Genomic DNA, 70,524 nt, shown 5'->3' with positions numbered 1-70,524 from the left:
TCATAAGCCCAGTTTCACAAGTGATCTTCAAACGTGACAGTTTTCGAACGCGAACCCCAGCTATTCGTGGGTTTTGTGTACGTGGCACTGTTGGGATGGGCTTTAGTGAGTATTGGGCCCGCGAATGAATAGCGTCTCGTACATTAGCCCCCCCTTGACTTGTGCCCGGCACCGGGCACGGGTCAAGGTCGAGGGACAAGTGTTATTCGAGATACTGAACAAACAGGGATCTGGAGCGGTTCAAAAGAAATCATTTAATGCGCCCCTGAAAAGTCGTGCGTTACGTGACTGCTGGCTCTGAGTCTCACCACTGCACGATGGTTCGCAAACCGAAGCGGCGTGCATGCGACAGTTGGAGTGGGGGTTAGTGAGCTTTCCTACTCCTCATTTATTGATTAGTACCAACCCCGTCTCTCATGGTCCCTATAAATAGGTCACTTCATGATCTTCTTCGCTTTTACGATTTCCAGTCTCTGAACCCCCCTCTCTGCCGAGCATTCATCTGGTGTTAATCCCTCAGCCCAGAATACTCCTCTACCTTAGAGCCCGAAGTAAGTCTTCTACCTCTTTCTCTTTTACTTTAGTTCTGCTCTTCAACCCTGGTGTCTAGGATAGGTTTCGCTCACCTTCTGAACACTGATGTGTCTCTAGCCACCTTAAGGCGAACGTTCAACATCCCTCAGGATGTGGATGTGGCATATTGCCATGAGAGCGAATTTCCGCTTTACAGGGGCTCCAACACTGCCTTTTTCCCTTTAATGTCCATTCTGGAGGGTGGGGTTAGATTTCCGGTGGACGCCCTTTTAATCGATACACTTAGGTTCTATGGTTTGTGTCCAAACCAACTTCCCCCCAACTTTTACCGGGTAGTTAGTTACGTCAGCAGGCTGAACCGAATATACAGTCTGAAACTGAGCCAACATGACATAAACTACATGTACAGCCCATGTGGGAGTAAAGAAACCAATTATTATTTGAAAGTCAGGGATATGCGGGTACGACTAATTTCGAGTCTACCCAATTCAAACAAGAATTCTGCCGGAGAGTTTGTTCGAGTGCACGGTAATTGGTTTACCAGTGACGTCCCTTGTCCTCTCTCACGGCGTGAAGTTGGTTCATGCCGAACACTAATCCGTCGCCTTTTCTTTCCTTTGACTCGTTTTGTTTGGACATTAACCCCTCGTATTTCTATGTTGCAGATGGCAAAACATTCATCCAAGATCTGAGAGTAGTGAATATAAGAGATTTAAATTTCGTGCTTCGGTTCGATATATTCGTCCACACCGACGGACAGCTCAGGCATCGCACCTCATACTCAGTTGCACCCCCGTGTACAGGATTTGGCAATCCTTCAGCTAGGCGCTCTTGGTCGATAGCCCACTGCTGTCCTACATAGACGCTCGCCATGCCAACTTCCTCCCCCCCTCGTTGACTACCGACGAGGCCCGCGACCTCGATCCTCACTGTACGACTGCTAAAGACCTTGCCCCGGTCCGGGATGAGTCAGCCGAACGAGTTTCCTGGGCTCTCAAAGAGTTGGCACACGTTCCTATTGAGGGGAATAACGCCCAAGTCCAAGCGACCGAAGGAGCGGCTGAGCCGATTAGCACATCGGGGGTCAAAACTGGTCCGCCCGAGAAAATGGTAAGCAAAAGGACAATAACTCTTTCCCGGTTCCTACCCAGGGCCATTCCCACTGCTCAGCCTCTATCCCCCTTAGGAAAGGGGCCAGGCCTTCCTGCTGGAGAGGGCAGAAAAAGGAAACGGCCTGCCGAAAAGGTGACTCCCCCCCCCGGGCGATGCCCTCTCGAAAACTTCGCCGCGTGCGAAAACGGTCCCCAAGGCCCAGGGGGCAGTTGCTGTTCAGGCAATAGTCCAGACCGGGATAAAGGGGGCATCTTCCTCTCAGGTCGGGGTTAATTGGCAGCCCGATTTTAGGCTAGGTGATAAACCCTTACCGGCGACCGCCTCCGTTCGGATGTGGGCGCAGGGCGAAGGAGGTCGGGTTGCTCAGAGCCTGGCACAAGGTCTCTTGCTGCCCGAGGATGCCCAATTCTTCTCGGACGGCGACGATGAGTCACTTGCTAGACGGCTGCAGTGGCATACTATTGCGGTAATTGCTACTTCCCCATTTCCATGCATCGCAATACAGTGCTTTTTCAGTTTTATTATCTCAACACCGTTCTTGTTTTCAGGCCGCGCAGTTAACCAGTGTCATTGATGGGAGGTTGAAAGAGGCAGCCGAGTTTATTGATCGGGCCAATGAGTAGAGGACCGCTGCCGAGAACATGGTCAAGGAGAGAGAAGAGGCTGCTAACGCCTCTGAAAGGAAAGCAGTGGATGCTGAAAAGGCCCGTTTGGCGGTAGAGAGGAAGCCGGCCGGTCTAACCTCCAGATTAAGCGAGACCGAGCTAAGGTTGGCTGAGGCGGATAGCCTGAATCTGTCCCAAGCCGACAAAATCGCTGGCTTGAAGGATGCTCTTTAGGCCTGCAAGGACAAATGGTATAATGCGGGGTTTACGGAGGCTGAGAACTCTGTGGAACCTATCATCCATCAAGCTCGGAACCACGGGTTCGGGGAAGGTTGGATGGCTGCCCTCCAGGCAATGGGAGTAGCCGAGGACTCCCCTCTATGGAATCCTAACCAGATCCTGTATCCGGTTCCTCCTCCACCCGTTCAAAGTCAGGTCGGTGCCGAAGATGAGGAAGATACGCCAAGCATGAGGGACCTCGTGCTGGCGATCAATTCCCATGTTGAAATGGTTGATTTAGAAGCCTCAAGCAACGTCCATGTTGAAGCTGAGACTGTTCGTGAACAGACCCTCCTCACAGCCCTTCTAGCCAAGGATACGCCCGTTCAGCCCAATCCACAGACTCCACCCCCCAGCCCACCTGAATGAAGGCTTAATTTTCCAGTGGAGCACAAAGAATGTGTTATTATATTTTGTTTCATTTTGTTTAACGTGCCTAGGTCGCTGGGTTGTGGCGACGGAAAAATTTCTCTTATGTTTGAATAGGTTTGATCGGCATTGCCGGGATATAAATTCGTACGTTCCTCTCCTGTTTTCAAGTTCTTGTTCATTCATTTTTACAAAATGCCTACTCTACACATGATTAGGGTTAGCCTAACCATCATATCTTACTTTCTCGCTTTTGGGGGCCGAGAGTAGTCCCTTTGAATTCAAGCCGTAGTGGCTTGCGTTACTGGACGCTCGGCATCGCTGGCCATGGCGAGAACGGGTCCTTGTACCTAAGCTGGAATGGTGTAAGGTTTTCACTTGCTTGGTGATAGGAATCGAACTGGGGGCAGGTTTCTGTCAGATAAAAATAGCCTAAGGTTTTCACCTTCTCGATAATAGGAATCGAACCGAGGGCGGGTTTCTGTCCTTAGATAAAAATAGTCTAAGGTTTTCACCTGCTCGGTGATAGGGATCGAACTGAGGGCAGGTTTTTGTCCTTAGATAAGAATAGCCTAAGGTTTTTACCTTCTCGGTGATAGGAATCGAACCGAGGGCGGGTTTCTATCCTTAGATAAAAATAGCCTAAGGTTTCACCTGCTCAGTGATAGGAATCGAACCGAGGGCGAGTTTCTGTCCTTAGGTAAAAATAGCCTAAGGTTTCACTTGCTCGGTGATAGGAATCGAATCGAGGGTGGGTTTCTGTCCTTAGATAAAAATAGCCTAAGGTTTTCACCTGCTCGGTGATAGGAATCGAACCGAGGGCAGGTTTCTGTCCTTAGATAAGAATAGCCTAAGGTTTTCACCTACTCGGTGATAAGAATCGAATCGAGGGCAAGTTTCCGTCCTTACCGTGAATGAGTTGCCTTTACCCTCGCGATTCTCTTTATAATTCTTGCCTAGCGATAATAATTTGAAATAAGAAAAAGGGGAATTTAGCTGAATAAATGCCTTCGTATTAAACGTGTAGTTAGGGGTGGCAAAATTTGACACGACCCGCGAACCCGACACGACACGACACGACACGAAATTAGCAGGTTATGGGTTGAGGCTTAACGGGTTCGTGTCATATTCGGGTTGACACGGCTAACCCGTTTAATAAATAGGTTGGGTTAGTGATGAACACATAGAACCCGTTTGACCCATTTAATTAAATGATATTTTACCAATATATCCTTCAAACTCTAGGTATATAAACTTATTAGTTGTTGTGATTTATTTTCTTTGACATATTGTGATTGATTATTTGTGATATTGGGATATACTTTAATTTTGAATAATTATTTGTGATGCAGTTACTCGTTAGTTTTGAATTTCATATTAAAAATATTTATTTGTTTTTTTCATTAATTTTTATTTTTTATATTGATAAAATCTGATAAACAGGTCGACACGACTGACCCGTTTAATAAATGGGTCGTGTTAGGGTTGAGGAATCTTGACCCGTTTAATAAACATGTCGGGTTAGTGTTGACCTATGTAGTCGAATACTCATGATTTGACACAACACGAACCCGACACGCGAACACGAATTGCCACCCCTACGTGCAGTAATGTAGGATTACATCAAGTTTATGTCTTTGGAGGGTGTCTGGTCACTGATAAAATTTTTTAAAATTGCGAACATTCCATGGCCGGTGGAGCGGTTTTTCCTCCAAATCCTCCAGATAGTATGCCCCTACTCTGGCAATAGCAATCACACGATAGGGCCCTTCCTAGGACGGAGCTAGCTTTCCCACTCTCGTCTCTTGCGTATTCCCTACGACCTTACGGAGTACCAGATCTCCCGCGGCGAAATCCCTCCTTCTAACGGCTCTATTGTACCTCCAGGAAAGCTTTTGTTGATACTCTGCCAACCGAATGGTTTCCACATCTCGGTATTCCTCCAGCAAGTTCAGCTCCTTGGCCATCAACTTCTCGTTCTCGTCAGAAGCGAATCCCGCAACTTGGGCGCTACACAGGTTTACTTCAGCAGGGATGACTGCCTCCGCCCCGTAAGTTAAAGAGAATGGTGTTTCTCCCGTGGATCTCCTTGGAGTGGTTCGGTATGCCTATAGGACGCTTGGCAACTCCTCGGCCCATCTACCCTTGGCACCCTCCAATCTTTTCTTCAAATCGCTCACGATGGCCTTATTGGTCGCTTCTGCCTGGTCGTTGCTCTACGGGTAGGCTGGTGTGGAGTATCAGTTCCGGATACCGAGGTTCTCGCAAAACTCCCAGAAAGCCTTGCTGTCGAACTGCAGACCATTGTTCGATATTAAAGATTTTGGCACGCCGAACCTTGTTATAATGTTCCTCCACACTCATCTCTTAACGTCAACGTCTCGGATGTTGGCCAGTGCCTCAGCTTCTGCCCACTTTGTAAAATAGTCTACTGCCACTAACACGAACCTTCGGTTGCCCGTTGCTCGGGGAAATGGTCAGACTATATCCAGCCCCCAGCGAGCGAATGGCCACGGGCTGCAAACTGGGTTCAAGTTCCCGGCCGGTTGGTAGATCATCGGTGCGTGCACCTGACATTGTTCACACCTCTGAGCGTACTCGGTAGCTTCCTTCCTCATCTGCGGCCACCAGAACCCCTGGGTCATTGCTCGGTGCGCCAGGGAGCGTCCCCTCACGTGGCTACCGCAAACTCCCTCGTGCAGTTCAGCTAATAGTTCTTTAGCCTGGCTGGGGCGAAGGCACTACAGGTATGGTCCTTCAAATGATTTGCAATATAGCTTCCGATCAGCAGATAACCAGTACCGAACAGAAGTTCACCGGACTCTGGTCGCCTCTTTCTCATCTTCTGGGGCTCGATCTTCTGCAAGAAAGTCGATGCTTGGATCCATCCAACACTTCTCGGCTTCAATGACCTGTAGAATCAGTGCCCTAGCGGTAATACTTGGTTCGGGCACCAACTCCACCCTGATCAGCCGAGGTACCTCGTCAGCTATTGATGATGCTAGAGTTGCCAAAGAATCGGCGTGCTGGTTCTATCCCCAGGCTATTCGCTCGATCTTGACTGTCACAAAGTTACTCATCATATGCTTTACTAGCCGCAGATATTCTATCATCCGGGGATCTTTGGCCTCGAAGTTCCCTTGGACCTGACTTACTACTAGGAGGGAGTCCGAGTACACTTCCACCTCTTTTGCCCCCAGATCCATGACAGCCCTTAGTCCGGCCAGAAGAGCCTTATATTCGGCCTCATTATTAGAAGCCCTGAAGCCTAATCTGAATGAGTGTTCTAGCTTCAGATCTTCCGAGGTGATGACCACGATCCCAGCCCCCACTCCAGCTGCATTGGACGCTCCGTCCACAAATACCTTTCATGGCTTGACTTCTATTAGGCAGGTTATGTTCGTACCTCTCGGCGAGAACTCGGCAATAAAGTCCACAAGTACTCGTCCCTTCACTGAGTTCCTTGGCTTGTATCTGATGTCGAAGGAGCCCAACCAAGTCCCCCACTTGGCTATCCTCCCCGTAAAGTCAGATTTCCTTAACAATGACTGGAGTGGGTACTCGGTCAAGACGTGGACTGTGTGAGCCTGAAAATAATAGGGTAATTTTCGGGTGGAATGCATGAGTGCCAGCACCAGTTTTTCCAGTGGTAAATACCTGGTCTCTGCGTCGACTAACGTCTTGCTGATGTAATAAACCGGGAGCTTTACACTGCTATCCCTCAGTAGTACGGCACTCGCTGCATGCTCGGATACCGAGAGGTACATATACAAGTCTTCTCCTGGTTCTGGGGCTGACAACGTCGGTGCCCGCCCAAGGTAATCCTTTAGATCTTGGAAAGCTCTATCACACTCCTCGTCTCACTGGAACCCCTTCCACTTCTTCAGAAGTTGGTAAAAGGGCTAGCACCGATCAGCGAACTTGGAAATAAATCGGTTAAGAGCAACCAGCATACCGGTCAGCTTTTGAACCTCTTTCGGATTGCTCGGCGGTTTGAGACGTTTCACGGCTTCAATTTGATTAGAGTTAACTTCGATCCCCCGTTTAGTAATCAAATAACCCAGGAACTTGCCGGATCCAACCCCGAAGGCACACTTATCGGCGTTGAGGCGCAGCCGGTGTCGTCGGAGTATCTCGAACACTTCTTTCAGGTCGTCAATGTGTTGTCCTTCTTGCTTGATTTTTATCATCATGTCGTCAATATAAACTTTGACTGTCCGTCCAATCTTATCCCTAAACATCCTCGTCATCATTCGCTGATAAGTGGCTCTCGCGTTCTTCAAACCGAACGACATCATGGTATAGTGGTAGTTAGCATCGGGCGTTAAGAATGCCGTTTTCTCCTGATCCTCGGCGGCTAAGGCAATCTGGTGATAGCCTTGGAAAGTATCGAGGAAACTCATTCTTGGGTGCCCGCACGTAGCGTCCACCAACTGATCGATTGGCATTAGAAACGGATCCTTCGGACATGCTCGGTTCAGATCAATAAAATCAACACAAACTCTCCACTTACCGCTCTTCTTTTTCACGACCACCGTGTTTGCGAGCCATTCCGGAAAGAACGTTTCCCTTATGGCCCCAGCCTTTCTCAGCTTACCAAGTTCCTGTCTGACGGCTTCCACATGCTCCTTAGCAGACCTTCTTGATCTCTGTTTCTTGGGAGGGCATAGAGGATCCACATTCAGCTTGTGAACTATGAACTTGGGGTCAACACCGGGCACCTCATATGAATTCCATGCAAACACATCCACGTTTTGTATGAGGAACAGCAGTAACTTCACCCTTTCCCCATCATTCAAGCCTGCCCCTATCTGAAAACTCCTTTCACTTCCCGGTAAGATCTTTACACTTACCAAATCCTTGGCAGCGTTGGTCCCTTCCACCTGGGGATGCTGTAATTGCTATAGGGGCGCCTTCTCAGCTAATTCCCTCTGCTCCGTTTGTTTGTTTGTCGTGGCTACCAAACACTGTCTGGCCGCTTGCTGATCACCCCTTATTACTGTAATCCCTTCGTCAGTTCGGAACTTGACTTTCATGTGCAAGATAGACGGTACGGCCCCCATGTCATGTATCCACGGCCTTCCGAATATGGCCGTGTACGGCGAGAAAGAGGCAACCACTATGAATGTCACCATTACCTTCCTGCCTCCCATGATAACTGGGAGCGAAATTTGCCCCTCTAGAGTCACCATATGCCCATCGAATCCCATTAAAGGTGTATCATACTTGGACAAGTCCCCCTTTTTCAGGCCAAGCCCCCTGTATAGGTCCAGGTATATTACGTCTGCGCCACTCCCTTGATCTATCATTATTCTCTTCACTATAAAACCTCTTATTTGGGCCGTGACTATTAAAGCATCATGGTGGGGCTAAGTAGTACCTTCCAGGTCGTCGTCGTCGAACGCTATGGGTTGTCTACTGTACCTCGGCTTTTTCTCCGAGGATTATTCGCTCGCGCTTCCTTCCGTTAACACCACGATCAACACCCCTTTTGCTGTGGGTGCTCTAATTGCCCTCGGTGTGGCGTGGATGACCTCTATCACTCCCAAAGGGGGTGGGAGAGGGTTTCTACGCAGCCGATCTGCCTGCCTGGTCTCTTGATTCCCTGTTTCCACCAGAAACTCTTTCAAATGCCCCGCCTTCACCAACTGTTCCAGGTGATCTTTCAACACCCTACACTGCTCGGTGGTGTGCCCTTTATCTCTGTGATAGGTGCAATATAAATTCTGGTTTCTCCTTGACGGGTCGCCCGCCATCCTGTTTGGCCGCTTAAAATACAGCTCATTTTTTATCCTATCAATGATGTTGTTTACGGGCTCCTTGAACGTCGCGTTGACTCTCCTAACTGCAGGGTCGGGCTCTTGATTTCTCAAATCCTTCCTATGTCTAGGGTTAAAGCCATTGTTCCGAGGATAATTGATTATCGGCTCCTTCCCCTTGAACGTCGCGTTGTCTCCACCAGAAACTCTTTCAAATGCCCTGCCTTCACCAACTGTTCCAGGTGATCTTTCAACACCCTACACTGCTCGGTGGTGTGCCCTTTATCTCTGTGATAGGTGCAATATAAATTCTGGTTTCTCCTTGACGGGTCGCCCGCCATCCTGTTTGGCCGCTTAAAATACAGCTCATTTTTTATCCTATCAATGATGTTGTTTACGGGCTCCTTGAACGTCGCGTTGACTCTCCTAACTGCAGGGTCGGGCTCTTGATTTCTCAAATCCTTCCTGTGTCTAGGGTTAAACCCATTGTTCCGAGGATAATTGATTATCGGCTCCTTCCCCTTGGACTGTAGCCGATCATCTTCTAAGCACTTGTACTCCTCGATACGCCTCATCAACTGCCTCATATCCTCGGGAGGCTTTAGGGTCAATGATTCTTTCAGCCCGGATTCTTCAGGTGCCCATCCGAAAGGTGCTCTCCGTGATCTTTTCATTACCCCCGCCTATCTCGTTATACAACTCCCAGTACCGACTGGCATAGTTGCGAAGGGTCTCTCCAGCCCCCATCTTCATTAATAGCAACGCATCCACGAGCTACGGCACCCGGCTGCAAGTCATGAACCACACTCCAAACTCCTAGATCAATTCCAAAAAACTATGGATCGAACCCTTCTTCAACCCGTTGAACCACCTCAAAACAGTGGGGCCAAGGCTCGAGGGGAAAACCTTACACATCAATGCATCGTTATGGGAGTGTAAGGACATCATTTGAATATAGTGACTTACATGTTCCACTGGGTCTGTCTTCCCAGTGTAGGAATTGAATGGTGGGCGTGCGAACCGGCTCGGCATAGACGCGCTCTCGATATCTCTAGAAAACGAAGACCGGGCAACTTGACGCAATGCTCGGCTCATGGTATCCATGGCCGCATTACGTGGTCGCTCTGCGTCGGGGGAAGTCGATTCACGTTTCGCATACTCTCGCGAACGGTCGCGGTGCCTATGAGACCCAGATTGATAAGATCCTGCCCCACGGCGATTCCCCACACTTACTGACCTTTCCCTTCGTTCTTCCTGGTCCCTTCTCCTGCGCCGACCCCGTGCTTGCAACTCCAAATCCCTGACCGCCCTGCGCAGGCGTTCGAGCTCTTGATCCCTGTGCTCAAGCCCCTGGTCTCTTCTTTCACGGCGGCTGCGGCCCGAGGCATCAGACATTGTTCAGAGGGTTTGGTACGACCCTTCTCCGAGCCCAGATTCTTCTACCTCCTCATGCCTTCTGTCCTCCTACCTTTTTTGCCTCCTTTCTCGCCATGTAGACCCCCGTGATGACCCTTCAGTGCCGCTCTCTGCATGACTTCCCTGCGCACCCCCAAACATTCTTGCGAGCGTGCCAAGATAGCACCACAGTTACGTAGGAGATTCCCACAAACGGCGCCAATTGTGCGTTCCAAAATAGGGCTACTGGGCCTAAGGGGAGTTTGGGCTCACAATTTATTTGTATGGTGGGCTTTTGGATTTCCTACCACGGGTGGCGCTATGCTCGACTGCCCCGTTTCCTGAGTCTCCCCTCTTTTCTCACTAACACTCCCCTTTCTTCCTTGGGGATGATTAGTATTATTCTCTCTAGTCTTTCCACTCCGGAATTGCCAACCCTTTCAACTGAGTCGTCCTTGCCTATTTATAGCCATACTTAGTGGGGTGGCCATGATTATTCCCCTGGTGAGTGGAAAGAGAGGTCCAATACTGTTAAACTTAAGTGGAGGTTTAGTTGGGAGTGGGAGGAAGCGAGAGTGGCATCGGAACTGGTTCCACCGATGGCTGTACTGCTCGGCGGGGATGTTCCCTTTATCCCGAGCTGGGTGCCGAGAATCATCCGGATGGTACCCATAAGCCCGGTTTCACAAGTGATCTTCAAACGTGACAGTTTTCGAACGCGAACCCCAGCTATTCGTGGGTTTTGTGTATGTGGCATTGTTGGGATGGGCTTTAGTGAGTATTGGGCCCGCGAATGAATAGCGTCCCGTACAAAAAGGTTTAATTTGTTATTTTTAAAAAAAATTTAGAGTTTTGATTTGTTACACTATAAATTATAGGGTTTAGAATATAATTTTTAAGTATTTGGTTTGCTCTTGAAGAATGAAGTAAATTGCAAATTAGAAAATTTAAGTTTGGGAACATTTGATTTTGCCCCTTGATGTTTAAAATCTTGGATTTCTGTCCTATAGTTTTTCTAATTTCTTAAAAAATTACATTATAAAAGATGTAGATTTAAATTAAGATAAAACTTATGTCTAATTTCTTAAGTCTAGATCTTTAAGTTCTTGTTGAAATTAAATGTTTGTTAAGGATGAAACTCGAACTGTGGTGTTTGTTCTAAAAACAAAACATATGATTTGATAAAATTAACAAGAACAAGGGAATGATATTCCTTTTTGTGTTGTTTGGTGATAAAAACTGTATTTTACATAACCAATTTATAATCTAATATATGTAATTTTTGGGCTTCATTGACTATAATTGATTCAAAAACTATGTGATTGAATTTAGTTATGAATCCTTCCCTCAAAAAAAAAAAAATAATCGCTTATGAATCCTTCAAGTTTTGCCCTTTAAAGCACCTTACCATTATTTTTGTTATCCGTTTGTATCTGTATTACTATTTTAGAGTCTTCTCCTATTTGGAATTTTTACTTTTTGATGCTTACAATACCCTCAAATTAGTTACTTCCATTCTACATATCTTTCCATCTTTTCTCTTTATTCTTCAAATTATTAAAATAAAATAAAATAATTCAATCCAGCACATTTATTCCCAGTTTCCACTAATTTCAAAAGAAGACAATCGCTCAAAACTCAATTAAAAATGTATGAACATACCATTTGTTTTTAATAAATTTCATTATATTGCTTTCTCTTTCTCTTTTTCATTTTCTTTCTCTGTATCTCTTTCTATAATTGCTCTATTGTTTTCATAAAAGTGAGCATTGCGTCTCTTAAATCTCTCATATTACAAATTTCTCTTATCTTTTATTTTTTATTTTTTTTAAGCTAGTTTCACAACACTCTTGAGTGAGCAAATATGTAAACTTTTAATTTGGATAAATAAAAATTATTACACTAAACCCAAAAATATAAAAAAATCTAAGCGCTTGTAATGAAACTATCATGAGCTAAGAGTTTGAGAAGGTTTTAACTTTTTAAGTATAAGAGGAACGTCGTCGTTTGGGAAAAGGAAAAGGAAAAGGAAAAGGAAAAGCACAAGACAAAGAGTGGAAAGCGATGGCGGTAGGGCGTGGTTCGAAGACGAGACTGAGCAACGGGGAGCGGCCGGCATACTACTTCCCAAGGTCTTCTCTCTCTCTCAATAAGAGTTCATAGTTTAAACAACCAGAAGAGCAGAGAGAGAATCAGAGGCCAGAGATCATTGATGATGGAACAGAATGACAATGAAGAAAAACAAGAAGAAGAAGAAGAAGAAGAACATGTACAAAAAATATGGAGTTGGGGTGCAGGAACGGAAGGGCAACTAGGCACGGGTAGGCTAGAGGATGAGCACCTCCCTCAACTGCTTCTTCATCACTCTTCCCTTCTTCCATGTTCTGACCCCATCTCTCAACTCGCCTGCGGCGGCGCTCATGTTATTGCCATGACTTCCGGTAGGTACCAATTATCACCCACCTCTTCTTTTCTTACTACCATTCAAAATTCATTGTAAAGTTTGGTTACTAACTTGGGCTCAAACTTGTTCGATAAGAAAATAGACTAAGCTTGAACATGTAAGATATAATTTGTTAATAAACTCGAGCTCAGCTCATATTTGAAATAAGATTAATTGAATAGTCTTGAACTTTTAATACTCAGCTCCACTTGACTTGTTTATAATTTCCTTTATTTTGTTTTTGAACAAGTGATTCATTGTTTTTTATTTTCTGAACCTTTGGTAGGTGGGAAGGTACTCACTTGGGGAAGGGGTACATCTGGTCAACTAGGCCATGGTGACATGGTTAACAGCTTATGTCCAAAGGTTGTGAGTTCGTTAGAAAATAACTATATTACCCATGTTTCTGCTGGGTGGAGCCACTCTGGATTTGTTTCAGGTTTGTTCCTTTGGTGTATTTTTCTTGGGGGTGTGATGTAGTTTTGAAATCCCCAGTTTTTATTCTCATTGAAGATTGGGTTTGATATATATATATATATATATATATATTTTTTTTTTTGTTCATTTTGAATTTCAGATGATGGGCGTGTTTTTACTTGTGGGGATGGCTCGTTTGGTCAGCTTGGGCATGGGGACTACAGGACACATTGCTCTCCTGTAAGAGTCTCATACTTTGTTAATAAGCATGTTGAACAGATAGCATGTGGTATGCGCCATTCGCTTGTTTTGTTGAAAGGTAATTGCATGTTTCACCTGGTGTACTGCTGTTTCAATGGGTTCTGCTGTATATGTCTTCCTTTTTTTTTAAGTTTTCACCCAAGGGGAGGAGCAAGGTGAGATTTGAACTAGTGATTTCTGCTACATGAGGCGTGGTCTCCGGCTGATTGTGTTATACTTTGGGTGTTAGGTTGTGTTGTGTATGTCACTGTGATATGCTTAAAGAAATGTTTTTGCTGTTGTAGAATGAAGCACATGTCATTTAAGCAACAAAGAAACCAGAGATTAATGACTGGGAAAGATGCATGTTCATTAAGAGTTTCTATGCTTTGGTGATTTTCTTGAACTAGAGAATGATAGATATATGGAAAGTGAAATAATTCATTGCTAAAAAAGAAAATGACAATAATGATGCTCTAGAGGCAGAGCTATGAAAAAGATAATTTTCTGCCTTTTTTATGTCGAATTGGAGTTGCTAAAGAACTTTAAAGAAATGGCAGGAGGAAATGATTATGCTCTGATGGACAAATGCTACATCCATGAAGTAGTAGAAGTAGAACTCCCCCAAATAACTCTCAAATCCCATCCAATTCAAGCAATAATAACTAAGATCAATATGACGCAGGTTGCTCAGGAGATCAAATCTATGCATTTGGATCAGGGAAACGCGGTCAACTGGGGATCTCCAAGGATAAGGTCAAATCAATTAGTCTTCCTGAAGTATCTTATGGATTGGAAGATGTCAAAATTGTTAGCATAGCTGCAAATGGAGATCATAGTGCAGCAGTATCTGGTCAGTCCAACTTTTCTCTTGCTTGATATGGCAAACAAGGCAGCTATATGATCTGCATAGATATTTGTAACTGTAGTTTTTACATTCATCTAGACCATTAAATCAACTGAAAACTTTAAATGGGGCATGGTAAAAAAAATCAACTGGATAATCTGGTGAAGCTGATAATATTGTTTTGACCAAGTTTAGCATCAATTTTAGGATATGCATTTACTCTAAATTCAATAATTTCTTTTTTGCTGTATCTTCTGTTTTGCGTCAGTTGATGGGTGTCTTTACACTTGGGGAAGAGGGTTCAGTGGCACTCCAGATGCTCAATTTCCTCAGGGTTTACTTTCATCCTTGCGGTTTACTGTAGTTGCTGTTGGATGGAATCATGCTCTAGCATTGACTGGTAAGTACATCCACTTCCATTTCTTTTAGCTCTCTCTCGGTCTCTCTCTCTCTCTCTCTCTCTCTCTCTCTCAATATATATATATATATATATATATATATATATATATATTTATGTATTTATACTTTGGTATCTTAAACAGGTGAAGGGGAAGTTTTTATGCTTGGTGGCAACTACCATGGAGTCCTTGGTGATCTTGAGAAAATGGGCCCAGCAAAGCAATTACCTGGTAAGGCATTTAATTGACTTGGGGGCCTCAAATTGTTGTGATAACTGGTTTATCACCCTACATGCCCCATAAACAGACTGGTTTATGGGCAAGCACCTGTATTTGATAGTTCCAATCATTGAATTTGAATGATAGTGTCACACAAACTTCTGCTACTTCAATTCTTTAAGCTTTTTACTGATTAAAATCATCCACTATGTGGTTGCGGCATCATTGCAGATTACAAAGTACAATACAGTTGCTAATTTTGTTTGTATTTCTGTGTTCTTCAGCAGATTCAAGAGAAGCTATTCTGCAGAAGGTCCCTGGTCTTAATGACATAAAAACTGTGCAAATTGCAGCTGGAGCTGAGCATTCTGCTTTAGTAACAGGCAAGAATTTTTTTGCTTTTTTAAATCCTTATTTATTTTTTACACTCTGTTAGTTGCTGATTTGTATTTGTGTATAATTGTGATTGTAGAAAACGGAGAAATAAAAGCATGGGGTTGGGGTGAACATGGTCAACTTGGCTTGGGAAATACATGTGATCAAACTAGCCCTCAGGCAGTGAGTCTGAGTCACACTCCCAATGAAGCAACCGCATTCAAAGTTTATTGTGGAAGTGGGTTTACATTTGTCATCATGACTCCCTGCGACCCTTCTCAAACTTAATATATCGTTGCTGAGAAATTTGACCATTTGTCATGGTATCGAAATATCTTGCAAGGATATATAGTTGCAGCAATTTGTCCCAAACCTGAATCATTGATTGCCAATGTAGTTTGGTTTTTAACTGCAACATGTAGAGCCTCTAGCTCAACTACTAAAGGATGAGGTGGGTTAGGGTTGGAATAAGCTTAGGCAGAAATCTTTCCTATCCAAAAATAAATAAATAATAATTGTAGAATCATCTATGCATAACTGCTTTTTGCCAAAGTCTTCATTTGTTCATAATGAGATTCACATTGTATTCACATTAATCACAGGTTATATGTATATTCAAAAAATGATTGAATGAGATCACTCGGTATTACATGGATGTGTTTTACAACAACAAGCAACAGGAAAGGAAAAGCATCTAACAGTGTTACATTTACTAAATCCTCTGAGTTAAAAAAGAATCATGAGCTACTACCTACTGAATCTGTTTACAAGGAGGGGGGTAATGTAAGGAGAAAAAAAATTCCCAGCACCATGTGGTGATACATCATGTTTACAATGACTGTTGCATGCCTCTTTTGTGCCTTCATGTAATTATGAGTAGATTATTCTCATATCCATTGTTTTTGACAATAGGGCGCAGGGGATCAATCTTCCATTGACCATCAACAATAAATTTGATCTGTAAGATTAAATGAAAATATTGGGAGGCTCATCATCTAAGAAGGGCAGTGCGAATGTGAAAGCATAACCAAGTTGATCAGTTTCACGTACCTCATATCTGCCTGGGTACAACTTCAGGTCTAAGGAAAAGATACCTGTACTTGACTTTTCCATCTTTCTCTGCAAAATAGCACCATAAAATTTACATCCTGTATCAATGTTAACCATCTCAAACTATGAAAATGTCTTTTTATCACTGTGCACTTAAAAAGGTTTGTAATGGCAGGGAGCTAAAAAATCCCATATAATTATATTTTTGTTACTGCAAGATATATTAGTATTGGCATTCACTATACCAATTCATTGTTTACCAGATTCCAGTGAATCTGAACTTTGTTTTCATCTTTATAAAAATTTCAAAGGGTATTGAGCACAAGAAGTTTGGGACAAAGCATTTTAATAGCTTACATCATTTGTAGATGATTAATGAATTACGCTCAATGAAACAAGCCCTTATCCCAACTACTTGGATCCACCCGTTTTGTCCATCCTTCCAATTTCTATCAAATCACACACCATCTCCTCACTCCAAACATCAATTTGCTGCCCTTGCAATGCCTTCAACTTCAACCAAACCTCTTTCTCACTCTAGCCCAGTGACTTGCATTGCAGATGAGTGAACCAATGTCAGGCAACTATTTTCTTATTTCCAGGTAAGAATCTTAACCAACTTACAATTTTATTTTATTTTATTTTATTTTTTTGATACCAACCAACTTACAATTATAACAATAGTCTTTACCTAAATATTATAGAAATAAAAGAACCTGCAATTAAATCAACATGACACAAAAAAAAAAAATTGGAAGTATTTGTAAATACACTATGGCAATGAGCTCTAGCTCAAATGACAATTCCTTCTTTCATACGAATGGATAGAGACTACTGTGAGTAATTATGCAGTGCCCCGAGAACACAATAAATGCATGCTCCCCCTCTCACATAATATTGGGTCCCACTAGATAAATTTATGATGGGACCCACTATTAATGTGAGAGCAAGGAACACGCATTCATTGTGCTCCCGGAGCTCCCAAATAATTACACGACTACTAGAGAGTGAGGTTGTGGTCCAAAAGTCATTGAGTGCATGTGTACCTTATCAATATCTAAGGCATACATGAATAAACTACACAGTTATGCTACTTACCCCCCACCCCCAAAAAAAAACCCACAGTTATGCTACCAAATGGCTTGCATTCCAATTCTACGGAGGTTAGCACCTAAGAAAAAAATCCATTAACATGAATTCCAACTAAGAGATCAATGAAAGATGAGATTAAACCTGGGTAGCCCAACCATCAAATGATCCCACTAAGAGCACCTCAGAAGCTGAATTGGGCCAAACTATGCAGGTAGTACGAAGAAGCCGTAAAGCTCTATGAGCATCATCAATTCTCACCTGTTTCTCCTCCACTACCTTTTGGGCATCACTATAAATGAACATAAGAATGTGACATTGTCAATAGCAGAGCAAGTTAGACGTATAAGTGTTGGTAAATGATTAAAAAACGTGCATACATTATCGCCAGTGCCATCTTTCCCTCTAATATTGCTAACTTTGCACGTGTTGATCGCAATCCGTCCTGAGCATCCATGATCTCATTTTCCTGGAACTCCAAAGCATCTGATAGCTTCCGCAATTCCTCAGAGGAGCTTTCATGATCCTAGTAAAGAATACAGAACAGAATTTAAATGGTGATCTAAGATCTCACAAAATAAGTGTACAAACCATGGTCAATTTAAGAGAACTTTCTAGAGAAAGTGAATATCTAGCTAAATCTTGTCAAACTGAGAAAACCATCACAGTACAGAAAAGTATGGCTTTATCTCTTTCTTTCAAGAAATAAAACATCATAAACAACAAAAACTCCTCAAAGTTCCACTCTATCCAATCTGATAACTCATTAACTAGAATCAATGTAATAATCTTCTATCTTTAGATTTAACAACCTCCAATTATACCTCTGATATTCTACATTCACACTAAGGAGCACATGCTGAGAGAGAGAGAGAGAGAGAGAGAGAGAGAGATTGGTTAAACAAAGCAACATTGTTATCACCCACCTTCCGTGACATAATTTGGCCAGCACTTGACCTCACTAAGTGAAGTACAGAGATAAGCTCTAACTCCAGGTGTTGAAGGCGAGTTTGTATTTCATTGACATTAATCTCATGACAAGAGATTGGTTCCTTCCTTGAGTTTAAAGGATCACTAGCAAGGCCTCCTAACTCAAGTATCTCATCTCTTGAACCATCCATTGGCTCTCCCACTCTAGTTGCATCGAAACCAATTTCAGCAGCTGTACATTGTATTAATGAAGAAAGATCAGTTAATCCAATCTTCAGACAACAACGCCACCTGGATTTTTGCATTTGAAAAAACTACCTTCAAAATCGGCAGCAGAAAAGCCTGCCCTCTGATTGCTCCAAGTTCTCCACGTGTCTGGCTTCATTGAGTTTCTTAAACCATCATCATCTAGGTCAGATCTATTCTGATCAAGCTTGCCCCCCAAATCATTGTAAATGCATTTATTAGAACTTAAAGAAGCTGGTTTACTGCTTCTTTCTAGTCCAGCAACTGTCTTTTACAATGTAACAAACACCACAAATTATGTTTTAGAAATTTCTACAAGCAAAGGAAATGGTGTCAAGTATCAAACTTAGAATCAGGAAAATATGTCCCATGAAGGATGCCATGGAAAAAGGTTGTTCATTTCTTTCTAAGGTATAAGTACAACAGCTCAACAAAATCATCTTTGAAAAGACCAAAATAGAATTGTTTTTATATGAAATTTTGCTTATAGTTTGCAATTTACTATATTGAAAATTTTCAAAAGTAGAAATGTTTAAACACAATGCCATAAGTACAATTTGAATATCTCAACTTCTCCCAACAGCATGCAATTATTCTTGGTATAATTTAATGTGTGTGTAAAAAATTCGAAGATGACACCCCAAGAAACCACCAATCCTATTTAAATTTAACAAAACTAACTTACCGCATCTATTGAGGTTCCAAGATGCTTGTCATCTTTAGCATGAATACTTGGGAAGCTAGAACCATTTCCTTTTGATCTCGAATCAAATCCAAAACTCAAAGTCCTCTGTCTCTCCAACCGGTTCAATATACCCTCAATCCCAGACTCATCCCCTGTTGCCATTTCCCTATGCAAATTACACGAGTCATACCGCCTTCCCATAAATGTATGGTCATTTCCATCGCTAAAAAATTTGCAGTATATATGAAACCCAAAAAATTTGCAATCTTATATACCAGGTAACGGTTAAAAAGACTGTCTAAGATTCCAAAACTCTTTCCGTTCACCATAATTTACCAGAAACATGGCAAAGCATCAGTATTCTCATCATATTGCAAAAGAAGAAAATTAACAAAGCATAGAGAATTAACATTTGCAATCACTAGTGAAATTGTTTCTTGATACCAGTGGGTCCAAACTCTTAATCTCAAATTCTTAGTTCATGACACAACATCTGCACATAAAAATTAAGGTTTTTAAAAAAAAAAAAATTTGTGTTCAGAGAGTATTCAAATTGGGGGGCCAATGGGGGAGCAAAGACTTTTTGTTGGCAGGCGCAGCTCACAGAGCATGTTATCTTTGCTAAAATGCACTGATAAACTTTCTTGGTTTTCTTGGGTTTTCATCACTGATTTCATCCTTGTGTGTCATATTGGAGTATTGGATCTTAGTTTGTAGTTCAATTTATTAACAACTTGAAGATTGGGCTAAAAGGTTCTGTGAACTAGATTTTAGGTTGGTAAGTGGCTATTCGCCATCTGTATGGGTGACAATTTCAATGGTTGCTTCACATGGGGGAATGCATGGAGGGGGTAGAGACTTAGGAGATTGTGTTCACTCCAAAGAATGCCCAACTGACCTTAACATGGCTGCAAAAGTGCTCAATAAGCTTGCCCATGTTTAAAAAAAGGAATAAGTTATGATAAAGGCCTCCTAGAAAAGTAGTAAAGGAATTTTTGAATGGTCAACAAGTCTGACAGGTCAATTTTTATGGAATATGGATAAACCTTGCCATTTTACCTAGTGAAAGTTTTTTTTTTTTGGAATGGCTATGAATTCAAGTCGGCAAGGTGGAAGTGATGTCCACAAAGAAAGGGCTATTTTTGTTCAAATTTATAAATGTTCTAACAATGAAAGTCATTCTAGAAGCCAAGATATGGTTTGACACCGATAAATTGCTTGTCCTTCATGAATGGTAGCCAAGGTTGCAAGCCATTAGTCTCAATCTCAAGAAACTCCCTGTTTAGATCAGTGTTGGTAATAGCATCAAGCACATGTAAGTGCATAGGCCTCTTGGAGCCTAGGCGCAAACTGCAAGCACGCCTAGTTGAAATAAAGTGCGCATTTTTAAAATATAATATATAATATCCTTTAATAGAAATATCCATAACATATAATATATATGTATGAAAACATAAAATTTGTATATTTTATCTATTAGGTAAGGGCAATTGTATAATGTTTGTAAATTCAAATTTTATTTTAGTTATTTTAATTCTTTTAATTTTTACATAGTAAATTCAAAACAATTATCAATGGAAAGTATCATGATAATCTAGTTGTAGAAAGTTTAAACATAACATTTTTTATAATTCTCCTGTGCTTTATAAAAATAGAGAACCATGATAGTTATGATCAAATCATGTATATGGTTCAATCAATCTTGTTCATATCTTTTGACATGTAAATAAAAAAATTGTTTGTGTAATACAACACTTTAAGAAAAGTGGTTGTATAGTAAATCATTGGTCCATGTCATTTCTTTCCAGATAAAGCAATTAATTCTGATGATTCATATTTTTGTAGCAATAAAATAAAATAAAAAAATTTTAAAAAAAAGCGTAAGCATGCTTTGTACTTCTTCAAAAAGAGCCAAAAAAACGTGTCTAAAGCACGCTTCATTAAATGAGCTTATTTTTTTTTCACTAAGTGAAGCTTTAAGTCCTTGGGATTTCGAGCTTTGAGCTTTAAAAGTGAGCTTTTAACAACACTAGTTTGGATAAGGATTTATCACCTGCCATTGAATACTAGAATCCTGAGTGTTACTAGAAAACAAAGTTGTTTGGGCTTTGTAAAGGTATATGTGGAGAATCTGGAGATTTAGGCTAGTAGTGCACTTCCTAATACTGTTAAGCTGTAGAAGTGAATAGGGGTGTTTATGTGGAGGTTAGCATTGAATGCCCTCTAAAACCTCAGAGTTGTGAAAATTGTAAAACTTTAGGACATTCTGTTCATGTCTATCCAAGAAAGAATGAGAAGGAGTGGGTGCCAAAAGGAAGTTTCAAATTGGAGAAGCAAAAAATTCAGAAGGTGTGCAACGCTATAGGACCTACAAGCCCTCTAAAGGTCAATGTCAGTTATTCTAACAATACTTTTTTTTTGCAACGCTATAGGACCTACAAGCCCTCTAATCTTTTTTTTTTATATATAGGTAATAAGAGTATTATTAATCAAACTGTAAACTACTAAAATGAGTAATCAAGTAATATCAACTCCTGTTGTCAATTCTTTCTCGGATCTTTCTACAAATGAGCATGACCTAGCTAGCTGGAAGGTTGGTGAACCTTCATCTTAGATCAAATAGAAGAATGAAGAAGCTATAAATGGGGATTGCACTATCCACAATTAATTTAAGCTGCAGTGTAAAAGGAACAAAAAAGCTAGGGAGAAGATTGCTGTGAATGAAGAACCTAATGGAGGTAAGGTAGAAAGTCCTTATACTCCGCCAAACATTTCTATATGAACTTTTTAATCTAGAGTAGACTTGGCCTAATTTCCGGCCAACACTACTCTACTCCCCCTCGTTCCAAACAAGCCATTAATGACCCCTCAAAGTTGAGAGAATTGAAAACTTGTAAAAGAAAGTGGAATCTCATAGTCATTTGCTTGGTTGAAACCAAGGTGAAGGCAGAAAAGGCATAGTATAAAAGACTATATTGCTCATAAATGTGGCTTTATTAACAACTATGGTGGCCATGAGTTGGTTAAGATCTAGCTATGTTGGGATTCTAATACGATTGATATTAAAGTTAACCAAAGCAGTGATCCAGTAATCCATTGTGCAATTATAGTTGTTGAGGGGCAATCATATTTTGCTTCTTTCATCTATGGTTTTCTAATAGTGGTATTGCTAGGAGGCCACCACAGACGGATGATCCTTGTAGCTTCAAGTATCAGTTTGGCCAAAAACATTGGGTTCTTGGAGCTGATTTTAATAAGAGAGAGAGAGAGTGATCGGTTCCTCCTATTGGCTTGATGGGTTTCCTCAAGCTGGTGTAGATTTCATTTTAAACGGTGTGTCCGACCATGGACCATTTTATGTGTTTTTGCAAGCCAAAGTTAACAGTGAACCCGAGCCTTTTAAGTTCTTCGTTTTCTAGACAGATCATTCCCTAATTTATACAAGAAGTTAAAGCTCCTAAAAGGTTGAGTTCAAGAAATTTAACAAGGAATAGTTTGGCGCACTAAGGAACTGTAGCATCATATATTCATTAATAAATTAAAGAATCCAAACAAGAGCATTAAAATATATAAAACTAAAAAGGAACCCTCACAGTGATCTACCAGACGACGAGGCTGACTGTGACTGAGAATGATTCTCAGGAAACCAAGAAACCGGCTCAGAACTCCTGGCTGAATCCGAATCCGAAACCCAAGTAGTAACATTTTCTTGAACTTTCCTTTGTTCCTCCTCATCTTCTTCATTGCTCAAATCCCAACCCAGCAAGAGCCAACCACCTTTCTTGGCAATAGCATCCACCAAATCCATCCTCCCAGCTTCAACCAGCTCTTTCTTGCTCGGAAAAGCCTCCGGATTCTTCGATTCTTTCATGAACTCCAAAATCTCACTCTCCAAAGCCAAATCCCCCTCTTCCCTATCCCACTTCACACACCTCCTCACGAACCCAGGCGGCTTGTGAAACTCCTTCGCAGCCACGAATCTCGAAGACACGAGCTGTGTTTGTACCTGTATCGTTTTCCTCCTCTTTCTTCTTCTTCTTCTTAAATCGGTAACAAAGACAACGGAAGGTAAGGAACGAGACTGGGGCCGAGAGTTTGGCGAGACTAGGAGGCGAGAGCAAGAACAAAAGGTTGTTGCTGTGAGAGAGAGCATGGTTCAGGCATTTCGTCGAACACCTTGAGGGGGCTTAAAATCTAAAAGCAAACGATAGAATTTAAAGGAGAGTTATAAGAGGTTAAGGCAGAGAAAGGTGAGGAAGCAACGAACAAAAGCAGTGGGAAAGCGTAATGAGCATTAAATCGAATTCAGTTTTAGTGCGGATGTGCGCGTGTTTTCAGTTTCAGTATCCGTTTGGATACTGAAACGCAATTCAGTTTTTTTTTTTTTTTTTTTTTTTTTCTTCGTTGAGAAGCGCGTTTCATTGCTGATCAGTGGTCCATATACCGTTTACGAAACTCATTAACCTCTTTTTTTTTCAATAACTTTTTCATTAAAAATGACTTTTATAATAGTATTTATATATTTAAAATTTATTTTGTTACAGTATTTTCCGTTTTTCAGTTTCAGCCAATATTATTTTACTAATGTCACACATTTGGGCGGAGAAAGTGAGACAAAGCAAGTGAGACAAAGCGTACTTACCAAAACAGAATAAAAATAAAAGAAGAGTAAGGTGAGGGAAAGAGATTTTTAAATTGCTTTCTTTTGTTCCACTTTGCTTCCTCTATTTATTTTGTCTTTTTAACCTTTTCAATAACTTTTTCATTAAAAATGAGTCTCATAATAGTATTTACACATTTAAAATTTATTATGTTACAGTATTTTCCGTTTTTCAGTTTTCAGCCAAAATTATTTTGCTCCTGTCACACATTTGGGCGGGAAAAGTGAGACAAAGCGTACTTACCAAAACATAATAAAAATAAAAGAAGAGTAAGGTGAGGGAAAGAGATTTTTAAATTGCTTTCTTTTATTCCACTTTGCTTCCTCTATTTATTTTGTCTTTTTAACCTCTATTTAACCTCTTCAATAACTTTTTCATTAAAAATGAGTCTCATAATAGTATTTACACATTTAAAATTTATTATGCTACAATATTTTCCGTTTTTCAGTTTTCAGCAAAAATTATTTTGCTCCTGTCACACATTTGGGCGGGGAAAGTGAGACAAAGCGTACTTACCAAAACAAAATAAAAATAGAAGAAGAGTAAGGTGAGGGAAAGAGATTTTTAAATTGCTTTCTTTTATTCCACTTTGCTTCCTCTATTTATTTTGTCTTTTAAAAGGTCTAGGGTAATCCCAAGCATTAGTAGATTTGGCAAAACATGCCAGTTTTGCTGACTCATCCCAAACTTGAGTTTTTTTACCTGGATAAAAAATGGCTAACCCACTACCTGCCCATTTGTAAGGTCTAAAATTATACATAAAATAAGTTTATAAATCGAATGGTAAATAACATTTGATTTGAATAAAATTTTGCATACATGTTAAGAATATATGAGTTTCAATTGGCTTAACTAGTAAAGTCTCTGATAGTTGTATAAGAGATTTGGGGTTCAATTCCCACCTACACCAAAAAACTGTTTGGTGTCTTGGTTTGATAGTAAAAAACTATCATCAGGAGTGGACGTCATAAGTTAAAACTCTTTAAAAAAATGTTAAGAACATAAAGAACATGCAATCTAATAATTTGATTTTCAAAATTCATATCAAATAATATATATATATATATATATATAAAGAGTTTGATATAGTTTTGAGAGAAACCTTGTCTGAATAACCCCGAGCATTAGCTAATAACTGGTACAAAATAAAGGATGGAGATTGCGTATACAAAAACAAAACTATCACTAAATACTTAAACTATGTTTAGTTTGCTAGTTTCCATCACCCAATTCTCAGTTTTCATAATTCAAATATCAAATTTCGTGAGCTCTATCCTAGCTTACCTTATTTGGGTTAGTTTCTGTAACTCAATACTCAAAAAACTGAGTCTGAGTCGTGGAAACTAAGAATAAGTTTTCATTGTTTTTAGGTTATGAATTATGAGTTTCAGTTATATTTTTGTAAAATTAAGCAAATGAGTGGGACCTAGCTTTGTGTCATGTCTCCATAATGTCAAACTCCACTTAAAAGCCAACGGCTCTCTGCTGAAAAATTAGTTTACCTAAACCCACAAAACTTGTTATTTTTATTTCGCCTAGTGACACCCGTAACTCTTCTTATTTCTTCTTTGCCTTTTGCATCTCAAAACTCTTCTTCACTTTCGCCTTCATTAAGCTTAGCTGGACACAAAATCTCTCTTTATCTCTAATTTCTTACTCGCCCAAATTACAGACATGTTTCTCTCTCTATTTTCTTCATTATAGACTCAAATAAAAATGTTACATTAAATTAAGGGTCCAAATATATTTTTGTAAACTTTGGGGGTCAAATCAAAGTCACTTCAAATGTTAAGGATGGTCCAATTTTATTTATTCATCTTTACTTTCATAAAAATTAGGAAAATAATAGTCCAATTAAATCACACATGTTTCTAAAAGAAAAAAAAATCACACATGGTGTGTGTGTGTGTGTCTATATATATATATATATAAAATGTATAAATGTTTCTTCATAAATACAAAGTTTTTGTAGGGTAGAAAGTAAGGACCGGTGTTCAAGTTTTTAGAGGGAGATTCATACATATAATTTGTATCCTGTATAATTTATTTATTTTAGTCTATGTATCCTTCTATCTTCTAATTACTTAATTTTAATTTACTGTATCACACATTTGGGTGGGGAAAGTGAGACAAAGCGTACTTACCAAAACAAAAAAAATAAAATAAAAGAAGAGTAAGATTTTTTGAGAATGAAAAGAAGAGTAAGGTGAGGGAAAGCGCTTTATCACTAAATTGTTTCTTTTATTCCAGTTTTGCTTCCTCATTTTTTTTTTCTTTTTTTGTGAGAGAGAACTTAAATAAAAAGTAAACAGAATTAAGAAGTAAAAGGTCTAGGGTAATCGCAAGCATTAATAGATGTGGCAAAACAAGCCAATTTTGCTAACTCAACCCAAACTTTAATTTTTTTTACCTGGCTTGAACACGAATAAAAAATGAGCAACCTATGACCTGTCCGTTTTTAGGGTCCAAAATTATGCATAAAATGAGTATACTGATCAATGGTAAATAATATTCGATTTGAATGAAATTTTATATGCGTATTAAGAACATAAAGAACATACAATCCAATGATTAGATTTTTAAAATTCACATCCAATAATATATATATATATATAGATAGATAAAGGAAGGAGATTGTGTATACGGAAAACAAAACTATCACTAAATACTTAGCCTATGTTTGGTTTGCTAGTTTCCATCACCCAATTCTTAGTTTTAATAACTCAAATCTCAAATTTTGTGAGCCCCATCCTAGCTTAGCTTGTTTGGGTTAGTTTATGTAACTTAATACTAAAAAAACTGAGTTTGAGTTGTGGAAACTAATAACAAGTTTTCATTGTTTTAAAGTTATGAATTATAAGTTTCAATGGTATTTTTGTAAAATTAAGCAACCGAGTGAGACCTAGCTTAGTGTCATGTCTCCGTCAATGTCATACCACACTTAAAAGCCAACCGCTCTCTACTGAAAAATTAGTTTACCTTAACTCACCAAACTTGTTAATTTTTCTTCGCCTAATGACACCCATAACTCTTCTTATTTGCTTTCACATCTCAAAACTCTTTTTCACTTTCACTTTTAAAGTTGTCTCTAGGTCTTGCACCCGAAGGAGAACATTGATCCCTCTCTTGGTCTATAAGGCATCTTGGTCCTCCCTTTGATCTCTCTCATTTGTAGTGTGTTTGGAGATTTAAGCTCAGCTGGACACAAAAATCTCTCTCTATCTCTAATTTCTTACTCGCCCAAATTATAGACATGTTTCTCTCTTTAATTTCTTCATTATGGACTAAAATAAAAATGTTACATTAACTAAGGGTCCAAATATATTTTTTCTATTGGGGTCAAATCAAAGTCATTTCAAATCTTAAGGATTGTCCAATTTTATTTATTCATCTTTACTTTTATAAAAGTTAGAAAAAGATAGTCCAATTAAATCACACATGCTTCTTGAAAAAAAATAACGTATGGTGTTTTTTATTTATTTATTTATAAATAATATAAGATTTAAAGGTATAAAGTTTTTGTGGGATAGGGAATAAGGACCGGGTTCAAGTTTCTTGAAGGGAGATTCAAACACGTATACATTACTAGATGCTGTATAAATATAAATAAATAGACTCCCTATATCCTTCTATCTTTTAATTATTCTATTAAGCTCTGTTTGAAATTTGCTTATTTTGCTGAAATTGAAAACTTTTACTGAAAGTACTGTAAATAAAGATAAAAATTTGCTGAAAATAGTATAGTGTGGCCATGAATAATACCAAAAAATTATAATGGGGCCTATAAATAGTAGCAAAAATAAGCTGAATAGTAAAATAAACTGATTTTAAGCAAGAGCCAAACCCACACTTTGTGTGCGTTTGGATTTGGATGAAAATTATAAATTATTTTATTATTTAGCTTATTTTTACTACTATTTATGAGTTCTACTATATTTTTTGGTATTATTTATGAGCTCTACTATACTATTTTAACTAATTTTTATATTTATTTATAATATTTTTAATAACAAGTTTTCAATTTTAACCAAATAAGTAGTTTATCATAATTATTTAAAAAAAAAAAAAACTATTTCACTACTTTGATAAGTGAAAAATATTTAAAGGCCTAGTGGGGGTTCTACTTCTAGCCCAAGTTGTCATTTGCCAGATTCTGAAAAAAAGTTATCATTCGCCAAAATCCCAAACACCTCTCTTCCTACTCTCTCTTCGGCCACTCCGAACTCGCTCTTTCATTCAAAAGCATCCCAACTTTGTCAGAGATCTTTGTCGCAATTTCAAGGTAAAAAAAAAAGTTTAAATGTGAAAATCGAGCTCAAGATTAGCTGATTATTATAGCATTTATTTTTTTTGCGTCAACTGGATTGCGTTGCTTGAATTTGGTTCCTGATTATTGCTGCTTTGGTTTTGTTCTTGGTTTACTATAAGGCCCTTTGACCTTGATTGTTGAAACTCTGTTACTTCAAATTCTCTACTAGTTTTTTCTTATTTATGGTTTTGTATGGCTTTTGCTAGTTTGGGTTTGTAATGCTTTTGTTTGGTTTGGTTGCTTTAAAGACTTGGGAAAACAATAGACATTGCACAGTTTCCTTATTAGAGTTTTGGGTTCAGTGTGGTTTGATGGGAGTGACCCTTGTTGAGCCAAACTGGTAGGGCTGGTTTTGATGGGGTCAGTGAGGCTGGTTTCAGTTAGTCTGGGTTTTTTTCTCAATAAGAACAACTCTGATCAAATACACAGTCAAAATATCCATGAATGAATAGTCCTGTGTAATACACAACAATATCATTATCCCATATCAAAATACTAAAATTAGTGGGGGGAAAAAAAAACCCCAAATGTTAGTTAGCATAGAATCCACAAAATTTAATCAATTACACAACATTATCCCATATTTTAAAGCGAAAAATACAAGCCCAAAAGCAAAAGGGATGCTGGTGGAGTGTTGCTCCGATGAGGGGTGACTGTGAAATTGAGAGAGGCAGAGACAGAGAGAGGGTGAGATTGAGAGAGAATGAGAACTGAGCCCAAGAAGATCATATTCAGGTTGCAATCTAAACAATGTCGGAGACTCGGAGCATGCATTTATTGTGTTCCCAGGGCACTGAATAATTACTCCTAGTAGTCTCTATCCATTCTTATGAGAGAAGGAATTGCCATTTGAATTAGAGCTCATTGCCATAGCGTATTTACAGATACTTTCAAAATTTTAGTCTATGGATGACCAGATCATATTTAGGTTACTTTCCATGTCCTTATTTTTACATACTGTTTATTTAGAAAGCTATACTTTTTGTTGCTCTTGCTCATAAGTATTAATTAATTAATTTAAAGGGAAAAGTGTAGGCTCTAATCTTTTATGGACTTTTTAGTTTTTACAACACTCTTAACTCTAGTCTATATATGTGAAATGTGAAGGTAACCATGATTTGGAGCAGTCCAGATTTTGTTTCTTAACTATATCATTAAAATCCCTAATTCTGTAAGGGAAGCAAAATGTAAATCATGGTTTGCCATCAACTAAATGTATATGTATTCAGACAATTTTTCCATCTATTCTAAGTTTACAAATTCAGGTTACGAAAATGAAAATTGAAAAACTAACCTTTTTTTTTTTTTGTATGGGTGCTGGATCTGGATGACATCTTTTTACATAGTTTGCTCTAATTTTATTTCTAAAAATATTAAGGGTACTAGCTCGACTATGTCTATGACTATTTTGTGACCTGATTTGAAAATCATTCAAATTGACAAGGTATTAGTTATATGGGACATAGATGCCTTACTGAATGACCTTGAGGGGTTGATTTGATTATCAAAGAACTTTATATTTTTGGTATACACTATTTATTTATTAGTATAATGGTTGTTTACACTTATTGCCACGCTTCCTTTAGTTAGTTGTTAAAATCATGTAAGGATAGTTTTGAATAATTTTACATCTTTTTGTTTGGGTTTATGATAAGAGTTTGATAATTTCTATAGTACAAATGCTGAAAGATTTATTTCCAAACCACTTTACTTGACAAGCATCATCACTATTCTGCCCTGATCTCTTGGTGCACATTAGTCACTTGGAAATTTAATGTGCAACACCATAATTTTACTCTGAAATCTTAATGGTCTGATGCTTCTACTGTCACTGATTCACATATGGAGAGTAATATTGTTTATTTATTTAAGAGTCATGACTGCTTTGTGTAATAATCTACTTGTTCTTCCTTTTTCATGTAAGATGATTGATTTATTCAATCATCGGTTTATTTACCCAAATGCTTTTGAGATTGTGTCACACGGTTTTTAGTATCTACAGATTGAATGGTTCGTGGATACAAACCAGAAGGAAGAAACCATTCTTGTAACTGAGTTTTTTTTTTTTTTTGGGAGGGGGGGGGGGAGGGGATTTACATTTTAAACCTATCGTTTAGGAAGTGTAACAAATTAAGCCCTATAGATTTAAGAATAACAAATTAGACCCTGAGGTTTTAAATTGTAGCAAATTTAATCTCAGCCCATTTAAGTGGACTGCCGTTGTGTTTGGGTTTAATATACTGAGGTTTCAATTTGTTACCTTTACAAAACTCAGGGTTTAATTTGTTGCTTTTGAAACCTGAGGTTTCTAAAAGTAACAAATTAAACTTCAGCCCATTTAAGTGGACCGTCGTTGTGTTTGGGGTTTAACATGACCTGAGTGTTCAATTTGTTACTTTTGAAACTTTAAGAATTAATTTGATACACCCCTAAACAACAGGTTTTGAATTTTAATTTTCCCTGTTTTATTTTTTACTTTGGCTTTACCAGTTAAAACATATATATTGACACCCATGTTGTAATTTTACTTTAAGTATATTGGACTTTTTTGTTTCAGTGTGATATCAAATGTCTCGGAGGTATGATAGCCGCACGACAATCTTCTCTCCTGAAGGTCGTCTCTACCAAGTTGAGTATGCAATGGAGGCCATTGGAAATGCTGGAACTGCAATTGGGATTTTATCAAAGGATGGAGTTGTCTTGATTGGTGAAAAGAAGGTCACTTCCAAACTCCTTCAAACCTCAACATCAACTGAGAAGATGTATAAGATTGATGACCATGTATCATGTGCTGTCGCTGGAATAATGTCGGATGCCAATATCCTAATCAACACAGCTAGAGTCCAAGCCCAACGTTACACTTATGCTTACCAAGAACCAATGCCTGTTGAACAGCTCGTCCAATCTCTCTGTGATACCAAACAAGGCTACACACAATTTGGTGGGCTCCGTCCATTTGGTGTTTCATTTCTGTTTGCCGGCTGGGACAAAAATTTTGGCTTCCAGCTTTACATGAGTGACCCAAGTGGAAACTATGGTGGTTGGAAAGCTGCAGCAATTGGGGCAAACAACCAGGCAGCTCAATCGATGCTTAAGCAGGATTACAAGGATGAAATCACAAGAGAAGAAGCAGTTGAGCTAGCACTGAAAGTGCTCAGCAAGACAATGGACAGCACAAGTCTCACCTCAGATAAACTGGAATTGGCTGAGGTATTCCTCTTGCCTTCAGGAAATGTCAAGTACCAGGTTTGCTCACCAGAGTCCCTGAGCAAGCTCTTAGTGAAGTTGGGAATGACCCAACCTGCTGCCGAGGCCTCCTAAGCTTTTCTGGTTTTGTTTAAATATGAGTTTGGGAGTAATGGGCTCATGTTTCTGTTTCAAATTGTATGCTTCATTGCGTTTAACTTTGCAAAACTAGATTATGGATTTTATTTCTTGCACAATTGCTCCTTTATTCAATCATCTCGTGATGTAAAGCTTAGTTTAAAAGAAGCTTTACTGGAAAAGAATTACCAAATGCATTCATGTAGCTTTTCAGGCTTCAGCTGTGAAAAAAAAGTTAAATGTTTTACTGCTACTAAAACATTGAGAATTTATTCATTTTTAAAAATAGTGGAAGCAAGGGCTGCCTATGTAGATAGAAATCACACAAATACACAATGACAGTTCATCCCCAGGAACTTCAACCTATAATCTCAAGGCTCTACTGGAACATGAATTACCATAACATGTAAAATCAATACTAGTAATAGCTGGGCAACAAGCAAAAGTCTTGTAGCTCACTTGGCACCTCTGGTTTCAAATCCTCCCATCCCCAATTATTGAATTATCATTTATTTTTTTGAGGTAAAGTATGAGCAACCCTATTACCCGACCGTTTACCACTTGGAAAAGAAATAATCGGGGCTGAGTCCCCTTGGAAGACCACATCTGAAACACCAATTTCCTGGGCAAAGAGAAGAGCACAGCTCGGCAACAAGCAAAGGCTTCAACCTCTTCAAACGTATAAACCTTATTGGGAACTTATTTGCACAAACAATTAAAGTAAGGTGGATTTGAGCAGCCCGGTCCAACATTTTTAGCAGATTCTAGCAACAACCTGTATGCGCTTCTTACCGAGTAGGTGGTACTTCAATTTGGCTCAAGCACCAGCATTGCACATGTCCTATATTCTACACTGGATACCTCTTTTAATACCGTGTGTGTGTGTGTATATATATATATATATTGTACTTATCATTTAACAATTTACCGAAAGTGTAAAAAAATTGTGTGTCTACTTTCTCTTGGGCCTTCCTAGTTGCGTTCCAACCCCCACCAAAAAAAAAAAAAAAAACGTTGTTGCGACTTGCGAGCCCATGTGAGGCGTTGTGTTACGGTTTAGGGTAACAAAATTGTGAATTTTATTGTGAATTTTATTGTTGCGACTTCCCTGTTATCCTATTTGCTTTGATTTTAACATTATTTGCCCTGAAGTTTGGGTATTTTTTTTGCATTTTACGTATTAAAGTTTTAGATTTTGGATTTTAACTCTAAAGTTATATTCAATTTGCATAAGAGCCCCTCCGTTCATATATTCCGTGATGACTTGACATCATTTTATTGGACGAACTAAACACAAGTAAAATATGGATGGAAAGGTTTTGCTCTTCCTCAAATTTGTGCATTTGTCAACTAAGCCACTTATTTTGGGACAGACAGAAACACAGTAATTGAATAAGGAAATAGATAAATTGGCAGGATGTCCATTTGGTGAGGATTAGAAATTAAGGAGGATCAGATGTTGCCGTATAAAGAGTTGTTATCCTTAACAAACCAGGATCATGATGCACACTCTAAAAGAATCTATATTTTGTTTAGTCTTTTATGAGGCCTCGATCATTTTGTTTTTCACGTTTTCATATAAATATCTTTGTCTTGTTGCAAGCCATCCCCTTTTGTTAGATAGTGTTTCCATTGCCATTTCATCACAGCTTCTCCTGCTTGACAGATTTGATATCATTTAGACCTTGGGTTAATTATTCTACTTGCAGGTCTGGTTCATAGGCAAATTCTCCCATATTTCAACTCAATTTAATCTTTTGAGATAACTTGTTACCATCTGTTTCTTAATTTATATCTCAAGTATTTTGGTGTTGCTAGACTTGTATTAAAAAAAAAGAAAAAAGTATTTTGGTATTGCTAGAGATTTTTTCGAAACTTGTTAATATGTTAGTGCAGTGTTCTTTGTCTGAGAACTAAACACTTAATCAATTTTTTTGAATTCAATAGCTGTTGAAGTATTATGCACCAAGCTTATACTCTTGAGACAATTTTATTTTTTTTCATTTTTCTGCCCTTCAAGATAAGTGTGTGTGTGTATATTACCTTTTAATTATTTGTTCTTCTTTATAGAATTTCTTTAGTTACTTTGTCCTTTATCAGCACCAGTCTTCCTAATAATTCCAGTGTCATACTTGTTACCTTATGGTTTTATGTAGCAAAACTATTATTGGCATCCAACAGCTTTCTTTGTTTCTTCATAAATCAGGTTGTTTCGGCTTTCTTAGAAAATTATGGAAGTCCTAAGAAAAATTGTGATGCTCCTACCCATGGCAAACAAGATGCCCAGAATGGGCTTGTTGAATAGGCTTCTCCTTCCTCAAATGCCTTGACAAGGATTTCTTCTTGGAGGATGATAGTGAGTGAGAAGGGCGAAGTTAATGTGTCTGTGTAATTCCTCTTGACCTATATAGGATATTGTAGTTAAATATCCTTGCATTAATGATCGTTTTATAACTAACATCTACTTCTTTTTGGAAAAATAATTTTTATTGTAGGGATGATTCCAAGAATCCCAGATTTTGGTCAAGGGTATGCTTGCACAACATGGCCAAGTTAGCCAAGGAAGCTACAACTGTACAGCGTGTCTTGGAATCTTTGTTCTGCTAAATTGATAATGGCATTCTCTGGTCTCTAGAACATGGTGTCGCTCTTTCCGTCTTGTTGGACACGCAATCAACGATAGAGAAATCTGGTATTTAAATTTTTTTAGTTTCTTAAAATTGTTCTCAGTGAACTCAACCTGACTTACTTTCTAACACAGTTTTGTCCTTTATGAATTGTCATCTTGGACGTAATGAGTCCCTGGAAACAACCCTTGTGATGTGTGTGTAAATAACAGAAACCACCCTAACCGTAATAAGGTTGTTCTGACTTCACTTTTTGTGTCTTATGATGTACTCTTTGTGTCCTTGTTTAGGTTGAGCCTCCGTTATTTACAACTGATGATGACATTTTACCCAATGCATTTGAAAGGCCAGCTGATTCTGGCACGCAGCAGGGCATGGAAAGTACAACCCTACTGAGTGGTGATGAACTTTTAAATTCAGTAAGTTCTCTATTTTTTGTATATATGCACGTATGTATGTGTACAGGTGATTTTGTTTTTTGCTCATGAGTGTACAGACAAAGTTTTTACTTTTTTAGATCTCGCTCTTCATTTGATATTATACAATCCAGATTGTAGAATTATATGATCCTATGATCCCTCTTTTAGCAAACGACTCTAATCACTCCAGCACTCCCAGAATCGCTGGGAAATGGCATTATTTAGGGTCAGTAGGATCATAAAACTTTATGATGCCACACTAATCTTGCATATATTATCATTTGGGCTATTAATACTGCAAACCAGCATGAAAAGTGTTTGAGATCTCATTTCTCTTTAGCGACTCGCACCTCTGATTCTCCGCTTGAATATGTGTTTGAGAGAGAGAGTTGGTGTATTTAAATTTCGTTAGTTTGCATTCAAATATAGAAATGGTCTTAATGGAATTCAAAATTACTAATTATTTTAACATAACTATTTGTATTTGGAGCCTTTCAGTGGTCCAAGATGTAACAAAGATTTAGACACAGCAATATAGCCTCCACCCTGAGTGGTAAAAGATAATTTTGAATCACTTGTGATAATATATGAGAAAAGTTCGTGATGTTTCCCCAACTCTATCATTGCAATCCTCCACCCTATCATTCGTCTCTAAAATATGCCATGCTTTCGTTTCTATCACTCTCATTGTGAGTCCTAACTGGTTATTATCTACTGTTACAAAAGTCCATCCTAGGCAAACTTTCATCACCTACTAATTGGGTTTTCAAGAGGAGTAACACTTCATATTCCCATCAATCAAATGGCTTTTTCTAAATAACGACTGAACCCAGTGCAAGATCTTCATTGAATTACATAATCTATTTAAATTATCCATCCAATTAAGTGTGTGTGTGTGTAGCAACAGTACACAAAAATTAAGTGTGAGTTACATGCATCTCGGCTTTAAAGCATTCACTTTCACAGATTATCTTTTTCGTTCGGTTGTGTGGCTTCGACCCAATTTGGGAAATTCATTAGCAGGTCTAGAAAAGTGAGTCTGGTATAAGAGCATGATAGTGAAAATCAAAATTTGTTTTCAACTTTGCAATAGAAATATATAGGTAGAGATTGTTGCATTTTCTTCAACAATGCTACGACTTTGAAAAGCAAAAGAAATTGCAAGCGATCCCAAACTGAGGCATAACATATAATAACAGTTAAAAAATATGAAAGAAATTATTAATATGAAAGAAACGCAAAAGCCTGTTAAGATTATGGATTATATTGCTGGCAAATTGCTTCTTTATTCAATCATCTTGTGACTAACTATATATAAGCCTGATGTAAAGCTTAGTGTAAAAGAAGCTTTACTGGGAAAGAATTACCAAATGCATTCTAGGATGTTGCACAATATTCTAATAATGTAAAAGTGTAACCAAATCCATTCATGTAGGTTCTTCAGCTGTGAAAAAAAGAAGTAATGTTTTAGTTTTACTACTACCAAAATATTGAGATTTCAAATTTATGAAATCTCCTTTAACTTGATTGGTCATGAGAAAAAATCAAGTTTAAATTAGGTGAGACATTATTAACTAAATAAATAACGCACTTTGCATTTTAAATGTGAAAAAAGTACATAATTTTTTATCTAACGCGTGCTGAATTGTTAGTATGATTTTCATGAAAAACTGGTATCATTTTGAGATTTGTTAATCAAGCATGCTATTGAAGATCACACGCAATAATTGATTAAGACATTTAATTGATTTTCATAAACTAGATGTGATTTATTTATAATTTCAGTTAATTTATTTTAGTTAATGGATATGTCAAGATTTATTTTGAATCAATTGTTGATTTACAGCTTTGCTGGACCCTTTTAAAAAATAAAATGCATGGGCCAATGGATGTTGGGCTTAAATCTAAAATAAGTTTGGACCTAGGTCTAGTGTAGATTTCGGATTTGGGCTAGCTTAAGACCTGATGGGTTGGTTTGGCTAGGCTAATCAGACGTAGGCTTGAACTAGAAGATTGAACCAACGATTAGGCCTAACCGTTATCAAAAAATAAAAACGATTGGGCCTAAGGGATTATGGGCTAGCACAAAATGATTTGGGCTTGTAGGTTTTGGTCCGGGCCCAAGGTTGACTGAGACATGAGTTGGACCTCATAAATGGGTCAGGCTAGACCTGGCCCAACTCTCTTATGTCCTTTGTAAGAGCATTAGCATGGGGGGCGTAAACACCCCTAGTTGCTATTTTAACCATTAAGAAGTCAAATACTCGCCTCCATCCTAGTTCGTATTTCTAAAAACATTTGTCAACCATGAACAGTGGGTTCTATAATGTAGCTGAGGATGCAAAATTTTTACTAATATTTTAAGAAATGATATGTCCATAACATTTTTACAATATTTTCACAATAAATCATAGGTGACAAGTTGTTATTGTTGGGGCAAAAAAGTAATCTTAGTGTTATGTTCAAATTTGAACCAATAACAACTAACCACATATGATTTGTTTTGAAAATGTTGTAAAAATGTTATGAACGTAGCACCTCTCATTTTGTTCCTTGAATATAATATTTTATCCACTCTCATCTCTCATTTGTCTCTATCTCTCTCTATCTCTTCTCCTAGTTGCCCATCTCTCTCCACTCTCTCCCTTGCTTCACTTCTTTCTTGACCGGACCAAAATGCTCTCTTTGGTTTGAATGAGAATAAATTGGTGATGATGGCATGTTTCTCTCTTCTTTCTCTGTTGTTTGAATCGGTTGCTACTGGGGTTCTCTTACTTGAGTTTCAGGTTACATGATCGAGCGAGAACCATGGCTGTGGTGGCGCGTGGGTTCATGGCTTGAGGTGCGTGAACAACACGTGCTTCACAAAAAGGTAAGCTATCTAGCTTTTTTGTGCTTGTGTGTGCTTTGATGGTCATGTATCATGGTGGTTGAAGAGGGAGAGAGCTTAAGAGTGATATACGGTTTAGAGAAGAGATGAGAGATTTGGGGAGGTTTAAAATTTAGATTAGTATGATTAGGATTTGAATTTTGAAGTTCAAAATATATTTGAAATAAAAGAGATATAAGCTTGGGTGACGTGGCAATACTTCATTGGTGACGTAGTGTGCGTTTGCGTATATTTGCGTTTTACTTGGTTGGTCATGTGACATTGTTCATGGACCAGCCAAGTGATGAAAAATGCATGAACAGTATTTTCAGTAATGAAAAATGATAGGGTATGATAAAATGCAACTCCAGCGTCGTCCAGGACAAGACCAGGAAAGCAAATGATTGTAAGAACCTCGTCTTGGGAGATTGTCCTTAAAAGGAAGATGCTTGGACGAGGTTCTCATGGCCACGTTTTACAAAACATCATCTCGTCCAAGGAAGCCATCAACCTCGTCCTGAATAAGGTCGTCCATAAAGGAACGACCTCCCTTAGAAACGAAATACGCTCGGCAAGAGGACCTCTAGACGAGGATAACTGGACAAACTTTTACACTTAGAAAATTTATTGAGTATGTACAACAACTCTGTATCATGGGCATAACTTTCAGTGACTGTTACGTGAGAAAAATGTTACACCTAAGCAGTTATAGAGGTTATCCCTGAATCCTCACACCTCCTCAAATCCAGGGGAGGTTATAAGTCTAATAACTACTCTTATGATATTATATAAACGCTCATTCAGACCAGACAAAGGTACGTTTGACATTTCCCAAAAAGTTGGAACTTCGAAATTATAGAGAGAAAACTAACTTTGCCATCGGAGGGTTTTTGGCCGGCAACTCTGGTCACCTTTGATTGCCTTTCTTTCTTTTTCAGACCACCAAGACAGCAAGTAGTCCTTTCAAGTCCGAAACATCTAGCTTACTGATTTTCTTCGCATTATCAAAAAATATTTTGCTACGGTATTTTTAGTTTTCAATAAGATAAGCGTATCCAAACGCACCCTTAGAGATGGGGGATAGGATTTCATTAAGGCCTTTTCAAAATAGCTATGTCAAAATTTCATTTTAACCCTCCAAATTTTACAATTACATTATTGATCCAAAACATTTTAGAATTACATTTTCAACCCAAATTGTTTTACCAAAATTGCATTTCGACCCCCCAAATGTTTTCCAAATTGTATTTTGACTTGAAACTTTCATGAAATCATAAAATGACCTTCGAAATTTCCAATAATTGCACGAGGGCCTTTTAGGCCATAAAAATGCATTTTCAATCCTTTTTGTGCCAAAATAAAATATTTTCATTCTAAAATAATATATTGTCAAATGTCGATATTCTCATTTATACTATTTATAAGAGGATTTCCCTTTTTAGATTGGACTTTTATATGTTTCAAAAATACTCCTATACCTTAGGTTTAATAAGAAAAAACTTGAGAACAACCTGGTTAAAATATATCTCGAACTCTACTTAAAATGCCTACAAAATAAGATATTCTCCTATTAATTCATGTTTTCAAAACAAAATTATAAAAAAAAAAAAAAAAAATTCCATGTCTTTGAATGGTAATAGCGCATTTCAAAAGCTCATTAGTGTAATCCGTCGGATTTTGAGAAGAAAAAGTGTGATTTGCCCTGTAACATACTGCATATCATCAACAGCCTGGTCTAAAATATCAAGACTACGGTTTTACATATATACCCTCCAAGGCAATAATATCCGCAAAATCGACACCAGAAGCTAGCGTGAATCGTGATACGCTGCATACGCATATGTTTTTATTTTGGACCTTTTGATAAAGCTCCAACTACCCAGCCTTGAAGGCTATATTGGTCATTTCACCTGAACAAACCAACACGCGCCAAAGAAATTGTGTACATTTCTATCCCTTCCCGAGCGTGTGCCACGTGTCCACTCCGCAGCAAGTTTACGAAGAAACACACAAGGAAACACAAATGAGAAGAGCCTGAGAGCGAATAGTGTAAGAGCACACGGATCGATGACGTGGCAATTTTTTTTGGAAATCCCGCCTAAACCCGGACTTCAATTATTTCGTGATTCAATTTTAATTTTCGTTTTAGAGCATCCGCACTGCTGGTACTATTTTGTATTTTCTCACTTCGCTCACTCTCACTTCTCATTTCTCATTTCTCATTTCTCTCCTCTCCACTCTACACTCTCACTTCTCTCTGTTTCGTCGCCGCTCTCTCCTTCCCACCCATCACCATCCCGAAACCATCCTCGCCGGAGCCGGAAACTCTCTCTCTCGCTTTCTCTCTGCGCCGAAAACCCTAACCCTAGAGGTAAACTTCTTTAACTCGGACCGAGTATCGCCGATTCTCACCGTTCCGCTACCGATTCTCATCGTTTTCCGTCGTTTTTTTTTTGGTAGAGTTTCGCCTCGAAAGGTGGTAAGGCAAAGGCTGATTCCAGAAGAACTGACAGCAGGTGAGTTTTTCTTCGTCTTTGATGGTACTAAGTTAGATCTCAGATCTGTTATAGTTTAACTCACTCGTATATGTGTGTTATTTTTTTTGGTGATTTCAGGCTGAAGAGTAAAGGTGCTGCAGCGGCGGGAAAGAAACAATCGAAGAAAGCTGCGAAGGATCCAAACAAGCCAAAGAGGCCTGCTAGTATTTTGTAAGGAATTTCGCTCTTCTGTTCTTTATGTCTTTTGCGTGAGGTTAGCTTTACTTAATTCAATAATGCAATTTGTTTCTCTTAGAAATGTCTTGCAATCACATGCTCAGCAATGCTGGTAAATCTTGTTTTTTAAAATTAATTGTTTACATGTACATGCATTCACACGTCATCCTAGGATAACTTATATATGTCAGTCATGGTTCACATGTCATCCTAGAGTATATTATGCATACACTTTGTGCAATACATGTCTCCCTAGGGTAGATTTTACATGTTATACATCCACTTGCCCTTCTTAGGATAGACTTGCATCATTTTAATTTTTTTTAAGTAAAAAATTTGAAGTCTAAAAAATTTAAAAATATACTTACTGTGATTTGTAAACAAAAGGTACCAAAGTATTTCCACCTTCGATGGAATTCAATTACTGGATTAGGTATGGACTCTTTGAGTAACAAAATCACCTGTACACATACATACGTACATATATACAAAAAATAGAGAACTTCTAGCAATTGCCTTCAGTTTAGACAAACAAGGACACACAAGCAAAAATACATACAGACATGGAGAGAGAGAGAGAGGGAGAGGATTTCTTCTAGCAAATAGAAAACAAGAGAACTATAATAATGCATACCCTAACAAGTCCAGGCGATCAAAAAGGTGGTAAAATCTCTTGATGATAAAAAGCAATCATCATAAAAACTACAAAAAAATTAAAATCTTCTTCCTTCTATTTATTTACAGATAATTAGAAGTTTCATTAGCAAACATACCAATGCTCGTAACATTTGCAGCAGTAAAGCTAAATGGCTAAATGTGAGGCATATGCATCCAAACTCAACTACCTCAAAACTCGAGACATGCTTACTGGCATTCTATTTTTTCACTTTTCTATTATTCTTTTCAAATGGACTAAACATCCAAGAATTGAACACTGCCTCTTTCAGATTGCAACCAGCAATTTATATTTGAAACATTTGCATAACACACAAAGGCCACATAGTTGAAATAGAAATTAGCATTACTATTAGAGTATTGAATTGTCTATTCAAAATCTGAATTCTTTTGGACACTACCATATTTTTTCCATCGCCGTGTCCAAAAAAAAACTCAACGGGAGGCTTTTTGTCTAAACCAAAGAGAACAGAATTGTCTAAATCAAATGACAAAAGAAATATTAAAAGGCACATTTTAGGAGCGTTTCAAGGAAATAAGGCACTTTTATGAGGCAGTTTGGAAATTTTACTAGGACAAGCTTTCAAAACCAGAGCACTCTTTCACGTGTCCTTCACTACTCGTAGCGAATAAAGATGGTATTAAACAAAGCAAGAATCCAAGCCAGATCATTTGGTATCTTAATCAGATGAAACAGACTAAAAGCTATAAATAAAAAGGTCATTTCTGTTGAAAAATAAAAAAGTAACACCGTCAATCATTTCTAGCAACACCATCGAATCATATAATTCTAACAACTTCTCTATAAGCTACAACACTAGCAACACCATCAAAAAACAAATAGAAAAATAAAAAAGAAAGAACAAGGAACTGTCCTAATCAGTAGAAATTTTAATTACAACTGGTTCCACTATCCAAAATCCCCCTCAACAGCAATTGTTCCCAGCAATTTGTAGAAATTCCCATTCCTTTCTCCTGATGCTCTTAAATGAGGTTGGTATACGTCATAACTCACAAGAGGTAATTTACTTATACTATCTTGGTAAGCTTTAAAACGGTCAAGGTTCTCATCAAATTCTTGGAAATTGGTTGACATCTACAAAATGCAACATGAAGGAACATTAAAAATTTTAATTTTCTTCAGGTAAAAAAATTTGAAGTCCAAAAAATATACTTACTTTGATTTGAAAACAAAAGGATCCAAAGTATTTCCACCTTCGATGAAATTCAATTATTGGATCAGGTATTAACTTTTTGAGTACCGTATTTGTCTGCATCAGAAAAATTTATTCAATATGCTGCTTTCAATATCAATATGTAAAAAGTGCAAGTTTTGTTTGGTAAAATGCACAAGGAGAGGCTACATGGAAAATGACTTGTGAAGACTTAAAAGTTGTAGATTTAATTACATATTTACTCCTTAAAGGTTATAATTTTTTTGAAAAATATATAGATAATAGAAGTTTATCTATGAAGAGACTTATAAGATTTGTATTTTGCACTTGTAACAAAAACAAACAAATCAAAGAGGAGAACTAACAGACATGAGAAAATCAGAAATTGAAATACACTGCATGAACCCCCCAAATACAAGACCATTCAAGGTTATCATAACAACATGAGCAAAACCAATTATCAAGGTTATCAATGGTGAAGGCTCCAAATCACCGCAATGTTATAAGAGTTAATAAACACTCACTTTGTTTGAACCTTTTTTGTACTAGGCAAACACTTTCAGCACCCCCTAAAATTTTTATGTAAAAAAAATAATTTAATATACTCAAAATCGTCAAATAAAAAAGATGAGAGAAAAAGAAACAACCTCTTTAAAAGGTAGGCTAGTCTGAGTCAAATGAACTTGAATAGACTCTAGGAAATTGAACCTATATAAGAAAATAAAATTAAAATTAAAATTAAAATAGATAAATAAATAAAAGACAGACCACAAGCAAATAAGGGAAATAATCAACTTACAGATCATTAGAAGATTTTCTTGCTTTTTGAATGTAGTTCACATTAACTAGTATAAGAAAAAAAAGAATAAATTAAGTCAAGCAATGTATGATTTGTGTGAAACAAAATACCATTATAACTTAAATTAAAAATACATACCCAGATACTCTTCTTTGGGAGTATCTTCTCCCTCACAGCAGAACTAGGATAAAATGCTTGATATTTCCTCATTAGAAATAAGTCCTGCAATAACTATTAGGAAATAAAAAACAAAAAGCTCAAATACTATGCAAACATATAAAATATAATAAATAAAATCTTAAAATTATCTAAATTAAAAAAGTTCAGAATCTATCTCACCATGAATGAGATCCAGAAACTGCTTTCCAATCTGATCCACAATGTTGAACTCTGGGATTCCAAAGCTAGTGGGCCTTCCATGAATATCACTTGGAATGATGACTCTATTCTTAAAAGTCCTTAACAAAATTTCTTTAAAACCTTTTGGAAATCCAGTATCCTTATCCCAAATCCGATAACTCTCCTCATCAAAAAATTCAGAAAACCCTTCCCCCTTCCACTTAGGATAGTTCATTGCATAGAACTCCTTCTCAAGTAGAAAACCAGACAAATCAGCCCCACCTTCTTTCGTAAATTGTACATCACAACCAATTGCGGCAAAAGAATTTGCCACCGCATTACAATGTCTACTAACCCAATCAAGCTCGACGCTAAAACCCTTTCCTTCAAGGAACTCATCTCTTATCTTCTTTAGGGTTTTGTCAATCGGTCTATCTTTCAAAACCTTATCTTGAGCAAAGATTTCGAGAGATGTGGAGTGTATCCAGCTGGATATGTAAGTCCTTCAAACCATATCTATTCGTAACCAACTTCGCCCATTGGCACACAACCTTCACATCCAACTCCAAATTGTACAAAACACCACCTTTTCTATCAATCGAAGACAATGATGTACCACAACATAATAGATAGTAGGCCTGATCAACCACAAGAAGCCCGGTCCTAGCCAATTTCTGGTAGGTTTTCTGTCAGCTATTTGCAGTTTTAAGTTTTCTTTGAGCATTTTATTTATTTACTTTGTTAAATTGTCAGGTATTGAAACTGTTGTTAATAGACCAACATGGATACCAAGTAAAAATCATCTATTTACCGCCAATATTGATGCTGCAGAGCAGAACTACCGAGCAAATCCAGTTTTGCACCGTAGCATCAATATTGGCGGTAAATGGATGATTTTTACTTGGTATCCATGTTGGTCTATTAACAACAGTTTCAATACCTGACAATTTAACAAAGTAAATAAATAAAATGCTCAAAGAAAACTTAAAAATGCAAATAGCTGACAGAAAACCTACCAGAAATTAGCTAGGACCGGGCTTCTTGTGGTTGATCAGGCCTACTATTTGTTATGTTGTGGTACATCATTGTCTTCCATTGATAGAAAATGTGGTGTTTTGTACAATTTGGAGTTGGATGTGAAGGCTGTGTGCCAATGGGCGAAGTTGGTTACGAATAGATATGGTTTGAAGGACTTACATATCCAGCTGGATACACTCCACATCTCTCGAAATCTTTGCTCAAGATAAGGTTTTGAAAGATACACCGATTGACGAAATCCTAAAGAAGATAAGAGATGAGTTTCTTGAAGGAAAGGGTTTTAGCGTCGAGCTTGATTGGGTTAGTAGACATTGTAATGCGGTGGCAAATTCTTTTGCCGCAATTGATTGTGATGTACAATTTACGAAGGAAGGTGGGGCTGATTTGTCTGGTTTTCTACTTGAGAAGGAGTTCTATGCAATGAACTATCCTAAGTGGAAGGGGGAAGGGTTTTTTGAATTTTTTGATGAGGAGAGTTATCGGATTTGGGATAAGAATACTGGATTTCCAAAAGGTTTTAAAGAAATTTTGTTAAGGACTTTTAAGAATAGAGTCATCATTTCAAGTGATATTCATGGAAGGCCCACTAGCTTTGGAATCCCAGAGTTCAACATTGTGGATCCGATTGGAAAGCAGTTTCTGGATCTCATTCATGGTGAGATAGATTCTGAACTTTTTTAATTTAGATAATTTTAAGATTTTATTTATTATATTTTATATGTTTGCATAGTATTTGAGCTTTTTGTTTTTTTATTTCCTAATAGTTATTGCAGGACTTATTTCTAATGAGGATATATCAAGCATTTTATCCTAATTCTGTTGTGAGGGAGAAGATACTCTCAAAGAAGAGTATCTGAGTATGTATTTTTAATTTAAGTTATAATGGTATTTTGTTTCACACAAATCATACATTGCTTGACTTAATTTATTCTTTTTTTTCTTATACTAGTTGATGTGAACTACATTCAAAAAGCAAGAAAATCTTCTAATGATCTGTAAGTTGATTATTTCCCCTATTTGCTTGTGGTCTGTCTTTTATTTATTTATCTATTTTAATTTTAATTTTATTTTCTTATATAGGTTCAATTTCCTAGAGTCTATTCAAGTTCATTTGACTCAGACTAGCCTACCTTTTAAAGAGGTTGTTTCTTTTTCTCTCATCTTTTTTATTTGACGATTTTGAGTATATTAAATTATTTTTTTTACATAAAAATTTTAGGGGGTGCTGAAAGTGTTTGCCTAGTACAAAAAAGGTTCAAACAAAGTGAGTGTTTATTAACTCTTATAACATTGCGGTGATTTGGAGCCTTCACCATTGATAACCTTGATAATTGGTTTTGCTCATGTTGTTATGATAACCTTGAATGGTCTTGTATTTGGGGGGTTCATGCAGTGTATTTCAATTTCTAATTTCCTCATGTCTGTTAGTTCTCCTCTTTGATTTGTTTGTTTTTGTTACAAGTGCAAAATACAAATCTTATAACCTTTTCTCTTCATAGATAAACTTCTATTATCTATATAATTTTCAAAAAATTTATAACCTTTAAGGAGTAAATATGTAATTAAATCTACAACTTTTAGGTCTTCACAAGTCATTTTCCATGTAACCTCTCCTTGTGCATTTTACCAAACAAAACTTGCACTTTTTACATATTGATATTGAAAACGGCATATTGAATAAATTTTTCTGATGCAGACAAATACGGTACTCAAAAAGTCAATACCTGATCTAATAATTGAATTTCATCGAAGGTGGAAATACTTTGGATCCTTTTGTTTTTAAATCAAAGTAAGTATTTTTTTTGGACTTCAAATTTTTTTACCTGAAGAAAATTAAAATTTTTAATGTTCCTTCATGTTGCATATTGTAGATGTCAACCAATTTCCAAGAATTTGATGAGAACCTTGACCGTTTTAAAGCTTACCAAGATAGTATAAGTAAATTACCTCTTGTGAGTTATGACGGATACCAACCTCATTTAAGAGCATCAGGAGAAAGGAATCAGAACTTCTACGAATTGCTGGGAACAATTGCTGTTGGGGGGGATTTTGAATAGTGGAACCAGTTGTAATTAAAATTTCTACTGATTAGGACAGTTCCTTGTTCTTTCTTTTTTATTTTTCTATTTGTTTTTTGATGGTGTTGCTAGTGTTGTAGCTTATAGAGAAGTTGTTAGAATTATATGATTCGATGGTGTTGCTAGAAATGATTGACGGTGTTACTTTTTTATTTTTCAACAGAAATGACCTTTTTATTTATAGCTTTTAGTCTGTTTCATCTGATTAAGATACCAAATGATCTGGCTTGGATTCTTGCTTTGTTTAATAAATAGAAGGAAGAAGATTTTAATTTTTTTTGTAGTTTTTATGATGATTGCTTTTTATCATCAAGAGATTTTACCACCTTTTTGATCGCCTGGACTTGTTAGGGTATGCATTATTATAGTTCTCTTGTTTTCTATTTGCTAGAAGAAATCCTCTCCCTCTCTCTCTCTCTCCATGTCTGTATGTATTTTTGCTTGTGTGTCCTTGTTTGTCTAAACTGAAGGCAATTGCAATGCAGGTATGAGCTGAATGTTGATTTGTTGCATGTCCATGCCGATAAAAGCACGTTCCATTGATTTGACAAAATCAATGTTAAGTATAATCCTTGCGAACGGAGTAGACTCAGAGGGATATTCTTAAAGCAGGACAACCTTATCCAAGGTTTGCTTTATAATTACAGTTTTAAACCTGCTTTTTGTCTGCATAATCTTTAATGGTTGCAAACTGGATTGAAAATCAATTGCATTTGGAGAAACATTTTGAAATTAGTACCAGCTTTATCTTTTGTTCGTTTTCTGTCCTTCATAATTGATTTATCATCTTCATTATAAGTTTCAAAGTTTGGAAAAACATCACACAAACATAAACATATTATTTAGAACCCTGGTTTTTTTAATACCAGAATCCAACAGACATGTTTACAACTATCAGGTGTCCCGTGTGCCTAATCTGGTTTTACAATATTTACTAGGTAAATTAATTTAAATGGATTTTTGAAACTGAGAATATGGTTGTATATCAGCATTATATTGTTGACTAGTGTAAGAAAGACTTTTTGGTGGACGGAACGAGTTTGAATAAGCATGTTTAGCAGTGTTATCTTAATTACTTGGGTTTGCTGTGTGAATATTTTCTTTCCATTTTTACTATAAGAGTCCCTGCACATGAAGCTATGACCTGATCCCGGGAACGCTCCAATTCCTCAAATATATGATTATTGTGCTCCACCCAAATAATCCACATCACACACTGCATTACCAAATTCCAAATATTTGACGAATGCTTTCCCAAACAATTCCTTCACCTTGCCAATAGATCAATCACCCTCTTTGGTGAAACCCAAGAGACTCCAAAAGATCTAATAGCAAAACTCAATAACCAAGAAGCGTCCTCACAATGAATCAAGAAATGGTTAACATCCTCCCCACTACATTGGCATAGGCAACACCAATCCATTATTGTAAAACCTCTTCTCCTCAAATTATTATCTGTGAGAATCTTCCCTACACCAAACCTCTTCTGATGTGGAGCCTCCACACCCCAAATTATCTTCCATGGAAAAGTAGTAGAAAAAGATCCCTGCAAGGCACTATAAAAAGAGTGTATGTCAGAGTCTCCATTCTTCTTCAATCTCCACCTTACTTAATCCCCATCCTCATTAAGAGGGTTATGTGACTCCAATAGATGAAGAAAAGCCCCCACCAACTCCATCTCCCAATCATTAAAACCGCGTTGGAATCTCAATCCCATCTCTGCCTTTTCCCCACCTTCTGACTCATCAACACATTTGCCAGAGCGCCTCCCTATTCAGAGTGTTCTCAAATAAAAGTGAGAAAGTCACTTTCAGTGGCTGATCTCCCCAGCAGCAGTCATGCCAAGACCGAACCTTACTCCCTAAGCCAATCTAAAAACTGTAGCCCTATATCCTATGTCAGTGGGACATATCACTGCTGCATATATAAAATTGATTCATTTCAATGGAAAATTTTCTGTTGTGTAATGTTGTTGGTGTTGGTTTCTTGGTTTTCATTTGGGCATGCCTATCTCAATCTTATCAGTTGCCTCCTAAATATAACTCAATAATTACACCAATTAGACTCTTGATGGTCTCAAAATAATAAATTTTAAAAAAATCTATATGAATATATATTTTCTTTACAATTATGTCATATGATGACATACACCAGCTAACTTCATTTACCTTTTACATCATAGATATTACAGCTTGGCCGCATTATAAGAATATCTCACTCAGGTACTGCTCATAAATACTATACGAGTGAAAAGAGCACAACTGAATGAAAGATGAAGTATTTTTACTCCTGTCACATAATGAGTGATAGAGTTGCCAATACTTTTGCCCATAAAATGTCCACTTCAAAAATCAATGTATTATTCTCCCGTAATACTTTATTTTAAAAGCATGTGTGCACCTCAATTTGCATGTTGATTTACCTTTAATGGAGACATTTTTGCTCTTCCTCAAATTTGTGCATTTGTCAACTAAGCCACTTATTTTGGGACAGACAGAAACAGAGTAATTGAATAAGGAAATAGATAAACTGGCAGGATGTCCATTTGGTGAGGATTAGAAATTAAGGAGGATCAGATCTTGCCGTATAAAGAGTTGTTATCCTTGACAAACCAGGATCATGATGCACACTCTAAAAGAATCTATATTTTGTTTAGTCTTTTATGAGGCCTCGATCATTTTGTTTTACACGTTTTCATATAAATATCTTCGTCTTGTTGCAGGCCATCCCCTTTTGTTAGATAGTGTTTCCATTGAAACCATTGCCATTTCATCGCAGCTTCTCTTGCTTGACAGATTTGATATCATTCAGACCTTGGGTTAATTATTCTACTTGCAGGTCTGGTTCATGGGCGAATTCTCCCATATTTCAACTCAATTTGATCTTTTGAGTTAACTTGTTACCATCTGTTTCTTAATTTATATCTCAAGTATTTTGGTGTTGCTAGACTTGTATTAAAAAAAAAGAAAAAAGTATTTTGGTATTGCTAGAGATTTTTTCGAAACTTGTTAACATGTTAGTGCAGTGTTCTTTGTCTGAGAACTAAACACTTAATCGATTTTTTTGAATTCAATAGCTGTTGAAGTATTATGCACCAAGCTTATACTCTTGAGACAAATTTTTTTTTTCATTTTTCTCCCCTTCAATATAAGTGTGTGTGTGTATATTACCTTTTAATTATTTGTTCTTTATAGAATTTTTTTAGTTACTTTTTCCTTTATCAGTACCAATCTTCCTAATAATTCCAGTGGCATACTTGTTACCTTATGGTTTTATGTAGCAAAACTATTGTTGGCATCCAACAGCTTTCTTTGTTTCTTCATAAATCAGGTTGTTTCGGCTTTCTTGGAAAATTATGGAAGTCCTATGAAAAATTGTGATGCTCCTACCCATGGCAAACAAGATGCCCAGAATGGGCTTGTTGAATAAGCTTCTCCTTCCTCAGATGCCTTGACAAGGATTTCTTCTTGGAGGATGATAGTGCGTGAGAAGGGCGAAGTTAACGTGTCTGAGTAATTCCTCTTGACCTATATAGGATATTGTAGTTAAATATCCTTGCATTAATGATCTTATTATGACTAACATCTACTTCTTTTTGGAAAAATAATTTTTATTGCAGGGATGATTCCAAGAATCCCAGATTTTGGTCAAGGGTATGCTTGCACAACATGGCCAAGTTAGCCAAGGAAGCTACAACTGTACAGCGTGTCTTGGAATCTTTGTTCTGCTATTTTGATAATGGCATTCTCTGGTCTCTAGAACATGGTGTCGCTCTTTCTGTCTTGCTGGACACGCAGTCAACAAAAGAGAAATCTGGTAATTAAATTTTTTTTTCAGTTTCTTAAAATTGTTCTCAGTGAACTCAACCTGACTTACTTTCTAACACAGTTTTGTCCTTTATGAATTGTCATCTTGGACGTAATGAGTCCCTGAAAACAACCCTTGTGATGTGTGTGTAAATAACAGAAACCACCCTAACCATAATAAGGTTGTTCTGACTTCACTTTTTGTGTCTTATTATGTACTCTTTGTGTCCTTGTTTAGGTTGAGCCTCCGTTATTTACAACTGATGATGACGTTTTACCCAATGCATTTGAAAGGCCAGCTGATTCTGGCACGCAGCAGGGCATGGAAAGTACAACCCTACTCAGTGTTGATGAACTCTTAAATTCAGTAAGTTCTCTATTTTTTGTATATATGTACGTATGTATGTGTACAGGTGATTTTGTTTTTTGCTCATGAGTGTACAGACGAAGTTTTTACTTTTTTAGATCTCACTCTTCATTTGATATTATACAATTCAGATTGTAGAATTATATGATCCTATGATCCCTCTTTTAGCAAACGACTCTAATCACTCCAGCACTCCCAGAATCGCTGGGAAATGGCATTATTTAGGATCAGTAGGATCATACAACTTTATGTTGCCACACTAATCTTGCATCTATTATCATTTGGGCTATTACTGCTGCAGACCAGCATGAAAACTGTTTGAGATCTCATTTCTCTTTAGCGATTAGCGCCTCTGATTCTCCACTTGAATATGTGTTTGAGAGAGAGAGTTGGTGTATTTAAATTTCGTTAGTTTTGCATTTAGATATAGAAATGGTCTTAATGGAATTCAAAATTACTAATTATTTTAACATAACTATTTGTATTTGGAGCCTTACAGTGGTCCGAGATATAACAAAGATTTAGACACAACAATATAGCCTCCACCCTGAGTGGTAAAAGATAATTTTGAATCACTTGTGATAATATATGAGAAAAATTCGTGATGTTTCCCCAACTCTATCATTGCAATCCTCCACCCTATCATTCCTCTCTAAAATATGCTATGCTTTCGTTTCTATCACTCTCATTGTGAGTCCTATTGGTTATTATCTACTGTTACAAAAGTCCATCCTAGGCAAGCCATTCTTGTGGTTCCAAAGTGGGACTAGGTCCTAAGTTCTTGAGTTTTGGACATAGATAGAGAGCATGGGTGACATCCTCCTGGTGAGTTTGGCAAATATCACGCTTGTCATTGATGATAACCTGGCTTCGAACAAAGTTTGTCTTTGAAGGTAAAGAATTTCTACACGCTCAACAGGCCAGAATTTTGACTTTACCAGGAACATTCAAGCACCGAATAGTCTGTTTTTTCTTTTGCGGATTATTCTGGGGGCTTCCCTTCAATAAATCCCATTTTACCAAAGAAAAAAAAATTTCCACAAGTTTTTGCCAAAGCTCCACATTTACCTAACAATGGGATTCAATATCTAGCACAAGAATCATCGAATTATATGAGTGTAAAGTGTAAACTTCCAAGACAAGACCAAGAGACATTAAGTTATTCGGTGCACAAGGTGTATTATATCTTCTCTTATATAAAAATGTGCAATTCAACCCACCAACCTAAACCCTGGGAGCATATCTAGCAAGCTCTTTAAACACATTTTGCTTTCCAAATGGAGAGCAAGCCCACAAAAACTAGCTCCAACAGCCTCTCCAAAATGCAAAAGTTTTTTTTTAGAGCATATACACAAGGAAGGGGAGAGGGTTCTAACTCAGAGGCACACTACAAATTTCACTAAAAAACTATGATAACTTTTAAGAGAGTGTGTCAACTTATATTACACGCAACACACTTTCTTAAGCAACCATGCAAGCTAGTGGTACAACTAGACTTCCCTTCTAAAGTAAGCCCTAATAAGTAGTAAGTAATAACATGAAATTCAAAGTTTTACTTGCTGGAGGGAATTATGGAAATAATAAACTTTAAAGTTAAGCCCTAATAAGTAAGAACATGAAATTCAAAGTTTTACTTGCCGGAGGTAATTATGGATATAATAACTTAAAATCTAACCGGGGGATGGTGGGTATGTTCCTAAAAAGTTAGAATTTGACTCACTTCTAGTTTTTGTGACCCTCACAGAATGATAATGAGAATTCATTTTAACCAAAATTAGCAAATCTCCACTCTCTCATGCACATTGGATTCCATAATTCCATCTATTGCCCTTCTAATTATATATTTGATGGAGAGATATGATGAAACTCTCACAATCCAATGGTCATCAAAGACAAAAGTTTAGTCAATCATGCTACTACGCGTCTATAAAATTTGAAGAATTCAATTAATCAATTGTAGTTTATAATTGATAGAATAATAGTGGAGTGGAGAGGGAAATAACGTAAAAAATTCCCCCCCCCTCCCCCCCCTCCCAAAAAAAAGACGGGTTATTTTTCCTTTTATCGGTAGTAAAAGGACTTGTATTTATCGTTTTTCAACTAAGCTTATCTAATTAATACTAGCATTTTTTCCCCCTCTTATTTATTAGATTCAATCATTTAAAAGCATATTAACATTTAGGGACTTAAAAATTGCAAAATCGCTGATAACTATGAAACTAGATTACATCGAAAACTAAAGAAACTATCAAGGAATTTGAGGATTTCTGTATACATTTTAGGAAGGAAAATCTTGAAAATTATTGTCCACAATCTCAATTTCAACCCAACCCTTGTGTGTGTGTATATATATATCTTTGGGAGGATTATGACTAATTTGTTTGGGAATTATCCGGGAATTATCCAGAAATATGCTTATACTAACAAGAATTTAAACATTTAAAAATTTTTGAGGGGGCCAAATATCATTTTTTCTAGGGGCTAATTTACGTCTAATAAATAATACGAGGGGAAATAAAAAGAATTGTTAAAAAGTTTGGCTGCTGAAGAAAGATAGGCATTTCCTAATTGACTCCAGCTACCCTAATTTTAGATTAAATTTCTTTAGGAGTAGCTTCTACACTAATGTGTTTTTGAGGTTTCTCCTCAGATCAAACACATGAGGGGAGTAGATTTAGAGATGAAACTAGAGGAAATATGGGCATTCCTTAACAGACTCTAATTATCCTATAACAAATTAAGAGACATCCATGACAACTAATGAGGAAGTATCTTATCATTCCCACATCATTCTTATACCTGTAGCTTAATGAATTCAAACATTGCCACATTGGCAGCTAGACTTAAATTTTTTTACAGTTCATTCCTACAGCTGTTGCTTAATGAAATCAAGCATTGCTGCCACATTGGCAACTAGATTTGAAGTCTTTGACTGTTCTGTCTTGCTATGTGGCATATACAGAATGCACATATAGTAGCGCTAGTCTGCTAGACAGTAGACAAAATGGAAACATCAACTCTCCATGGTAATTTATTACATTAAATTTTTAGATCACATGTACCGAAATTTCTCATAGTAATATAAGGGTGTTAAGCAATTTGGTAGGCCCTGAAGCAATTCGCTTGTAAACTACCATATTGAATGCTCCAATAGCTTCTTTGCCCCATTCCAGTGAATCTTTTTCTTGCTGATTCTTTCTCCAAAGTGTTATAAACTCATTAATGTGTATCTTTCTAACAGGTTCCAGAGCACTCACTTACCATTATTCGCCTTAACTGTTTTGCAACCACCAGTCGCATGATGCATCAGATTTGTTGTGGCCAAGTTCAACAAACATTTTTGACACACTGCACTGAACCAAATATTTGCTTTGTAGCCTCTGCAATCAGTTGAGAATCATAAGAAATAGGGCACCAATATCTAATTAACATTTAAGACTGTATAAGTCATGAAGCAGAGATCAAGCCCCAATTTTACCAAGATGAAAGGCATATGATGTATATTAAAAATAATAACTAATAAGAACCAATGGAAGATTATAGTGTTTATAATCCTCAAAAAAGAAAAGAAAAAAATATTAGTGTTTATGAATTTGTCATCAGAAAGAAGAAAGTAGAGAAAGAAAAAATGTCAAAACAAACCAAATAAATATTTATCTTCTTTGGTCATCAAGCACACCTGGTCATGCAAGTTCAACCTAATCAAAGCTTATCATTCATTTTCAAATTCACAATTCCAACTTAACAATAATAGCCAATACTTGTAAAGTTGGATTTGACCCAACTACACTATAGTTTTATAAAGCAGTTTGCTTTATCTACAGTAGCTGACCCCAAAATTTTGGGACTAAGGCTTTATTGTTGTAGACTTGTAGTATTGCTTATCTACAATCTTAATCAAAAGTCACAGAATGAGGTATTCCAGTGATGAGATTGCTGGAAAACATTAGAGGAAATAAGTGCTTAAAGTTACAGAACAATAGTTAAAAACATTTTTGCAAATTAGTTACAGAATAAAAAGCAACTCTTATTAGTGCATCTGTTTCTCTCCAGCCACTCCCACATTAGAGCCATAGAATAATCCACCATCGCCACAAAGACATAGCAACAATTTGCAACTCTCAAGGCCAATGATCTATGCAGAGTCAAGGGTACCATGCATGAATGAAAAACTTAAAATGTTACTTATCAAAAAAAGAAAAAAAAAAAAGAAGAAAAACTTCAACTGTAATTTCAAGGAGACATAGCAAAAATTTGCAATTCTCCAAGTTAATTCCTTCCAAATAATTTCATCAATATGGGAGCATGTCAAGCACGATTTTCTTGATGTTCTTGCCGATTATGGCTAATTCTTTAATGAAATTACGTGGTACTTCTTCTCAAGCCATAATCTTTAATGAAATTTCGTGATACTTCTTCTCAAAAAAAAAAAAAGAGTTGTCAATGCCTTTTTACCTTCCCTGTCTGAATATAGATCTTAGATTCTTCAACATCAGAATTAGGATCTACAAATGATGCCGCCTTGGACTGCATTTCACAGTGTACTTTTAGCAATGAAACCATGTCAAAGTTCTCCTAGTAATAAAGGAAAAACTATTTATGAGTTTCCCTTCAACTTTCTTAAATGATAAAATTTCTTCCAGGCCCACTAATTCAAAGAAACAGCATGTTAATTGTTACTTTCCAAGATGAACCAGCAGAACAGAAAGGGTTAATTATATGACATGATCATTCTTGATCTTTTTTTCAAGTTTCATACTCAAGAAGGCACATAACAAAAACACCAAAATTCAATTCTATCATGCGCAACAAACTATGGCATACATAAAAACTTAAAGAGGATCTACAATTATCATCACTATAAAGTGAGAACTCCAAATTTTGTTCAATCCAGTAATAGTAACAAAGAAGGTAAGCGAAAAACCAGGTCAAGATTTTCATTTTTCTCAATTAGCAGCAAGAAAAATGAAACCCACTCTCATATTACAAGCACTTTTATCCTTAGGAGTAAAACCAATCCCCTTTTCTCAGATATTTGCTAATGTAGTGCCAAAGAAGTATTTATTCAACAGTTTGTAAACAACCCCCCTTTTTCACATTAATTTAATCAAGAAAAGAAATAGATTTCCTTGCAAACAGAATCCAATATGCAGTAACTAATTAGCAATTCTTAGAGACTGGAATCAAACAAAAACTCTAATCTTCCTCGGTATTCAGGTTTCTTGCACTCCAAAGGACCTACATATCTGTCAAACAAGGTATATTTATGTTTACTGCACTGCAACATTTATGTTTACTGTGTAGAGGTGCTTTTGACTTGGTTCCCATGATGAATTATGGACACCACTTGAAGTACCTAAATTTAAAAAAAGTAAACAAGATAAATAAATATAAATTCTCAAATAAAACTTAAAAAGATATACATATGATAGCACACCTACCATAAATTAAAAACTTTTTTTTTCCATGATAAGAAGAATCTCTCAAGATTCCTCTTGATTTGCAGTAGAACGCAAACATCATATGTAATACTTTTTGAACCTGCAAAAAGACAATACAAAAAAGAAAAGAAAAAAAGAATGCTAGTGATATCCACAAAAGACAAAGCAAAAAACACTTCAGGTTTTGCTGCTATTGTGATGACTTGAGAAATCCTGAAAACTCATTTAGATTTCTAATTAAAAAGAAATAAAAAAAGATCATCATTTAGGATAATCAAAACAACCATTGTAAGCATCCAAATCTTGATAGCAGCAAATGTGACAATACAAGGCATTGAGAGTCCCCAGGTAAGTTGAAGGGATTGCAGCACAGTTTCTCCATGTAAAAAACCCATTCATTTAAGAACTCTTTAGAAAGAGTAGAACCACAGCATATTACTGTTTAAATTACTTTGAGCTTTAGTTATTTGAGGCCTCACTTGATTGCATGATCTCTACATTTTTCCCACCTAAACTAGAATAATCCAAAGGAGAAAAGTACTCTATAAAGATTTTACTTTTTTTGTGAAGTGTGATTTCTTTCAGGCAAGAAATCGATAATTAGTATCTCTTTAAGCATATAAAAGCATATTTAAGCACGACCCATCATTCTAGCACAAAAGTCCTTAAGTGTTTTTAAAAACATGAAAAATCAAACTCAACTGCTTGAAAGAAAATTCTAGTTCAGTTTTAACACCAAAGTATTACAGACCCACAAAATTGCAACTTCAAACAGGCAAAGAAAATACAAGTTCAGCTACTTCATTTGAAGAAGCAGTAGGAATACAAGTTCACCTCCTTTGTTTGCAGGACAAGAGCTGAGTAATGGGCATTTAGGTTCTCATACTGGATAAAACTACATGTAAGCTCCTCAAGAGCTGGTTTCGAGGCAAAAAGTAGCTTATTTACAAATAGGGTCCGGTTAATGGATGCCCTTAAAGCATCTGTTAATGGGTCATTTTAGAAAAGTTTCAATACCATTTTGATGGAAAATATAAAAAGATGTCAAATAAATCAGTTGTTCTTTCTTTTCCCATAAAAAACTTCTAAAAATATTTCTTAAATTAATTCCCTTAGGGCATTTGTTAACTTTTCCCTTACAAATATAAGCATCTGCTAGTAGTATCTATTGAATATATATGTTTGTTTTCCAAATATGCAGGAAGGGTTTATGTGGGTTTGACACTTGAAGTAGATAAGAATGATGATCATCAACAAGAACTTCAAGAAGAGTATACTGCTGGTCCAGAAGTCAATTGAGTTAGCACCACCATTTGTGGTAGTGATCACATAGAGAAAGTGAACAAGGACTACAAAGATCCTCTAGAAATTCTTGAACACGTGAAGGTTAACAATACGCTTGAATCTCCAATTTCAACCATAAAAGGTGTTTCCAAGGATTCCAAATAAGAGGATTTGAGTTTTATTAGAGAGGAGCTGATTTAAAAAACAACTTAGACATGTGTTCATTGAGTTTTACTGCAAGCTTGGTCTGCTAAAGCACTACAGGTGATAACTTGTAAGTTGGTGTCTGCAATAAGACAAGGTCTTGCTTTTATGTCATTTCATTATTTTGTGCTTATTCATTTTGCAAATGGATGGACCAGTTTTATGAATCTTATTCTTATAGCATTTTCCAAGATCATGGAAAAGTATGAAAAGTTCAGATTCACACTTAACAAGTGTATTGTTCTTTAGATTCCTAAGTTGCATACACTTATATAAGTTAGTCAAATAAAATTATAGAAAATTTCATTTCGATAATAGTATTCTAATGAAAAATGTTTAACTTATGTAGATCACATCAAGGAGACATGTGAATAGTGGATAACTCTTACAAAATTTTTTGTTTGTTGATAAACTGCTGGACAATCCCTCTTACAAGCACAGTCTAAAACTTCAGGGAGATTGTCCTTATTACAGCATAAAGCATCTAAAGAACAAGATAGTTGTTACCTTGGCAATTTAACCTAATCTGACAAGGTTTCGTTTTATCTTTTGATGTTTGATCATAATATTGGTGAATCGTACATGTCAGATTTTACACATTGAAATTTTAGAATTTGGATTTTAACACCTTAAGTTTTATTCAGTTTATCCAAAAAATTAAAAAATATACTTACTTTGATTTGAAAACAAAAGGATCCAAAGTATTTCCACCTTTGATGAAATTCAATTATTGGATCAGGTATTGACTTTTTGAGTACCATATTTGGCTGTATCAGAAAAATTTATTCAATATGCCGTTTTCAATATCAATATGTAAAAAGTGCAAGTTTGTTTGGTAAAATGCACAAGGAGAGGCTACATGAAAAATGACTTGTGAAGACCTAAAAGTTGTAGATTTAATTACATATTTACTCCTTAAAGGTTATAAATTTTTTTTAAAATATATCGATAATAGAAGTTTATCTATGAAGAGAAAAGGTTATAAGATATGTATTCTGCACTTGTAACAAAAACAAACAAATTAAAGAGGAGAACTAACAGACATAAGGAAATCAGAAATTGAAATACACTGCATGAACCCCACAAATACAAGACCATTCAAGGGGCTGACCCCCATCATAACAACATGAGCAAAACCAATTATCAAGGTTATCAATGGTGAAGGCTCCAAATCACCGCAATGTTATAAGAGTTAATAAACACTCACTTTGTTTGAACCTTTTTTGTACTAGGCAAACACTTTCAGCACCCCCTAAAATTTTTATGTAAATAATATACTCAAAATCGTCAAATAAAAAAAAAATGAGAGAGAGAAAAAGAAACAACCTTTTTAAAAGGTAGGCTAGTCTAAGTCAAATGAACTTGAATAGACTCTAGGAAATTGAACCTATATAAGAAAATAAAATTCAAATTCAAATAGATAAATAAATAAAAGACAGACCACAAGCAAATAGGGGAAATAATCAACTTACAGATCATTAAAAGATTTTCTTGCTTTTTTAATGTAGTTCACATCAACTAGTATAAGAAAAAAAGAATAAATTAAGTCAAGCAATGTATGATTTGTGTGAAGCAAAATACTCTTCTTTGGGAGTATCTTCTCCCTCACAGCAGAACTGGGATAAAATGCTTGATATTTCCTCATTAGAAATAAGTCCTGTAATAACTATTAGGAAATAAAAAACAAAAAGCTCAAATACTATGCAAACATATAAAATATAATAAATAAATAAAATCTTAATATTATCTAAATTAAAAAATTCAGAATCTATCTCACCATGAATGAGATCCAGAAATTGCTTTCCAATAGGATCCACAATGTTGAACTCTGGGATTTCAAAGCTAGTGGGCCTTCCATGAATATCACTTGGAATGATGACTCTATTCCTAAAAGTTCTTAACAAAATTACTTTAAAACCTTTTGGAAATCCAGTATCCTTATCCCAAATCCGATAACTCTCCTCATCAAAAAATTCAGAAAACCCTTCCCCCTTCCACTTAGGATAGTTCATTGCATAGAAATTCTTCTCAAGTAGAAAACCAGACAAATCAGCCCCACCTTCCTTCGCAAATTGTACATCACAACCAATAGCGGCAAAAGAATTTGCCACCGCATTACAGTGTCTACTAACCCAATCAAGCTCGACGCTAAAACCCTTTCCCTCAAGTACTCATCTCTTATCTTCTTTAGGGTTTTGTCAATCGGTGTATCTTTCAAAACCTTATCTTGAGTAAGATTTCGAGGGATGTGAAGTGCATCCACCTGGATATGAAAGTCCTTCAAACCATATCTATCCGTAATCAGCTTCGTCCATTGGCACACAGCCTTCACATCCAACTCCAAATTGCCCAAAACACCTTCTTTTCTATCAATGGAAGACCATGATGTACCACAGCATAACGGATAGTAGGCCTGATCAACCACAAGAAGCTTGGTCCCAGCCAATTTCTGGTAGGTTTTCAGTCAGCTATTTGCATTTTTAAGTTTTATTTGAGCATTTTATTTATTTACTTTGTTAAATTGTCAGGTATTGAAACTGTTGTTAATAGACCAACATTGATACCAAGTAAAAATCATCCATTTACCGCCAATATTGATGCTGCAGTGCAGAACTACCGAGCAAATCCATGATGTACCACAGCATAACGGACAGTAGGCTTGATCAACCACAAGAAGCCCGGTCCCATCCAATTTCTTTCCTGGATTTGCTCGGTAGTTCTACACCGCGGCATCAATATTGGCGGTAAATGGATGATTTTTACTTGGTATCAATGTTGGTCTATTAACAACAGTTTCAATACCTGACAATTTAACAAAGTAAATAAATAAAATGCTTAAAGAAAACTTAAAAATGCAAATAGCTGACTGAAAACCTACCAGAAATTGGCTGGGACCAAGCTTCTTGTGGTTGATCAGGCCTACTATCCGTTATGTTGTGGTATATCATGTTCTTCCATTGATAGAAAAGGAGGTGTTGTGGACAATTTGGAGTTGGATGTGAATGTTGTGTGCCAATGGGCGAAGCTGGTTATGGATAGATATGGTTTGAAGGACTTTCATATCAGGTGGATACACTCCACATCCCTCGAAATCTTGCTTTAAGACCTTTTCAGCCTGAAAAAATTCATTAAAAAAAAAAAACAATTCTTGATTAGTAATAAACTTCATTGAAAAAATATGAAAGAAAAATGAGGAAAACAAAAAAAAAAGCACACAGGCCGTGTTCTAGAAGCAACAGGAAAAAACTAAGTAACAATGAAAGTACAAAAATCACGCATATCCCGTAAAGAAATAAAAGTAAAAACACCCATAGCATTTGGCCAATCAAACAAGGTCTTGAAAAGAAAATTCAGATCAACCTACAAATTTTCAGATCAGCAGCTTAATTTATTTATTTTTTTGTTAAATAAAATCAACCTACAAATTTTCAGATTCTGAGTACATTGTTTGCAAATTAGCAAGCCATCTTGGTTATGAGCTCTAACTCCACCCAGAAACGACATAAAAATTCATCTGCCATATGAAAAATGTGCAACTAAAGAATCTAGAAATGAGAAAAGACCAAGACACCAACTTGAATTCTGAGAAAACAACAATAATTTATCTACAAATGGTCTTGCTAAAATGATTTATACAGAGTGACAGTCTATCTGGGAAATTATGATTTTTTTATGATATAACTCCTTGACAATGTCCTAGTTCTGTCTCACCAACTGATTTTCTTATTTGTTTCATTGGCTCAATCTCGTTAAGCTATTGTCTTCTTCCTCTCTTCATCAGATTCAACACAGGATGAATTGGCCACAGCATATTCATGTTTTTCAGGAACGTCAGATTTTATTTCAAAATCTAGATTTCAGAAATCATAAGAAAAAATTGTCTCAGACTGAGGGTTGCAAATTGAGCTTCTGTCATCTTCACCATCATTTTCACGGTAAGAAGTCTCTAGATAAGCCTCATCTCCTTCCTCCTCCGTATCATCATCAGTAGGATATGCAGAATCAAGTTTGTCATACAAAGCTTCATCCCCTTGGTTTTTCACAACCTCCCCATTTGTTCAATTTCAGATCTTATTCTCTCCACTTTTCTCTAAAGGGCTGAAATATGGGTAAGGAGAGCTTCACGTCTTTGTAGCTCAATTGAACGTGCCAAAGCCTTCCCCTTTGTCAAAAGATTCTTTGGCCTCAACATTGCAGGTCTCTTATATTTCTTTCCCCGGAATACAATAATTGCATATCCTTTGCAAACTTTATCTACTGAAACCAACACACCTCCACTCTCAGCTTCTAGTGCCAATGCAATTTTTTTTACATGGTCAAAAGTTTTATCCCTCACCAAGATCTTAACCAATTCGCGGTACTTCCAATGCAGGTGCATGTTCTCCACTGTACCATCAAATACTCCACGTCTACTAAGAAGTAAGAAAGATTTCATCTGCAAACCTAATTTGCGAAACATAAACCTCTCCTCATCAGTTAAGCTCTCTGGGCCAGCTTGCCGCTCTGCTGGTTTTAAAGACTCCTCTACTTTAGAAAGGGCTCTCTTTCCTCTCGCTACCTTTCGTTCAGCAGGGGCTACCTTTCGTTCAGCAGCAGTGAGCTTGTTTTCAAGCTTTCTAACAAGGTCGGCATGCCTTAATACTTCTGCTTCCCTCATCATTTTTTTCTCATGACGATCATCCAGAGTCTTACCCCACCTAGCATTTGCATCCAAAGTTTCCTCAAGTGTACCAGCAATTCCAGATTGCTCAGTTATTTCAACTCTTGGAATGATCAAGGCCAGGCCTCTCAACCGTGCCTGCTCCTCTTCATCTTGCAGTGACTTTGCCAATCTCTCCCTCTCTAGCAAGGCTTCAGTGACATCTGGTGACAAAAAATTATTTCCTCTATAGAAAACCAAGAAGTCCTTGTTTCTTGACAGCAGAATGCCTCCTGTCAATTTCTTGATCTCTTCAGCCGTGCTCTCACTAGTAGTCAGTTGTGCACCACGCTTAAGTGCAATCTTTGCAATTGAACTTCTTTCCCACAATTTAATCATGGCCATAGCTAGACCTTGGAGATGCCTGTTTCTACCTAATGCAAAATGTGGAGGAAGAACCATGGCAAGCCTTCGTACATTTGTTGCACCCTTTGCTCCAAGTGTTGATCTCACTCCATAAGGAAGTATTCTGAATGGAGGTTGGTAACCAGGACAACTGCTGGGAGCATATCTGCATCTACGGGTAATGGATCACACCCAGACCAATCTGTGTACCTAGGACCCAGACCATCTAAAAGTTTGTCTACTTTATCCTCATACTTCACTTCTGGCAATGGTTCCCTGACTTTCTTCTCTACAGCAGTTGAATTTGAATTTGCTTGGGGTGCATGCACATTACCATCAGTACCAGATTCAGAAGGACCCCTAGTAGTTTTTTCAGTCGCTGTTGGTAAGGAATTAGAAGGAAACTCTTTTTTCTTAAGTATTCGTTTGTTCAATTTCACCTCAGGAACCTCAAAGCTCACTCCTCTATATAGAGAAAGAGAAGTGCCAGACCTCCAAATCACCAGTCCACCAGTCTTTCTCTCCAATATCTAATGCATTCTCTTCATTTTCAGGGCAGCCGCACCTTCGAATTTCAGCCTTACAATCTCCGACGTCTTCCACCTCTCACGAATCATGTCCACGACCTCTTGAGTAACACCGGCACCCCCAATCCTTGTCTTGTGCTTCTTCTGAAATGTCAAAATCCTCAGCCTCCTCAACTCTGACTCTGGCAGAGTCAATTCAGCCAATGAAGTCCTACTCTTTCTCCTCGCCATAATCCCACCTTCCTCTTCCTCCTCCTTCGGCTTTTCCCACGGAAACCTTACCACTCCATCACCTCCAAACATACTCTCAACCCCCAATGGCGATTCTGGCGAAAACCCACCTCTCGAATTCGGCAACATTCCTTCCTCAACATAAAATATATCCTCCACAGACCCTTTTTCAATAACTCTGTCGTTACCCTTCTCTTTACCCTCATTACCATCATCAATGTACCCAAATTTCTTCAACTTCTCCACAATCTTCTCCATTGTACTACTACTACCACCACTACTACGATCACTCTTCACAGAGCTTGAATTCAACACATTGCCACTCCCACTCCCACTACTACTACGATAATTCAACACAGCCCGGGGCTGTTTCGGGCCATTTTGTTTGTGGGTTTCATTCCATTTATCTATCCAACAACTACTAATGCTAGAAGTGGGTCGTTTTTTATATATATAAATAACAGAAGTGTATTAATCAAAAGTCCAGGTACACCAGGGGTGTACATGGAAAACAGTACATCAAACACAAATTACAAACATCAAGCATTTCTAAAAAATTAAACCAAGGGAAAAGACTAGAACTCTAGCAATATTCAATAGCATTGTTGTTTTTATAAGCAAAGAAAGAAGAAATAGAAAGGAAATTACCTCAAGTTTTGATGCCATGACTGCCCTCATTGGGTAGGCTCAATGAAGACGGCCCCTGATTGGGGACAAATGCTTGTGATTCGTGATCCTTTTGTTGACAATTTAGTCCAAGGAGTGGATAGAAATTTGCTTTAGGTTTGACTCCAGTGCTGGGCCTCGGAGGGACTCAAGTCTTGGGCCAGGATGAGTTTTGGACCCAATACTTAGTTGATGTAGAACCACGGGTGGAGACCTGCCCATAGTCATACAGTTACCTTGGATAATGGGCTAAGTAACTTTCTCAATACTAATAATACAAACCTTAGCCCAGACCCACACTCCTCTGCTTCAGCTGCTTCTGATCCGGGTAGAGTCATATTTTGCAGTGTGAGAAGTCTTGGACAGCAGTCAAGTGCCTTCAAAGAAGAGATTCAGGACTGAATTTGGGCAGCTAGGGAGGAACATCCGCCAGAAATTTCTCTGTGGATTTTTCTCAAGGAAAGGTACCAATCTTGTCTCCGTTGAATCTCCATCTGATACTATTGATATTGTTTGTCATACTAATGTGGAAGCTCCAATCTATCCAAAAGGGTGCTGGGCAGCTAACCCTAAGAGGTTAGGGGTATTTCTCATAATCCTATGCAAGTAATTCTCATGGTGCAATCTCTATCTTGCAGGTACAAGGATGCATTCTCACAACAATATAGCTCACACTTGCCCCCAAGAAAATTAACAACTCCGATCCAATCCGCTACAGGACCTTGGCAATTAATTATCAAAGTCACTAGGTTCAGAGATAAGAAAAGGGATATGAGTGCTTTTGTTTTTGAAGCTGTCAACATCCAGGGAGATTGTGTGTTTTTTGCTGTGAATAATAGTCTAACTGGAACAGCATTTGGGATTTTGCTGGAAGCTGTGGTGGATGCCTGTCTTACTGCTAAATATCATGGGTTTCATGGTGTCTTATTCCTAACTGATAGCAGAGGTATGATCAAGACCTTCAACACCAAGAAGGCTTTGGATTGGTAGACTCACTCAAGACTTGCTGATACAAAATGATCTCCTCTGTCATATGATCTTAGTTCCCCATTTATTGCTTAAGTCCTTACGTAATATAGCTAAAAAGGCAATACAGGTGCCTATTGAACATTTTTGGCTGGATCCAGCTCTTTTGTAGTCTCCCTTTATTGGTATTAAAAAAAAAAAAACAGAATTACTAAATCAGACTATCCCTCACACGTGGGCTTAATAGAATGTTCATTTTAAAAAATTTGGGGCTGGAACACAACTAGGAAGGCCTAATCAAGAAAGTTTATACACACAAAAAAAAATTCACACACCCAAATAATGTGTCAAATTATTAGTGATAGGTAAAAAAAAAGGATTTCAATGGTGGGTCTAGATCACAAAACTTATAAATTCTTGCCAACTCAACTTATTACTCAAGCCTAATTCCCTCTTGCCTATATTTTTTTGATAAATATCAAAGGTTTGCCTTTTTTTTTTTTCATTGCAGCTATACTTAAAACTTTAAGTGAGGGTGACCTTGCAAAAAAAAATTGTACACACACACACGTGTAACCAACCAAATAAAAATATAACTTGTGACCACTCTAATAAAGATGTTGACCAACAAAAATAAGAATCATGCTACATCCATAACATTTACATAGTTATTTCATAGCAAATCTTATGTATTAAGTTGTTACTAATATTAATTTTGATCCAATATGGATTCAATAGTAACGTCACTTTTTTACCCACCAATAATAACTTTTCACATCAAATTTATTTAAAAATTTTGTGGACATATCATTACTCCAAAAATCATTTTGGCCCTCTAAATATAATCCTTAACCCCTTAAACAAAAACAAATGCTTAAATAACATCAATAAAAATTAGCACAAATAACAACAAAAATAGCTCAAACAAACAACAGGTGAACAAATTATTTAACAAAAAGTCTACTAAAAACAAAAGATAAAAATCTCTAATCATTCACATTCGTTTGTAACTTTTTCACCCATTCAACAAAAATAATCCATAATTTCAATTTTCCTTAAAAAATGGTACCCATAGAAATATTAGTCGTTAGTTCTCGTTGGTGGTGATGGTAGCTATGCTCTCTTTGGCTTTGCAGTCACAACAATTTTGCTCTCTCTCTCTCTCTCTCTCTCTCTCTCTCTCTCTCTCTCTCTCTCTCTCTCTCTCTCTCTCTCTCTCTCTCATTTCAGAATTCTAAGTTCCTACTTTATCTGCTAACAACTATGGGTCCCTTTTTTTTCTTTTTCTCTTTGTTAGTAGAAAAAATTGTAATACTTCAAGTATTTGCAATTTTTCTTTTTGTGACACTAATATATTCAAATTATCTTTTTATTAGATTTTATATAATTTAAATTTCAACCACCCTAAAAAAATGTCTAGAGCCGCCACTAGTGAGATAAGACATAAGAAGCACAATATGATGACAAAGAAATTCTTAAAAAACTAGGATAAAATACAACAAGATGATGTATATTAATTAGTTATTTAATACATATTTTTTAATAATTTTTTATTATATATTATTAAGCATTTATTTTTTATGTATTGTTAAACATATAAATTTAAAAGAAATAGTAGATAATAAATTGAATCCATGGTCTTTACATGTTTGAATACAAACCAACATCCAAAAGAGTAAATAAAAAATAACTAGATAAATTTTTTATTGAAACCAATATATAAAAAATATAAATAAAAATCCTCACAAGTTTGGGTAATCTCACACTATTGGGGGATGGCATATTGGCATTTTTTTAAAAATTTATAAAAATGCCGAGAAACACACACATGAAAATGTACGGTGTCCTAGAGTTATTCACTATAGATACGTATCTGATGTGGGTACGGGTAAGGTACGTGAGCCAAACTAAAGTATCCATGCTTCCTAGGGTAAGGTAAGGCCTAATATATATATATATATATATATATTGCCTATTATTTTAGCTCAAATTAGACCGTGCAATTGCACATAGTTTAAAAGTTCAACTTTTATAAAGTTTTTTCAATTTCTAATAATTTACATATACTAAATTTGCAAACAATTACCAATGAATAACATGATAACAATCTAGTCATAGAAAATCAAACATAATATCTTACATAATCCTCTTGTAATAGTAAAAATCATAACTATGATAGCTATCAAAAATAAGAAGTATATCATATCCAAAAGACTGACCAAAAAGCACAATAATAGTAAATTATCTTGGTTCATGTGTTTTCGAAATGTAAACTTCTTTGGTGTAATATAGCACCTTCAATATAGTTTCTTAACTTTCTTTAAATCAATGTTCCATGTCATTTTTGGGCAATTAATTTTAATAATTCATATATTTTATAACAAAAAAAGTTAACAAGATAAATAAAAAAATAAAAAAAAACACCTAGGCATGCTTTATCTTCTTCAAAAAGAAGTTCAAAAAGCATGCCCGGGACGTGCTAAATTAAATGAGCTTCACGCAAAGCTTAGACCATGGGACTTTGAGCATTAGACTTTAAGGTTTAAGTGCAGTTGAGCAAGCTTTTAAGTTTTAACAAAAAGATCAAATTTTATTGTCCAATGATTTATGTACAAATGTTAGAGAAACCATAAATTGTACACTATGTGACTTAATAGACTATTTGGTGCAATTTATGCAGGAAAAATTGGGAAAATAGGATAAAAGAAGCAACAAAAGAGAAACAAAACAAACTCTAGGCTTCACCACCTAGAATATGCTTAAACCCTAAGCATCACCACCAACCAAAAGAGGAGCAAATTATAAAATCGTTAATTTCTTATTAAAAAGCATACTCCTTTCACGATTACAAGAGCAATAGTTTAATAGAGTTTAGGGAACCAAATTAAATCCCTTAAAAACCTCAACATTAAAAAATAAATTCAAAATTCAAGTTCAAAAACAAAAGCGAAATCTTAGATCACTTCATTTTGGTTTATTAAAGAAAATCAATAATAAGCACAAATGAAAAGGTCGTGCGCAAAACTCCAACATTTTGCAGTGTTTGGGAGAGATTATGGTAGGCAGCTTTACCCCCATAATATTGGAGAGGTTGATTCCCGGATTTGAACCTGTCACTTTTGATGGAAGGTACTTGCCATTGCATAATGGCTTGACCTCTTTAAAATTAATTCCTATGTTGAGTGTTGAATTTTACTTTTAAAAGAAACTAGGGCGAAAAAAATTAAATAGAAGCCTTAAACAAAAATATAGGAAAAATAATAATTCCTATGTTGACTAGAGAGACAATAATTCAATTATCAAAAATCCACTTACCTGCAATTTTGTGCATCGATACAGTGCTTCCATTGAACATTGATCCCTTTCGTCATTCCTGGTAAAGTATTGAGTTATCAAACAAAAGTAATTTTGAAAGAATTAAATTAAATGGAAATTATTTGTCAATTCTCTATAATTTCTTTTTTTCCTTTTTTTTTTTCCAAAATCTAATAACTTCTGTTAGCAAAAAAAAAAAAAAAAAAAAACACTTGACCAACCTAAGCACTTAAGTTGCCAAGAGGAAAGAAAAACCAAGGAAACAACTTTCACCAAAAATATTAGCATGGAGCTATCAAAACGCTCTTTCGTTACACTCCCTCCTAATCATCCACAAAAGGCATAAGGTTACTGCACACCAAAGAGCACCACTGTCCCATCTAGCAAATCTCCCTCAACTTTTGACCCGCTTACTATGTTATGAATTGTTATTGACATATTAAGGCTACAGAGTTATTTACTTGATGTAGTTAAGACAACAAAGAAAAAAAGATGGAAAAATTATGCAGGACGCTCATAGATTGTGGAAAATTGAAACCAAAGTCAAGGAGGAGATCTCCCCACGCCGAGGATAATTGACGCAAGAAAACTTAAGCCCAAAGGGAAAAAAAAAAAGAAAAAAAGGGCCCATTAGTCAATTGTCTTTCATTTATCTATATTAAATTTTGTTTATTATTATTGTCTTCAATGTTTATAAAGTTATTTTTCTATATACTATGTGACTAGTATTGTGGCTTATAATGAACTCCGATGGTTAGGATACTATGTAAACTCCCTGTTTTTAATATAATCTACAAAATTTCATATTTCTTGAAATATTTGAGCCTAGAGATCAATGTTCTAGTATTTCAACTTCAATTCTATCTTCTTTTCCAAACTGCAATCTTGTTTTATTGCCGGAAATTTCTTCTCAAACCTTCTTCGATACCAAATCTAAGTTCTCACCAGTCAAAGCATCAAGGAGGGACTTAAAATTTAAAACCAAAAAGAGAGATAAATTAGTGCAATTAGGACCATACTAATAAACAATTAGATAGCCTCCCATTACTGCATGCAATCACTAATGCGGTAAACTCTTTCAATTTAGTCACATCTATTTCAGCCACTCAAGTACTAAAAAAAAATTCAACTAAAAGAAAGTTTGAGGTCCTTAGTTCACAGTAAACCATCCCCAAACTCTTACCAATATTGGAAACGTTGGCAAAGTATGAAAGAAAGCTTAGCAAATTCCTCTTCTTCATACTCAACCAGTAACATAAAGTGGACTTTTAACATAGAGATATACATCGCGAAGGGACATTTAAGATTAAGGTAAAAAAAATAATCAGGTGAATTAAACTTAACTTCCACTAATTGAATTGACCACAACTTCAGAATCCTCTTATGAGTAAGACCACAAAAAATAGGTGTTACTAAGGAGATCTATAAGCCACCAATTGTATGTGCAAGCAAGTTATAAAGTCACACATTTGAATCTCCTAAAGCAAATGCTTGTTCAATGACCATTAATTATTATATTGCCAAGTCACTTATCAAAAAAAAAAAAAAATTTATATTGCCAATTTCTAATAATACTCGCTATGAAATGGCAGTAACAGGATAATTCCTTCATCAAGTAGATCGTACTTCAGAAGAGAAACCCTCATCTATCATTGGAAAACTAGAAGAAGTATTCAAAAGAATAATTATTGGTGTAACCACTCTCAAAGACATGCTTGTTATGACAGGAACGGTAGACATATTAAGGGCCCGTTTGGATATAGCTGAAAGTTGGAAACTGAAAATATTGTAGCAAAATAATTTTTAAATGGGTGAATAGTGTTGCAAGTCTCATTTTTAATAAAAAAAAAGTGGTTGAAACAGTGCATGAATAGTGCACCACTGTGCGTGAACAGTAACCACACAATGGTGAACAGTGCACCATGTCCCCTGGTTGAAACTCGTGTGAAGGAGGAAAAAAAAAGGTTTGAAACGTGAAAACTGAAATCGTGGATGCTGGCATCTCTATCCAAACCCACCCTAAGCAGGGAATCGGGAAAGAAAGAGAAAAACACTGTACACACTACCCTCAATTGTAATCTATCTTTAGAAGATGAAAAAACAATACAAACGGTCTTCAGCATACGTTTAAGGAGAATTTCTGTTACATAAACAGTTCGTTGCATGTGAATTGGGGATCTAGCCCATCATATTTGCTATCCAACATCCATAGACCTTAGGTTTTAAGCTCACTCTCTACAAATTTCATTGTATTGGGCTTTTTGGGCCTGTTTCCTTCATACTGTTGGGTTCGGGTGCAAATTATGACCTTACATTTCTCTTAAAATATATGTTTAGGAAAAATAAAAATTCGAGATTATTTAAATGTAATGGGTTGAATGTTACAAAATTTGAATTATTAGAGACTTTTTTTAAAATAAGCTTGTTGTTGAATAATTTGTTCACTTATTGTTGTCTAGTCCAGTCTTGTTTTGGTTGAGTTATTTCTATCTTTATTTTGAGCTAATTTTTATTGTTGTTATTTTGTTTAAGAAGTTAAGGATTATGTGTTTGGGAACTCGAATTATTTTGGTGTAATATTAAATTCACAATATTTTCATAATATTTTTATGCAACAAACTGTTATTGGTAGATAAAAAAGTGATGTTATTAC

At 36.8% G+C, this 70,524-nt stretch overlaps 4 protein-coding genes, 5 long non-coding RNA genes and 1 pseudogene across 16 annotated transcripts; 6 read left to right on the top strand and 4 right to left on the bottom strand.

The window, feature by feature from the left end:
- The first annotated feature begins 12,065 nt into the window (after positions 1–12,065).
- LOC142627746 (ultraviolet-B receptor UVR8) lies at positions 12,066–15,566 on the top strand. Of its 2 annotated transcripts, none has more exons than XM_075801624.1 (8): positions 12,066–12,495; positions 12,784–12,936; positions 13,075–13,233; positions 13,840–14,007; positions 14,270–14,401; positions 14,544–14,630; positions 14,906–15,001; positions 15,091–15,566. In XM_075801624.1, the coding sequence occupies exons 1-8, from the start codon at positions 12,267–12,269 to the stop codon at positions 15,279–15,281; spliced, it is 1,215 nt and encodes a 404-aa protein (XP_075657739.1). In that variant the 5' UTR covers positions 12,066–12,266; the 3' UTR covers positions 15,282–15,566. The 2 variants fall into 2 exon arrangements, with proteins under 2 accessions (XP_075657739.1, XP_075657738.1); XM_075801623.1 differs by having other exon boundaries at positions 14,903–15,001.
- Positions 15,567–15,574: 8 nt separating this feature from the next.
- LOC142627745 (protein PTST homolog 2, chloroplastic) lies at positions 15,575–23,400 on the bottom strand. 2 transcript variants are annotated; one of them, XM_075801622.1, is made up of 8 exons: positions 22,587–23,400; positions 18,994–19,159; positions 18,381–18,576; positions 18,059–18,294; positions 17,513–17,658; positions 17,277–17,424; positions 16,044–16,112; positions 15,575–15,951 (listed from the first exon to the last, which is right to left on the bottom strand). In XM_075801622.1, exons 1-8 carry the CDS (start codon positions 23,144–23,146, stop codon positions 15,856–15,858), a joined length of 1,617 nt encoding a protein of 538 aa, XP_075657737.1. In that variant the 5' UTR covers positions 23,147–23,400; the 3' UTR covers positions 15,575–15,855. The 2 variants fall into 2 exon arrangements, 1 of the variants encoding a protein (XP_075657737.1); XR_012842931.1 differs by having other exon boundaries at positions 15,872–15,951; positions 16,044–16,592.
- A 4,377-nt stretch (positions 23,401–27,777) lies between these two features.
- LOC142627749 (proteasome subunit alpha type-4) lies at positions 27,778–31,406 on the top strand. The gene is made up of 2 exons (XM_075801627.1): positions 27,778–27,936; positions 30,521–31,406. Exon 2 carries the CDS (start codon positions 30,532–30,534, stop codon positions 31,282–31,284), a length of 753 nt encoding a protein of 250 aa, XP_075657742.1. The 5' UTR covers positions 27,778–27,936; positions 30,521–30,531; the 3' UTR covers positions 31,285–31,406.
- A 2,091-nt stretch (positions 31,407–33,497) lies between these two features.
- On the top strand, positions 33,498–34,505 carry LOC142626749 (uncharacterized). The gene is made up of 3 exons (XR_012842635.1): positions 33,498–33,675; positions 33,783–33,979; positions 34,205–34,505. It is a non-coding gene; the product is annotated as an uncharacterized LOC142626749 (long non-coding RNA).
- Positions 34,506–39,379: 4,874 nt separating this feature from the next.
- On the top strand, positions 39,380–54,636 carry LOC142628198 (uncharacterized). Of its 5 annotated transcripts, XM_075802246.1 has the most exons (10): positions 39,380–39,573; positions 39,663–39,718; positions 39,818–39,910; positions 46,506–46,648; positions 48,203–48,242; positions 48,743–48,858; positions 49,351–49,532; positions 49,640–49,836; positions 50,065–50,193; positions 53,435–54,636. In XM_075802246.1, exons 8-10 carry the CDS (start codon positions 49,783–49,785, stop codon positions 53,585–53,587), a joined length of 336 nt encoding a protein of 111 aa, XP_075658361.1. In that variant the 5' UTR covers positions 39,380–39,573; positions 39,663–39,718; positions 39,818–39,910; positions 46,506–46,648; positions 48,203–48,242; positions 48,743–48,858; positions 49,351–49,532; positions 49,640–49,782; the 3' UTR covers positions 53,588–54,636. The 5 variants fall into 5 exon arrangements, with proteins under 5 accessions (XP_075658361.1, XP_075658360.1, XP_075658362.1 ...); XM_075802245.1 differs by lacking the exon at positions 48,203–48,242; XM_075802247.1 differs by lacking the exons at positions 46,506–46,648; positions 48,203–48,242.
- LOC142628201 (uncharacterized) lies at positions 42,409–43,062 on the bottom strand. The gene is made up of 3 exons (XR_012843004.1): positions 42,905–43,062; positions 42,566–42,796; positions 42,409–42,474 (listed from the first exon to the last, which is right to left on the bottom strand). It is a non-coding gene; the product is annotated as an uncharacterized LOC142628201 (long non-coding RNA).
- On the top strand, positions 44,892–45,692 carry LOC142626740 (uncharacterized). The gene is made up of 4 exons (XR_012842627.1): positions 44,892–44,937; positions 45,023–45,083; positions 45,162–45,206; positions 45,639–45,692. It is a non-coding gene; the product is annotated as an uncharacterized LOC142626740 (long non-coding RNA).
- On the bottom strand, positions 53,435–64,236 carry LOC142628199 (uncharacterized). Of its 2 annotated transcripts, XR_012843002.1 has the most exons (6): positions 63,873–64,236; positions 63,573–63,804; positions 58,900–60,237; positions 55,635–55,734; positions 54,649–55,549; positions 53,435–53,573 (listed from the first exon to the last, which is right to left on the bottom strand). It is a non-coding gene; the product is annotated as an uncharacterized LOC142628199 (long non-coding RNA). The 2 variants fall into 2 exon arrangements; XR_012843001.1 differs by lacking the exons at positions 58,900–60,237; positions 63,573–63,804; positions 63,873–64,236 and having other exon boundaries at positions 55,635–58,395.
- On the top strand, positions 57,054–64,362 carry LOC142628200 (uncharacterized). The gene is made up of 3 exons (XR_012843003.1): positions 57,054–57,192; positions 63,938–64,054; positions 64,229–64,362. It is a non-coding gene; the product is annotated as an uncharacterized LOC142628200 (long non-coding RNA).
- LOC142627807 (CRM-domain containing factor CFM3A, chloroplastic/mitochondrial-like) lies at positions 60,339–63,395 on the bottom strand (annotated as a pseudogene).
- Positions 64,363–70,524: the final 6,162 nt, after the last annotated feature.

The sequence above is a fragment of the Castanea sativa genome, chromosome 3, assembly GCF_040712315.1.
Source record: "Castanea sativa cultivar Marrone di Chiusa Pesio chromosome 3, ASM4071231v1".
Taxonomy (NCBI): Eukaryota; Viridiplantae; Streptophyta; class Magnoliopsida; order Fagales; family Fagaceae; genus Castanea; species Castanea sativa.
Note: the sequence above shows the minus strand (reverse complement) of the source record. Positions and strands in the feature narration are given on the sequence as shown.

Excerpts from the sequence above, each read along its gene's own strand:
- LOC142627746 (XM_075801623.1), top strand. The coding sequence starts at position 12,267 with ATGATGGAACAGAATGACAATGAAGAAAAACAAGAAGAAGAAGAAGAA. Across the intron at positions 12,937-13,074 it reads CCACTCTGGATTTGTTTCAG|ATGATGGGCGTGTTTTTACT; the intron begins GTTTGTTCCTTT and ends TTTGAATTTCAG. Across the intron at positions 14,402-14,543 it reads TCATGCTCTAGCATTGACTG|GTGAAGGGGAAGTTTTTATG; the intron begins GTAAGTACATCC and ends TATCTTAAACAG.
- LOC142627745 (XM_075801622.1), bottom strand. The coding sequence starts at position 23,146 with ATGCTCTCTCTCACAGCAACAACCTTTTGTTCTTGCTCTCGCCTCCTA. Across the intron at positions 17,659-18,058 it reads GCCAAATTATGTCACGGAAG|GATCATGAAAGCTCCTCTGA; the intron begins GTGGGTGATAAC and ends ATTCTTTACTAG. Across the intron at positions 16,113-17,276 it reads TTGATGGTTGGGCTACCCAG|AGAAAGATGGAAAAGTCAAG; the intron begins GTTTAATCTCAT and ends GCTATTTTGCAG.
- LOC142627749 (XM_075801627.1), top strand. The coding sequence starts at position 30,532 with ATGTCTCGGAGGTATGATAGCCGCACGACAATCTTCTCTCCTGAAGGT.
- LOC142628198 (XM_075802249.1), top strand. The coding sequence starts at position 49,783 with ATGGTGTCGCTCTTTCTGTCTTGCTGGACACGCAGTCAACAAAAGAGA. Across the intron at positions 49,837-50,064 it reads GTCAACAAAAGAGAAATCTG|GTTGAGCCTCCGTTATTTAC; the intron begins GTAATTAAATTT and ends GTCCTTGTTTAG. Across the intron at positions 50,194-53,434 it reads TTGATGAACTCTTAAATTCA|GTTCCAGAGCACTCACTTAC; the intron begins GTAAGTTCTCTA and ends TCTTTCTAACAG.